General features: G+C 36.8%; 3 long non-coding RNA genes across 3 annotated transcripts; 1 reads left to right on the forward strand and 2 right to left on the reverse strand.

Annotated features, from left to right (window-relative positions):
• Nucleotides 1–12,530: 12,530 nt before the first annotated feature.
• On the reverse strand, nucleotides 12,531–16,039 carry LOC124184600. Its single transcript, XR_006871223.1, has 3 exons — nucleotides 15,979–16,039; nucleotides 15,664–15,670; nucleotides 12,531–12,541 (listed from the first exon to the last, which is right to left on the reverse strand). It is a non-coding gene; the product is annotated as an uncharacterized LOC124184600 (long non-coding RNA).
• Nucleotides 16,040–51,719: 35,680 nt separating this feature from the next.
• On the reverse strand, nucleotides 51,720–53,904 carry LOC124184884. The gene is made up of 3 exons (XR_006871271.1): nucleotides 53,719–53,904; nucleotides 52,361–52,419; nucleotides 51,720–52,022 (listed from the first exon to the last, which is right to left on the reverse strand). It is a non-coding gene; the product is annotated as an uncharacterized LOC124184884 (long non-coding RNA).
• A 4,922-nt stretch (nucleotides 53,905–58,826) lies between these two features.
• Nucleotides 58,827–68,512, forward strand: LOC124184885. The gene is made up of 3 exons (XR_006871272.1): nucleotides 58,827–58,842; nucleotides 59,920–59,925; nucleotides 68,282–68,512. It is a non-coding gene; the product is annotated as an uncharacterized LOC124184885 (long non-coding RNA).
• The last annotated feature ends 3,577 nt before the right edge of the window (nucleotides 68,513–72,089 follow it).

Consider the following 72,089-nt stretch of genomic DNA (forward strand, 5'->3'; position numbering starts at 1 on the left):
AACTTTGCCCTCGAAAATCGCAACTTGCTGACCGGAACTCGTGTGCAAGTTGTCTTTCAGTATTTCGAAAATATCATTGTAAGTGCACGTGTCATGTGTGGTACGCGTACCTGAAATCAAACAAAGATTATAAATATTATTACAAAAATTATTTTTCAATAGAAACAAATTTTAATCCACCTTTATTAATTAATAATTACTTACAACAATTGTCATTGACATTAATTAAGAATACATTTTACTTACTTTTATCTGTATCCATTCTGAACGTTTGTATTTTTACACTTTACCTTTCGTATATACGCTCTGCTCTACACTCCACGAAGGTTTCCTTACAACTGCACTTTCAATGTAAACGAATGGGCAGGAAAAGACGGGTCGGGCGTGGCTGGTCGTCCCATTGTAATGCGTATACCTGCTCGACCGGGAGAAACTTTCCGAGCATTACGCACCATCACTATTTTGCTTCTCAATGTAAAACTGCACAAAATTAGCACCTGGAAATTTTACTATTCGAATCTGAAAAATATTTCGAAGCAGTTGAAACAAAAACCAGCCTGGGTATCCCTGGACAAAAAAACTTTTCCACTTTTTAGATACGTTATTTTATTCACAGGCAGGCTTGAAATGTAGATATTCAGCGCCCATTTCAATATGTTATACATATACAACATTTCGAATAATTTAACCATACGAAAATAGTATGTGAACCTTCAAATTTACCGTCGATTAATCCGTTTTCAAATCGGCAGCGTGGAATAGAAAATATTTCATTTAACGCAAGTCAAATATTTCGGGCCGAGAAACAGCGCCCGCCACGCTAGAAAAGGGTCAACTTTTGAATACGTCACCTGCTAAATTCGAAAACTAGAGACCTGTTATTTTGGCATCAAGCGTAGAAACATGTTTTCTAACGATACCAAAAAAAAAAAAAAATGGAAAATGTCTAAAGTTCATTTTTTGGATTTTGCCCACTTTTCTGAAATCTAGCCCACTGTGCGGCGGGAGACTAGTGTACAGTAAATTTCACCGACAATAAGGTAATCTCCTTCAACAAATATTGCTGTAGAACTGTGTGAAGGAAGCCCGGGCAGCGTTATCAGCCGGACATCTCCCCCAAGTAAAGGAGTTTGTATTACTACTGGGCTTTGAGGTGGGTCAGTTGTACATCTCCGGATAAGAAAACAGAAAAAAGAAATTCCGGACATTCTCGTTGTTGAAGACTACAGTGTAGTTCATCGAACGAGGAGCGTGCACGACTGGCATAATCAGCATCAGAAGTACAGCGATTTAACTAGTCAGCTAAATCCCCAGACCTCTATATAATTGAATTTTTTTCGTCGTGAATGGGGTAGGAATGGATCCGGATGCAGCGTTAAAGGAAACCAGGCCGGTGTCGAGGCGTCCGTGCAGCACGGGAAGAGCTACGAGCAGGGCCAGGGTACAGTCTAGCTCTGGGGTATTTCATGCCTCGCCGAATACAAGTTTTGCAAAATAACGGCATGCTCATTCCTTACTGAGGAACCTGTTCGACGTTTTATTCATAACTTATTGCATAGGACAGGCATGTAAGCACTATAACTTTAATGGTTTTTGGTTCAATGTGTAAAGATAATTTCGTGCTGTACACATTCTTCTGTACAGTTTTGGTTTCGTTTGTATAATTTGTTCTGTCCAATTCGGTAATTGCACTTGACCGCAATTGGTCTGCAAGATATACACTTCCTATAAAAATTATCCTTCAAGCTTTATAGCATTTACATAGTGTTGAATTAGTTACCCACATCAATAAGTCTGCTCAGATGCAGAGGAATGATGTTAGAAACTGAAAATTGCCTGCCTCCTATCACATCTTCATTTCAAAATCACTTCAGTCTTATTTTCATTTTATTAGGCTACTTATTTTTTTGAATTATTTTCTTTCTGGTTTTAATTTTGATTCTGTATTTTTCTGTGTGATATTAACTCATCGTCTGTGAAGAAAACTTTGTCATTGGTGAATGACAGACTCGTTCAGCATTAAAAGAGTAAAAAACTTTGTATCGAATACGATGGCATTACTTTTAATACATTGTATTGATGGTCTCATACTTTAAATGTTCTCTAGTCCAAGCTAGACTAGCAGTGTGTCCTTCAACTGCATAAAACGTTAGGCGCTTTTATAGGTTTTTTTCTAGATTCTCATATTTCTGATGTCTAATTAAACTATCTGTCACTTGTATTTCTACATCTCTAAATTCCAATATAAGAGAAACTGATAATTAGGAGTCTACTTCCGACATGTGTGAGCCACCTACATGGCCAAGCCTCTATCAATTGTAATGGGATTACGTTTAATAAGATAAATTGATGATCTCATACATTGAATGCTTCCTAGTAGAAGCGAAACCAGTCGTTTGTTTTTCGATTGTACAATTCTTTAAGTACTTTTATTTCACACTTTTCTCACTTTATGAGGAAGAGATTAAGTCTAACAAATCGATGATTTGAACTTTTGGGACAATTTTCTGCAACCAATCTCTCTTTTCTACTCTTTTCGTACACCGTCCGAGTGATGCACAACTCGAACTGAACCATCCCCTCAAATTTTTTGAACGATATACTTCTAAGCTCTAGGATGGACTACGGAAATTGCGTTGCAGCCATCAATTTTGGCTTTGATAATTGATGTGTAGACAATCCGATTCATACAGTGTCTTAAAAATGAAAGTTAAGGGTTGTGCTTCCGAGTAAAGTCAACTACAGCCACCTCTTTCAATATAAAGGTGTTTCCACAATGTCTACGGAAACCTTATACGTTAACGATAAGCTCCATCTTCAAACTATACGGGACGGCCGGAATGGGTCACCCAATTATTAAATGGCTTGTGTTCGACAATACGATCGTGAAAAATCGAATGTACGCCGATGTTTGAGCACAGGAATTGGCTTTAGCTTTAGATTCAAGGCGGATGGCAACAGGTCCGTACTTCAGGGATTCGTTTTGTTTTGAAGCCGATGATGGGGCATCCTGTAGAAATTCACTTTTTGTCAGCAACGGCTTGGGGTTTTTATCGTAGTAAGTAGGTTGGCAGTTTGCGTACATGTCACACAGGTGTTACGTTCTGATAACAACGTCACTACAATTTTTTTATTCACTTCAATATCTTACTATTTTCATTATTTTCGACTTAAACTGGATCTACAGATCTTGTGGGGTCTAGGTTCACGAACTTCAATGATCTGTTCTTATTGATTATTCATTCAATCTGTCTCAATATGGAATTCTGTTGTTGTGGGTCGTGCGGACTATCACTATGCGCATTTGAAATGATTTCTTCACACAACACTTCAATGTTAATACACGCGTTTTAACGATAAGAGATTTTTTCATTCGATTTTTGCGGTTTGGGCTTACAATTGTTTTTTTGACTCATACGATTCACTAATAAAATCACGTTAATTATACTAAAGTTCGAAGTTGATTTCAAATGATCTTCACTACTCGTGATTTCGATATGCTCTGAATTGTCCAAAGTCATAATTCGTTTTACTGCTGATTTAGTTGTGGTTTTTTTAGTGTCTGAAGTGATTCTTTGTTGCATCAGTCTAGCCTGAAGAAAGTTTTCAATACTAGGAGTTTTCAAAAGGACTTCTGTTGGTCTTTGGTTATGTAAGTGCCAGACGATGGGTCTTGAAGAAGCTATTCGACGTAGTGCTGACAAGATACTTAGTTGCAAAAATGCATTTCTGAGCTCTGAGAATAAAACTTTGTAAACATTCTTTTCCACGTTACTTACCTTCAGTCAGCGAGGTTTATGAACTTGGGTACTGCGAATTTCAATTATAGACTACGTGGTCTATGTGTGGATTAAACTTGAAGATGTGAGTTAAGAAGGAAAATTGTATACATATATTGCACAGCATAACATGAATATGAGCTCCGTGCGAAATTACGGAGGCATGTTATATGTGGATACTCCGTGCAAGACTGTTGCACACTGAGATGGTAACTGTATCCAGATCGATGTGGAACTCAAAACTACGGTTTGAGCATCTGAAGTTCTCGTAAGATAATTGCACGTCGGTAAGTTGTGGTACAAAGAGAGTACCGCCGTAAGTATGAGCTCGGACGTAACAAAGAAACGCGTACAGATTACGATTCATGTTGAAATTTTGTTAGGATAATGCGTTAGCAAAATCAGGTTCTCCGGCTGCGCCTGTACTTTCTCAATGTGTGTGAACGAAATCATAATTAAACACAAACAAACTAACTTATTAAATCCCGATGACATATAGGCGATACACATGTGAAGTTGTTCATTTCTCGTTTGTAGACACAAGTAGACCTACTGATACGGATATGTGTCAAGGTACAATTGTAATTTGTGAACTTATAACTAAGCGAAGTGACTTAACTACAAGTGCTGTACGAGAGTAACGTATACTCAAGGAATCGCGTCTTCAACACCGGGGGTGAAAGTGTAGCTCAGAGTGTGAAGCCTCAACGACTCGACGATTTGACGTTTCGACCGCGACGATTCGACAGCGGATGGTTTCATAGTTAAGTAATATTCAATATATAGACTGAACCCAGGAGGGTCGGAGGCAGTGCCAATTACCTCCATTAGTGGTCTGGCAGGGGTTGGAAAAAAAACCCACAGACGCCTACGTCACATTCGTGAGTCCCTCGGCGTGGGACCCTCAGCCTGCAGCCCTTGGCAAGGCCTCTGGCGTCCACATAGCTGCAACAACCAGGGAAAGCCCGAGGTCCGGAATTTGTTGAACGTGTCCAGGCCTTGTCTCTTTGGCTACCTTTCTAGGTATGGTTTATTGTTGGAATAGTCGACATGCATTTTTTATGGTACGTGAAAAACCCGTAGGCTGAAACCTGGCTTACGGTTGCCTCCCCTCACGGTGTGGAAAATTTCATGAGTCAATTCAGTGATATGTAAACTTTTATAACTATTGCTTAAGTATATTGGGCTAGGTGGTACCAAACAGTTTTGGATGACCGTATCGGTAAGATCGTAACTTTCAAAATAGCTTGATGTATATAATATTGCGATAATTGAAATGACTCGCGTGTTTGCTGGTCTTGTTCATTCGACTTCTTTAGAAACCCAATATGACATATCGAGCTTTTTCACGCTGAGTGGAAGTTCTTACAGTTCAATTTTGATTCGATATGGAAGAGAGTAGAGGATATTCGTACAATTCCCAACTCCGGATGCTTATCAAAATATGTTGACCTTTTTTCATATTCTAAATTTAGCAGGTCAAGTTTTCTTCAATCCGCGAATTTCAAAGACGGTACGACACATTCTACTATGATGATTACGATTTTCAATTCTCCCTCTCGAATCTGCACAATTACGCTTACATCAGTTTTTGATTTCGTTGAAAGTAAGTCATATTTGGCTTTGACAACGATCTTGCCGTAGTCTTCATCGAAACCTAAAATCATGCTGAGCGGTAATGATACTCAAAATTACCTTCGGCGTTAGTTGAATTTTTTTTCTCCTCTCCATGAAGCCATGTAACGTCCTTCGACAGCCAAATAGGATCAGCGTTCAGGGCAGCGTAGCCCATCATGACTCCTCGGGGCAAAATTGTTTTTTCTATCAATTTTGATGCCATCAATTTCGTCGCCATTTTTTTTCAAATTCATAACAAAGAGCGTTAATTGCAAAATATGTGATCACAGTTGCGGTACCATGAACTTTCAGAAGTCATCCATGGATATATACAAAACTTTTTCTGGCTAACATGCACAAGTCCTGATGCTGAACGGGGATTCGAATTCTATCGCTGACGTTGAGAGATGACGACGTCTAAGGCTTATGCATATGAATATGGTAATGCGCAATGAATTCACCAAAGGCGTCTTGTGTTTAGATGTTTAATATTTCTTTTCTCATATTATGTATTTATCGAAGTTTCCTTTTCAACAGCTATTAGGAACTTTACGATCCAAGGTATTAACAGTTCAAGACTCGATCGATGACTGACTTGATCGGGAGCTATTGACTTACTGTTATACCTACTGTTTGACTTTCTGATACATATAATATCCATTTTCTATTACGATTTGATGTGTAATGTTGCAGTTATAACTTTTTTACAAAAATTAACCGGGTCTCTGTCTTAATCTACTAACCAAAGCTAAACGTGACCTACGGTCTTGACGTTGATCCGAAGGTGAATGACGTGCGATGGAGCTTCCACGATCATATATCCTCGTGGGAAGGTCGGGAAAAACTTGTGCATAGTGTGTACTTACGCCCATTGACGTAGGCACTCATTGTAATGCTCCATTCAACTCGCAACGCCTTGATCTTAAGTATAACTACAGTCACGTCTGATTCATGACTTCAATTAGCTTCCAATACACGTGGTGTGAGTCTCAAGAGTCAAACAAGGGAATAATTTTATTTAAAGTTTATCATGTGGTTGCATGTGATTTCGCTACGTAATGTGATATTGTTGTGCTTGAATGCAGAGTCTAGTGTTTGTATTTATTTTCAAGTTTTGAAGTTGTGATATTTCTCTGAGTCTTAAATCGCATAACTGCCAGTAGGTATGGTAAGTACTTCATCATCTACGTAAGTCTTCTTGTGGCCAACATCAAGGTTGGGAAATAAATTGAAGGTTAACAATTCTATTCAGCCAAGAGTACAACCTCTATCACGAGTGAGTTCAATCGGTGGGAAATATTATACTTCAGAAATCGAAGAGGTTCTCCAAATCATTTACGTGAATAAATAATCCATGACTGCAAGTGATAGACTTTGCTGAATTACGTGTCATATTTATACACTTTACCGCTCTGAAGTTTTAGACACGAGAGTCCGGATTGAAATGCATCATTATCCTAGTACCTTTCATGATGGTGTTTAACGCTATTGACGCTGAGGTATTTCATGAGGTCTGAGGGTGGTATAATGTTGCGGAAACTGTCAAAGTGAATGACATTCTTGTCACGTCTCTTGTAAGCAACCCAATGAGTTTCTGGATTTTCTTAGTCATCAAAATTGACTATAGCTGATTCGTTTTTCCACGGATGGTCGTTGAGCAGTTCGTTCCGCATGAAAACACCGCAGAAATACGGAATCCTTTAGCTTTGCATATTTCACTGAATCCCAATCAATCGACGCTTGACGTGGCAGCTTCCTACCTAATTTTTTAAAATATGAGACCAACACACTTCATGCATTTTCAAATAAAGCTCTATACCCAGCGTGATATCTTCCATAGTTTTGTTGTACAGTTTGTTCTCTTTTAGTTCTCTTTTAGTAGTGCTAACATCGTTTACAGCTTTTTCTATATTTTCCGCACCACTGGCTGACATGGCTGTGGCACTGAGTCCAGCGAAAATAGGAATTAGAAATGGTGAAACCACTTTTCTCTGAAGGAACTGGTAGAACGCGCGGTATTCGCACTTTACATATACCACCCGCTTTTTAATAGCTTTTTGAACTTCTGTACGCGCAGACCCAATAGCTACTTTTGCATTTTTGCTTGCAGCCATGAATAGTTTAGCAACATTAATCATTTTTTCAAGGTCTCATTTGTCAGTTTTTGAATTCCTATCCCCAGTTTTGATTTTACTTTCATAGTATTGCACAAGTCGCTGCGTTTTCACTTGCATTCTCGTTCAGCGCCAAAACCCGTTTTCAAACTTTTTTAGCCAACACCCTATCAGTCGCGTTTCCGACTTTAAGATTCTTACGGTCTTACGAGTAATACTCATAGCTTACTGCAATGTCGTTTTTTTACAAGCTGCGACGACAAATCTGATTCCTGGATCACCCCGCACCACTTTGCTAACTTTGTACGAGGTCCACAGTACTGATAACCAGGTGCGTGGAATTAAACTGGAGGGTAATTGATGATTTCATCTACTAGACACTGGCTGCAATATAGGCATTTGCAGTTTGGTTGATTTTTGTAAAAGGTTATGTTCATGCTGTAATTAAAAGGAAGTGTTTGATAAAGAGATATTTATAGCAAATCTGTTCATTCATGTTCGAGATGTCGTTTGAGACACATCCTACTAAACTTCCCGTCGCGAACTTTGACAAACTTCAAGAGCAAAAAGTGAAAGGCACAAATGGCGCAGTACATTACTAACAAACAGTGTGCATTCAATATTTTGTGGGTCATCGAATTGTGGTAAAACTAACGTGTTGCTCACTCATAGCGTCATAAACCACTACAAAGGACTAATATTTTCAAATATTCATTTTAAAGGGTGTTTCTCGACTTTATAAAAGAAATATACGGAGATTTCTCGGTGACTGCGGTCATTGAGATGAAAACATGAAACTGACGTTTTAAATTTGATGTATTTAAAGTATTTAACTCATTTAAAATTCTTCCACTAACCGAAGTACCAATTGCTAGAGAAATTGTCAGAGAATGTTGAAAGTATGGAGTATTTTTTTTGTCCCGAACATGAGCATACGATGACGTCGGACAAATCATGGATCCACCGCAATAAACATATTTCAAGATATATCGTACACAAAGCAGAACAATGCTAGAGCCTATTTCTACATGGGCAGGTATTACAACGTTAACTGCCCTCATCTTTGTTGGACATATGCGCGTATTCTCAAACATCTCGTACACCACAACATAACCTTACTTATATTATTTTAAAATGACAATATGAAACTGTAACATGTACAAAACAACCATATGAATACCAATTTCTGTTCATTCAAATTATCTTGATTTTTCCTTCAGCCTGGAAAAGTTACAAGATCTTGCGTTTTCAATAAGGAGATGCAGTGCACTGCAGACTCAGTTGCATCAGCAAGCAGAGCTCCAAAAGTCCTAAGCAAAAAAAAAAAAAAACATCACACATCATATGGTTCAAATAAGTGCAGCGATCCATCGAAAACACAGATCGCTGAAGTCGGACAGGAAATCTACCGCTCCAAAATTGATCTACGTTTTCAAACTACAATAGACTTCGTTGCAAGAACTTTGGAATATTACAAGAAATACTAAACTTTTGAAACGAGAAGTAATACAAATCAAAAAACAAATGGAACAAACGAAAAATAATCGGAAAATAAAACAATTTCGGAGATACATGATCCCTTTGCTTCAGCAGAAGATGCAAAAATCAGACAAACACCGGTTGAAAAAACCGAGGGTGAGTATTTCAAAATCATCTAAGGTATGAAGAGGAAAATTGAAGGAGACAACGTATACGATATATGAAACCTCTCAAACAATAGAATTATGATTGATGGTTCGTTGATGAGTTTCGAGGGCGACGGTATACGTATGACAGGAGTATAACAAGGCCGGTTCTGCGTAAAAACACCTTCTTTACCGAACAAGCCGACCAATCCGCCGATACGTGCATCCCAGACGCGAACCCTTTAAGGTTACCCCCATTCCCGTGAGACAAAATGTGCTCTGCCGACCGCTCGTCGGTAAGAAAATCTCCCAAATGACCATTATCGTCGGTGAAAAATCCTCCAAATGACCATGATTGTCGGTAAAAAATCCTCCGAATGACTATGATCGTCGGTAAAAAATGGTTAAAATTGCCGTGGTGTTACCCCTTGTGGGATAAATTGTGCTCTTTGTCGGTAAAGAAAATCATGCTCATCGAGCGGGATCGATAACTGCATTACCAAGCACTCCGTAAATCCTCAGACGTTCGAGCGGACCCCGTGGATCCTCGAACCAGAGATGAGTAGGGAGATCTCCAACGCTCGGCCTTTCGTGATACCAGCTAGGTTGGAGCGTCGACGTGACACCTAGGCGGCCATGCACTGAAAGGTGGCCCACAATCGTGCATATATAGATATACTCGGTTGCTCGAGCAAGCGGTTGCTAATCGCATCCTCGTCCCCGCTCGCACAAATGTTTCCAGGAATGCAAGAATTGGGATTTTTATGTTTCAATTGTGAATGTCAGCGAATAAAAGTATCTCCAGATTTGATAAATTTTGGATTCAATTAGCGGACGCTGAACCAAAATAATTAACCATTCCCAGCCCGAATACTTTTTTTTTTTCTTTTTAATAAATATTCTTTTTTTATTGATATGAAAATATGTGACGCCTGGTGTTCTCGAATATTTGTATACACAGTCTATGGAAAAATATACGAAGCCAGCTCGATAACATTTATGCAAAATGTGCAATGGGCAAGTGGTTGGAGGAAATTTTTTTTTTTCTCGAACTGAATCTTCCAGAGAACCATCAGCGAATTCCAAGCAAGCTCCATAAACATACCGAGCAAACGCGCGATCACGGACGTAGCTGTGGTATGGCTGAGTGGATACCACATGAGGATGAATTTTCAATCACAGGTTTTTGCGCGAAGTTTTCCTGTATTTAGATTAATTACTGCTGCCGTTGCTATAATACTGCATTCAAGTCTCAAACAAAACACTGAAAAATAAGTTAACCACTTAATGTAAAACAAAATGTTAGATCGAGCTTAAATTTAAGCCGGAGTTACATAAACTAAGATAATTACAAGTGCAATATTGTAAATATTGAACATTCATTGTTCATCTAAATAAATATGGTTTCCTCCTCAAAAAAAAAAAAAAAAAACATGAGGATGGAGTGATGCGGGACACGGGTTCGATCGCAGTTCACTCTTTTTTTTTTTATTTTTAAATTCAATCCCGGCTTTTTTTTTGTATTTTCGGAGAGAAAAAACAAATCAACGAAAGAAAATTTCGAGAGCCGGTCGAATTTTTCCTTCTTTCCTTTTGCTTTTTTTTTACTGAACCCACCTTTTTTGTAGTGGGGGTAACCCAGAAGAGAACAAATAATTGAAACAATAAAATTCCGAGAGCGAATCGATTTGTTCCCCGTTATTGGCGCCTCTTTTTTGATAAGGAAAAGTTTTGACAGTAATGTAAAATAGAGATTACTAAACACAAATGTATTGTTTTTTAATAACATCGGCCTACAAAAAAAAAGTGGTCTGTACTTTTGACCGGACCTACCTATCTTTATGTATTTTGACGCGCTCAATCCGAATCTGAAATAAGTTTTGCCCGTACACCCTCAAAATTTTGAGTAAATTGCAAAAACCATAAAAATCGCCAAAAATTAGCATTTTTGGTAAGAAAAAAATTTATGGAAGTATAGTCCAAGTATGATTTTTATGCATTTTGGTCCGCTAAACCCAAATCTGAAGTTTATTCAACCATAAGCCTTTTGAAATTTAATTCGGCCGGTGTTATTAAAAAACAATACATTTTTTTTTAGTAATCTCTATTTTCCATTACTGTCAAAACTTTTCCTTATTAGAAAAAAAAAAACGCCTGTTTTATATCAGTCTTGACGAGCATTTCTTAAGAAGTTTGAGAGACGCGAGATCGGAACGACAAAATTATTTCAGTAGCAACAATGTATGGACCCCTCTCCTTTTCTGATATTGGCAGCCAGTTAAGAGGCTTCACAGTGTTCAGTTTAGTGCCAGCAGCTCTCGAGGGAGCAAAATGGTAAGTGAATTACATAATTATTATTAAAATGGTTTCGAAAAAAAAAAAAAGAAAAAATGATCGAAAATGTGTACTATATTCTTGGGCACTAGAATGTAATTCCCCACACATCTTATTCCTATACAATCAAAAATAAAAACTTCTGACAATTCAAGGAAAATTAAATAAAGTATAAAATACGACTACAGGTCCTTCCCTTTTTTTCTCTTCTCAATCTATAAAGTAAATAGACGATCGTCAAACCTGCCGGTTTTTCCATACATGTAAAATAATTATGTAATTCACTTACCATCTTGCTACCTCGAGAGCTGCTGGCACTAAACTGAACACTGTAAAGCCTCTTAACTGGCTGCCAATATCAGAAAAGGAGAGGGGTCCATACATTGTTGCTACTGAAATAATTTTGTCTTTCCGATCTCGCATCTCTCAAACTTCTTAAGAAATGCTCGTCAAGACTGATATAAAATGGGCGTTTTTTTTTTTTTTTTAATGAGGAAAAGTTTTGACAGTAATAGAAAATCGAGATTACTAAAAAAAAATGTATTGTTTTTTAATAACACCGGCCGAATTAAATTTCAAAAGGCTTATGGTTGAATAAACTTCAGATTTGGGTTTAGCGGACCAAAATGCATAAAAATCATACTTGGACTATACTTCCATAAATTTTTTTCATACCAAAAATGCTAATTTTTGGCGATTTTTATGGTTTTTGCAATTTACTCAAAATTTTGAGGGTGTACGGGCAAAACTTATTTCAGATTCGGATTGAGCGCGTCAAAATACATAAAGATAGGTAGGTCCGGTCAAAAGTACAGACCACTTTTTTTTTGTAGGCCGATGTTATTAAAAAACAATACATTTGTGTTTAGTAATCTCTATTTTACATTACTGTCAAAACTTTTCCTTATCAAAAAAGAGGCGCCAATAACGGGGAACAAATCGATTCGCTCTCGGAATTTTATTGTTTCAATTATTTGTTCTCTTCTGGGTTACCCCCACTACAAAAAAGGTGGGTTCAGTAAAAAAAAAGCAAAAGGAAAGAAGGAAAAATTCGACCGGCTCTCGAAATTTTCTTTCGTTGATTTGTTTTTTCTCTCCGAAAATACAAAAAAAAAGCCGGGATTGAATTTAAAAATAAAAAAAAAAAGAGTGAACTGCGATCGAACCCGTGTCCCGCATCACTCCATCCTCATGTTTTTTTTTTTTTTTTTTGAGGAGGAAACCATATTTATTTAGATGAACAATGAATGTTCAATATTTACAATATTGCACTTGTAATTATCTTAGTTTATGTAACTCCGGCTTAAATTTAAGCTCGATCTAACATTTTGTTTTACATTAAGTGGTTAACTTATTTTTCAGTGTTTTGTTTGAGACTTGAATGCAGTATTATAGCAAAGGCAGCAGTAATTAATCTAAATACAGGAAAACTTCGCGCAAAAATCTGTGATTGAAAATTCATCCTCATGTGGTATCCACTCAGCCATACCACAGCTACGTCCGTGATCGCGCGTTTGCTCGGTATGTTTATGGAGCTTGCTTGGAATTCGCTGATGGTTCTCTGGAAGATTCAGTTCGAGAAAAAAAAAAATTTCCTCCAACCACTTGCCCATTGCACATTTTGCATAAATGTTATCGAGCTGGCTTCGTATATTTTTCCATAGACTGCGTATACAAATATTCGAGAACACCAGGCGTCGCATATTTTCATATCAATAAAAAAAGAATATTTATTAAAAAGAAAAAAAAAAAGTATTCGGGCTGGGAATGGTTAATTATTTTGGTTCAGCGTCCGCTAATTGAATCCAAAATTTATCAAATCTGGAGATACTTTTATTCGCTGACATTCACAATTGAAACAAAAAAATCCCAATTCTTGCATTCCTGGAAACATTTGTGCGAGCGGGGACAAGGATGCGATTAGCAACCGCTTGCTCGAGCCACCGAGTATGTCTATATATGCACGATTGTGGGCCACCTTCAGTGCATGGCCGCCTAGGTATCAGGTCGGAAATGGGCCACCTTCGGTGCGTGGCCGCCTAGGTGTCACGTCGACGCTCCAACCTAGCTGGCATCACGAAAAGCCGAGCGTTGGAGATCTCCCTACTCATCTCTGCTCGAACGTTCGACCGAGAATCCTGGCATGTGTCAGGTTTTGAGAGCTTCCAGAAGATTCGAGAAGATTTTCGCGGCCTTGAACAAATCTAGACTGACAAACAATTTGTCCGACGTGTTTCGACTCGACGGTGAGCGGCATGCGGTCAAAGGATTTCGATGCGACGTTGAATTCTGAAAGGTTCTGAAATTTGTATGCGGCGGCTTCGACCCTGAACGAATGTAGGCTGACAAACAATGCGTTCGATAAGTTTCGACTTGACGGCGAGCGGTCCGGGACCGTGAGAAAGAGCTTCTTTGACCCTGAAGGATTCCCGAATCGTCCGCCGAAAACAATACTCGGAATCGTCCGACGAGTTTCGACTTGACGGTGAGCGGCCTGCGGACGACGGATGCTGTGCGACGTTGAATTCTGGAAGGTTCTGGAATAAACTCTTAACTAGCAGGACAGAGGTTCTGAATTGACGGTTGATGTTGACGATGCGAAATATTTTATTGAAAAAAACAACTTAAGATTACAGTTTTACATGAAATTCATAATGCTGATATATGAGTGTAATGACATGTTTCTTACTCAACGGTATCGTACCCATGCTTTAGGCAATGAAAATAAATAACAGTTCGAGTAGATACCGATTGTCTTTTGTATTTAAGTAAAAAATTTCGCAGTAACAATACGTTTTGAGCTGCACAGTTTGGATGCAATATAGCATGATGCGTACAGTTTGAATTCGCGTCTGACATTTTATTCAATTTCTGCAACGACGGACAACCCAAATCCATCAAATCAACGACTTCAACTTTTTCACCAAGAATTTTCTGCAGCCAACTTTTCTTCTCCAAACCTTTTACGTAAACTGTTGGAGCATTACGCAGCGACATACATTCGATGGTGAAGTAGAGCTTCTCGAAAGGTGAATCACCACCTTCCCAGGATAGTCAATGATAATTCCGCGACAGCCACAAATATTCGCTTTTGAATGGAGAGAGTGAATAATTCCAATCGTACGAAGGTTCAAAGAGAAGAATTGACGGATTGGTATCTTCGTCGAGTGACACAACTGCCAACTCTTTTGGTGTGGACTCCATCGTGATAAATACCGAATCGATTGTCACAACGTTCAAGGTTTTCATACCAATTTCCTCACCCCATCACTCAGCGGGTTATATTCAATTATTCGATCATGTAAAATCAAGCAGTAGGCAGACGTACCAGTAGGAAAGTTATTTTTAGCCTCAAATTCGATACGAATATCTACCGGTCCAGATTTCAGAGCCTCGTTTTGTTTCGAACAATCGATGGGAATCAAAGGTTCGTACTGTAGAAATTCGCTCTTCGTCAACAGAGGCTTCGGTTCTTCGCCGTAATAGGTAGCTTAAAAAATTGCGTACATCTCGTACAGTAATGCAAAGCGATTGTGACTTATGTCCAAGTTCAGGTTACCGTACGGATAATACTCGGAATTCAAGAAGAGCTTGACGTCAGTAATGTTACAATGACCAAGATGACTGGCATTTTTGCCGGCTTTGTCTTTTCAGTTCGTTTGAGAACCGAGCATGACAAATCGCGGTTTTTCCAAATGGGTGGACGTTATCACAATCCAAACGTGTTTCGTGGTTACTAGTAGCAAAGGATATTCGTACAACTCCCAACTGCAGAAGCTCATGGAGACTGGTGTATATTTTTCAATGAAATTCAACAGTGCGATTTCTCGTTGATCCGAGAACTTCGCACAGGGTACTAACCATTCCACCTGATCGATCACGATTCCAGAGTCTTTGCCTTGATTTTGAACGATGGCATTTAAATCACTTCTTGACCTTGTAAGAATCAGCTCGTGTTTCGCGTTAACGATGATCTTGCGATAGTCTTCAGCGAAGCTCGATATCATGCTCAAGGGAATAACCATGTCAAAGTTGCCATCGGCATCAGTTAATTTTTTCGTTTCCTGAACATCGAGCCATCCAGCATTTTCCATAAGCCAACTTTGACCAGGGTTGAGCAAAGCAAAACCTTTCAGGAGACTGGTCAGACCAACTTTCTTACATTTATTAATCTCGACAGCGTTTAGTTCGTACCGTACATCTTAAAACAAATGGCAGATGGCGTTATTGACTAAAGTTGTGATCGCTGCTGTAGTGCCGTCAGATTTGAGCTATTTTCCAGAGAAATGCAGCAAACTCTTGCTCGGTAATACCCATAAATCCTTATGCTAAACGGTGATTTGAATCTCGTCGCTATTGTTGAAAGTTGACGATGCGTACGGTTCGTGTGTGTGTATTTCTTGGGGGGCGATTGATTCGCCATAGCCGACAGGTATTTAAGTGCTCAATATTTCCTCCTCCTTGGTACGTAGCAGACAACGAAACAGCAGAATCGGAGTTTTATTTGACGGTGTTACGTCCGTGAGTAGAATTACTCCTGAGCGGTAAGAGTAAACTGGTTGGCTTCGCTTTTACGTTCCAGGTCAACCGGAAATTAGGATGAGGATTGAATAACGTAGGGTTTGTTTGAGATATTACTTGTATATTTATTTCGAGGAAGCTCAGAAAGCAGTAAAAACGAAGTGTGCTGTATGAACCTATGTAAGAAGTCTAGATATGACGTTGTTGAGAGTTAGAATAGGAGTGTCCTCCGAGACGTGAAACGTACGGGTGCAGAAAAGGTGTGACAATGCTAGAGGTAGGGAATGGAATTTGATGAGTAAGCGCGATAGTGAATAGCGTGAGACTACGTAGAGATAAGAGGACAGAACAGAGACCATGAGATTAATGTAAGAACTGTGGGAGAGTGAGCGAGTATGAAAAATAGAGAGAAGTGGTATGCTGGACGTAACAACCCCCCCGTCAGAGGGAGCATAGCGGTAGATATGGTCCCGAATATGGAAAGCAAGAAGGTGGAAATGTCATATACAGTAGTGAAACATGATTTCAAAGTATGTGCTTAAAATTAGTTTTACAATCTTTCTTATTATAGATAGTGTATGGTATTTATAATCTGAATATAATATGTTATCCGTACATATGAAAATGATAATTGGTGTGTGTTTACAAGTATGTAATCGCAGTATAAATGTAGAATGAATATTGATTGATGCGTTTAGCAACATTAGTTGGATATTTGAGGATAAGTGTTTGTAATAGTAAGTTTATGTTTGAGATAGTATGGTTCATATTCTGGATTGCGTATGAGCGTGAGGCATATAGTTATAATACTATGGTTATATAATGTTGTTTAAAGCTAGCCGCCTAGGGTTAATGTGCGTGGAAGCGGGTTAGTACACTTAAGATTAAACAACAATAATTTTTTTTCTTGATTCGCTGAGTCTTAAGTAAAACTACTTTTTTTTTTTTTTTTTTTTTTAATCGAGTTCGACCTATTCGTACAATGATATCGGTTATGATTGTAGATATATTTTAGGCTAATTGTAAACTAAGGGTATAAGATCGTCATTATAATCATTTCAATGCAGTAGTGTACACAAGCTTATATTTACTTATGTCTGTTTGGCAGCGCAACAGCAGATCTTGGTAGCAATATGGTAGTTGCCTATTTATAGTAAGGTTTTCGTAAGGTTTCAAGTACTGGTGAGTTTAAAGGAAGCGAAGGTGGTGTGTGAGGAACTCCATCATGGGTTTTTACTTCGTTGGGAATGGGAAGGACAGAAGAAGTAGGTGGGTGGATAATATTTAGCTCGATTGGATTGTCATACCCTGTTTGTATGGCTCTAAATGTCCGGTTCGTTTTTTTTGCTTCACAATGTGTGCACAGAGTAATGACCTTGCTGAGGCATGAGTGACGGTAGACTAAGTATAGGGTTGCGAGAGACAGTAAACCTACACCGCTGTAAGTAAGAGCGTCTTTGATGTGAAACATATAGCGCTGTGTGCGATGGTGTGTGCTGATATCAGTAGCTTGTTTTACGATATCATGCAGCGATAGTCCGGTATTGGCCAAGGCATGTACATTTATGTGCGAGGTTTTGTGGAGTGGGGGGATTGCAATTGAGGATAAATTTGTGATTTCATTTAAATTAAGGTTTTTGTATATCCGGTCCAGATCGAGGGTAAAGTTCGGGATGTATGAGTGGGTTTCAGATGAGGTCGAATACCTAGTTGTGGAGAGTGTTACCTCACCTGTGTGACCGGTGCACTTGTTATTTAGTCTAATATTCCGGCTCCTGAAATGGTGATTCGCGAGGTGTGGTCGTTCGGACATAATGTGTGTACGGTTTCTGGTTTTGCTGAAGAAAATATCCAAGCGTTTGTGACGGAAAGTTCCGTCCAATATGTGCCCTCGAAAGATGTTAGTCTAACGTCGCAATTTTTTGTTACTGATTGTGAGGAGTGGAGAAACAAGTCGACTTCGCATATCTTGTGGATTCCGCTGTGTAATAGTGGTTGACTTTGTCTGCAAATGTATCTGTTTTGCATTAGGATATATTTTTTAATTTTCGGTTCGGATAGCTGGAAGTATGACGCTCTATTTAGTGTTATTGCTATAGAGTCAGCACTAGGTTGAATGTATGCGAACTTGTTGGAAATCGTGTCGTAGGATTGTCTAACTGGTATGGGTAGCAAGTGGTATAAATTGAAAGTATCTCTATTCAATATGAGTATTGAGATGACGTAAATCAATCGCGGCTCAAAATATGCGATTTCTACTTTCGATACTCGGACTAACTCTTCAGCGTATGCGGCGTCTATGGGAACGAGAAATTCTAGAAGAGGTTTCAGCAATTGAATGTGTTAGATGCTTGAAATCAGTTGTTCTGGAGATAATATTTTTGGATGTATTATTCCTTGTTGTGCAAAGAGGATAGCGTCTATTAGGTTGTTAAGATCAAGTTCGTAATTATTCATGTATCTGTCCAGGTCAATGAGGTGTCTAATAAGTGAGATTGCAGTCTTGCTTGTGGACATGAATCTTTCCGAGATAGTCACTTGGTTGCTTAGGGTTGCCAATATGCGGTCTTGTGATTCGTTGTGGGATGCAACGTTATCTAGTTCGTTACGATATGCGCCTAGTGTCGATTGCACTATATTTGTTTGTTTGTTTAGCAGGATTGCTAGATGGTTTGTATCGTTGTATAGATTATCTATCTGTTGGTTCAAGTATTCACCGTCTACTACATCTAGTGTTCCAAAAAGTGATTTGGAGAGGCTTCCCACAAAGTTTAAGGCTCCTCTTTTGTCGCGTTGTGTTGCTAACTTGGCCAGCTCCCGGTGCGCTTTGTTAACTGTGCGATGACCAATCAATGATTTTATTTGCTTCTGGTATTCTTTGATTGTACTTATTCTGTTGGCTAACAATTCTATATGGTCACTCGTTTCGCATCTACTTGCTAAGGTAGTACATTTTTCGCGTATTTTGTTCAAATAGTCTGTAATTTTTAATAACTGGGATAACATGTTACCAAGATCCACATAGTTGATTAGCGTCCATTCTTCGTTCAATGTCCGTAGATTGTTTATTTGTTCAAAGTGGATGCCGGGATTGACGTCAAGCTGTTGTATTGTGTACGGTATTTCATCGTGGTCGGTGGTTTCCGCACTGGCCCTGTAATGATATACGTATTCTACTTAGTTTGCTAAAGCATGATTACTGAGCAGATCGCGTCTTGTTATTGCCGGTTGTACTGTGTTTGCTATTGAAGGGGTTAATGTGGGATTTTACTATGTATGTGCGATTTTCAGTTTATTGAGATGAACTATTTTAGTTTTGTTCAGCGTAAGGTACATTTCGGCGTTAACGTCATCTATTATTCGTTTGATTACATTCGGGCCTTTATAATGATCTTGGAATTTTGACCTTGTTTCGTTTAATAGGTGGAACGTTTGTCCTACTTCAAACCGTTGTGGGTTAATCGTTCTGTCGTAGTGTTCTTTACTTTTCTGTACAGCTTGTTTCAGGTTCAACGTGGCGCGTTTACGGATGTCTGTGAGATTCGCTATTAGATCAAGGAGGAATGTATCGTATGTATGCGTGGATGTGTTGCTTAGTATCGCATCTGTCGGTAGTTTAGCTTCCGAGCCGAAGATCAGCTGGTGAGGTGAATAATGTGTACTGTCGTGTTTCGCTGTATTATAGCAGAAAATGGCGAAACGTATGAATTCATCCCAATCTTTACCTTCTTCGGTGTTATGTTTGATGTATTCGGTAATCACAAGGTGACTTCTTTCTAATGAGCCGTTTGATTGCGGTCTATAGGCGGTTGTTCGTAGTTGTTCAATTTTGAAGAGCCTGCATATTTTTTTGAAGCGGTACTCATGAAGTTTCGTCCCTGGTCAGTGAGTATAGTTCGTGGAGATCCATAGCGCGTGATGTATTCTTCAGCGAATACTGTCCCTATCGTCTTTGCCGTGGTATCGGGAATTGGAATGGCGTCTAAGAACTTGGTCAGATTGCACTGGATCGTCAAAAGGTAGCGGTTATTCGATTTCGTAACAGGGAGTGGACCAAGTAAATCTAGGGCTACTTTATCAATGGCCTCTGCGGGCGTGTCAGTGATTTCCATGGGTAATTTTGTTTTGATCCTGACTAGTTTTTTCCTCTGGCAACTGCCGCAAGATCTGATGATATTTTGAATTTGCTTTTTCATATTTGGCCAAAAATATTTTTCTCTTATTTTATTGAAAATTTTTGTAACGCCTTGGTGTCCTCCGATCAGTGACTCGTGGTACTTTTTGATCATGTCTTCGCGTAATCGTTCGTCTGGTATAATTGCAGTATTTCTACAAAGTGTTACTCGAATGTCTGAATCCGCAAAAATGTGATGAATGAGTTTTTTGAAGATGGATCGTAGCATATCATCAACTCCTGGTCCTGACATGGGGAATGATATGGACCGAATGTCTAGTCCGGACAAGATAATCCTCAAGTTAACTAACGTGTAGAAAATGTCGTCAAGTCTGCCCGGGTCTGATTGACGTGGTTTCATTACGAGGGTAAATATGTATTTTTTGATTTTCAACGGAGTTTTAATTACGTCGGATATTTCTGGATTCTGGTTTTGATAGGATTCCATGCTTATTAGATTTCCGTCTATCAACTGTTTTTCTAGTCCTTCCGTCCAACTACAATTAGCTGATACGAAATGAGCGTAATTGTCGCACAACATGAGAAGTCCGTCATTAGTTTCGGTTACGTTGGGTGTTGGTAATATGTCATTTTGATTTTGTATGAAGTAATATAAGCGACAAAAGTTGCCATTGTCAATATGGGGGCGGGCCGGTTTTCGCTCTTCGGGATTGTCACGACGTTGTGAGCCTAAAGGTGGTAGCGTTGCCGTAGGTACAACGGCGGCATCGCTATCCGTGTCTTCAACAGCTGACTCCGGATCATGTGTCACGGAGTCACTCTCCGAGATATCAGTTGGGTAGCGCGAGGGAGTAGAAACCGGAGCATGTCTTGGAGCTGACCCAGTGCCGGTCTGACGCATTGGCCGACGAGTTAAAGGGGGACCAGGGATTCTGGCTGTTGATGCGTCTGCTTCAGATTCAGAAGATGTCGAGTCATAAGTCGGCTTTTGATAATTACAAATGGTGATCGTTATGTCGGAGTCTTTGAATATGTAATGGATCATCCGATTAACAAGGTTCCAGTCTAACTCATCTAAGCCGCAGCCTAGTCTTGGAATCGAGAGCGATTTGACTTTGTCTTGTTCTAAGCAATTCTTTAGATTTACTAGGGCGTTGAACAGTGTTTCTTCAGTTGGTTTCTGGTTGCGGCATTTTTTGGTTACTAGATTGTAAATGAGGCGGTTACCATGTGGCAGTGTCAATACGTTCGTTACTTCAGGGTTTAGTTGTTGTAGTTGATCTCGGGTGATTATTTTCCTATTAATTAGTTGTCCCGCGACTCCTCGTGATGTCTTGCAGTCTGCCGAGATGCAGTGGGCTAGGTTATCTTGTCTGTCGAGGAGATTGGCGCGTATCTCTTGGATAAATTTACTTTGCGTTAATGGTAGGTGGTTAAGATCTGTTACGAATTCCGTGAATCGAGAGGCGTAATGTCGTCCATTACTGATAGTGGCTTCGGGTGTCGGCTTATTCAGTGTGTCGGACCGTCTTCACGTATTTTAACACTACGACCCTCGGGCTTACCGGAGTTTTGGTGTGATTTAGATAAAGTGAGTGGTTAAACTCGTTCCGTAGTTTGCTTGATCGTTTTATCGACTACGATCGGTGCCTCCGTTGCGATGCTATTGACAGTCATACTGGCACTTGAGTCAGAGGTAACAGTAGAAGTCGAAGTGTCTTGTAATGCTTTGTTTCGTCTTCGTGGGGAAGGGCTGGTGGATTCATGTGCAGATCCATGCGCTCGTATTTGGTGCTGGTCTACATGTTTCATTCGCTTGTGAGCGCCGGTAGATGAAGATAGTGTATCCGGTTCGCGAGCACGTGTTGGATGTTGGTGAGCTATTTTGGTGAGTTTGTGAGTGCTAATAGACGAAGACAGAGTATCTTGTTCGCGAGCACGTGTTGGGTATTGGTGAGCTACTTTGGCGCGCTTGTGGGCGTCAGTAGATGAGCATTCTGTATCGGGTCGTGGTCGTTTTGAGGTATTAGGTAGAATTCGGAAATTGTCGACAGGTGGATTTCTGGAAAGCGCGTCTGCGTTGAAGTCCGCTATTCATTTTTTTATGTTTTGTGACGTACGAATATTCTTCCAACTTCAGTCTCCAGTGCATTAAACGAGAATTCGGGTCCCGTACGTTTTTGATCTACTCTGGTGGTTCGTGGTCTGTTACCAGGGTGAAGGTTCTACCGTAAAGGTAAGGACGAAAATGTTTGACGACATTAACGACTGCTAAGAATTCTTTTTCGGACACCGAGTAATTGATTTCGGCCTTTTGTAACACCCTCGATGCACACGCGATTGGTAAATCCTCGCCATATTTGTCTTGACTGAGTATTGCTCCTATTGCATACTTTGAAGCGTCGGTTGTTAGGATGAAAGGTTTTTCGAAGTCTGGATACTGCAGTATCGGTTCTCGCCACAGACTATCGCGTAGTGTTTCGAACACAAATTGATGTTCTGCTGTCCATAGGAAAGGGCTATTCTTCTTTAGCAAATTGTTAATAGGTCTAGCAATTTTTGAAAGGTTAGGAATGAATCTTCGGTAGTAGCCTATCCAGCCTAAAAATTGTTTAATCGGTTTAGGATTCTTGAGAACTGGGTAGTTTTTCATTGCTGATATCTTCTCTGGATTAGGTTTCAATCCATTTTGAGTGAAGACGTGACCTACGTATGCTACTTCTTTACGCAGAAATTCACATTTGTCTGGCTGCAGGGTTAGTCCCGCATCAGACAATCTCTTCATGAGTTTCCGAAATTTGGTTTCGAGCTCTTTCAAGGATCGGGAGTAAATGACTTTATCATCCAAATAGACAAACATATCTGTACCCTGTAATTCCGATAGGACCTGATCCATCAGACGTTGAAAGGTGGATGGGGCATTTTTTAAGCCAAATGGCATTCTAGTATACTCGAAATGGCCGTGAAGAGTCGAAAAAGCAGTCTTTGCGCTGTGATCGGGATGCACTGGAATTTGGTGGAACCCGGAAGCCCGGTCGAACGTTGAGAAATATTTTGCGGAGCCTAGCTGATCTAGGATATCGACGATATTTGGTAGCGGGTAAGCGTCGCCAATGGTTTTTTCGTTCAGTTTCCGGTAGTCAATGACCATTCGCCACTTCTTTTCGCCGCTGGCATCTGATTTCTTGGGGATGATCCAGACCGAAGAATTGTAAGGAGATGAAAAATGTGTGATAATGTTCTGATCAAGGAGTTTGGTCACTTGTTTTTGTATTTCGTCTCCGTGTACTCTTGGGTGTCTGTATTGTTTGGTATGAATTGGTGCGTCATTGGTAGTAGGGATCGTATGGCTGACTAAGTTTGTATGTCCCAGGGTGTCAGCCGTGAGGAAAAATAAATGGTTGAATTCGATAGCAAGATTAACTATTAATTGTTTTTCTTTGTCGTTCAAATGATCCAATCGTAAGTTTTCTTTCAAAATCTCAAGGCATCTCGAATCGTAATTTGGTGACTTGGGAAGAACGCGATTCTCGATCCTTTTTTTTTCGTGTAAGACCTGTGCTAGTAAGACCTGTCCGCTGCTTGCAGTAATTGTATGCGTTAGGTGTGTTTTTGCACTGAGCGTGGCGGTGCTCGCGAGTTCATCGACTTCTTCTAGTGTTACGACTGGTCTTCTTATTTCCACAGCTGATTCGTTGGAATTAATTGCATAAACGTAAGCAAACCCTTGTTGGTTGGTAACCAGCGCCTGTCCGAGGAATATGTTAGCGCCTACTTCCAACTGTTCAATGAATCCCGTTTTTACCGAGGGATTCGAAATTTTTAGTGCAATCACCTGAGCCGTTCGTGGTGGTATCAATATGTAGTCTTCGTTTAGGAGTTCCAATGGTTTGCTAGTAGTGTTCGGTATTTTTTTTTCTGTATCGAAAGATATCGTTGCATTTTCGTTCCGTAAAAATATCGATCCTAAGATTCCGTCTTCTTGTATCGGGAACAGATCGTCGACTATATGGAATATATGAAAGTTGTCACCGATTCGAATGCCAGTTGCTCCTACTACTTTTATTGGCTCATGTATAGCACTGGTAACGTGGATCTGACCTTCGAGTGATTTACACGGAACATGCGGATGTATTGCTCCGAGTTTAATTATGTTTACATCAGCACCAGTGTCAACTATAAATGTGCTGGGTTGTCGTGTGAGTTCACCGGTGGTTATTGGAACCTTCGGTGTTGTGTGACAGATGTTATGAGGATACGCGGTGGTGTTTTTGTGTTGGTTCTATGCCTATTGAAGGGAATAACGCCGGTTTTGCGAGAGATAAAAGTCTGCACTCAGTATACCGTCTTCGATGATAGGGAAGGAGTTATCGACCAGATGGAATTCGTGGCGTGTATTAGCTAACTCGATGTAGAAACTTCCTATTGTTCTGATGGATTCTTCCGTTATCCCTGAAATCTGCCTAATGTCCGTCTTTGTGGCTTGGACTCTTGGGTCGATTTTATCGATTTTTAACAAATTAATATTACCGCCAGTATCTATTATCAGTGTCACGTACCCATTCAAAGACTGCGGGCATTGTGTTCGTATCTGTGGAGGGCCAGATTCTATTTGTACAAAGCTGACGTTTGGTTTGGACGCTGCTCCGGTTTGAGAGAGGTCGATGCGTCCGCGCGGCCGTCCCTGAACTCGTTTAAATGGCTCGCGTTGCCTGAATATTCGCGATGTTGCTTTGCTTCGTATAAAACTTCCGGGTGGACGCCTGCATCGCAATTCTCGTTTGAGTAGTCTTGTGTTACTTAATTAACTCTGAAGTTCGATCGTGAAGGATTTGGTGTGTTATACTGTTGTGAGCGTTGACTGTCATTTCGCATCTGGTCTAAAGGTTGGTTTGTCGGGTCTCTTGCTCGATATTGGGTATTGGGATTGTTCTGTTGTTGACGATTAGTGTTATTTTGGAAAACTTTTGAATTCTGGTAGAATTTTGGATTCTGGGGATATTGGGAACGATTTGAGCGGCAATTATCGTTTGAGTGGCCTTCGCCACCACACTGCGTGCAAGTTGTGTTGTTGCGCTGCCTCGTTCTGCACTCTTCTATACTATGACCTGCCTTCTTGCAGTATCTACACACTACTAATACGGAAGGTTGTTCAGGACAATATTTATCGATGTGATCGGTTAATTTACATATACCACATTTTATATGGTTTTGTGTTTCGTAGTTAGTATCACGGTATGAGGCTAGTTCAAGTCTATCTTATAATAGTTTTTCAGTCTTGGTGGCCGTGTCTATAGCCATTTGTAGGGTTTGTGGATTCTCATGAGCTACTCTCGTTTCTAATTCGTCTAGTAACCCTTTGATAAATCTTAGTCTTGCGGTTTCTTTGATATTTTTCTTCAGCACTTGAGCATCACTGATAGATTTCGAGGCATCTATTGATTCGCACGCTTGTTTTAACAGATATTTTATTCTAGCACTGTAATCTAGAACGCTCTCGATCCGCCTTTGTGCCGATTGTGCGAGGTCTAGCTGGATATCTGGGAGGTGTTATTTAGACGCGTAGGCCTGTTTTAGGCAGTCTAGCAAATCTCGAAGAGAATCCGGATTATCTGACCCTATATATTCACTCGCGTCGCCTTCGATTTTCGTGCGAACGAGTGTGGAGAATAAATTCATTTCTCTGGCTAAGACAGCTTGTTTTGCGCATTCTACTTCAGTTATGAATTCGGATACGGGCATATTAGTGCCATTGAACGTGGGAATCAGAGCTAATGCATCTTCAAGAGGCAGGTGTGGAAAAGTGCTTTCGGTAGCCATGTTGTAAATTTCAATCTAGGTTTTGTCGACTTACAAAGTGAAGATGAAGAGGAGGAACGGAAGAAAATGTTGCATTCTTCCGTGAGAATGTTGGTCCAGCGATTTCGTGTCTGTAGGCGGTGATGACGTCGGTGTGCGTTGTGTTGTACTAGAAGTCGTGAAGAATAAAGATGTCGTCGTAGTAGCAGCAGGAGATAGTTTTTCAACAATATCGATTTGGAGATACGGATTTCTCTGTGACGTTCGTGTGAATCAGAGATCGTTGATTGCGTTAACGTAGAATATGGCTTTCAGAGTGTCTTCAACACTATCACACAGTGGTATTACTTTTGTATTAACATCACTGAGCTTGCACACTTCGGAACCGGTTTATCAGATGGCACTTCATGCGTAGCACACACTTAAAATTGTATTACTGGATTTCCGGAAAGCGAAGGCCACCGCTGCCACCAATGTTATGTCCGTAAGTAGAATTACTCCTGAGCGGGAGTGTCCTCCGAGACGTGAAACGTACGGGTGCAGAAAAGGTGCGACAATGCTAGAGGTAGGGAATGGAATTTGATGAGTAAGCGCGATAGTAGATAGCGTGAGACTACGTAGAGATGAGAGGATAGGACAGAGACCATGAGATTGATGTAAGAACTGTGGGAGAGTTAGTGAGTATGAAAAATAGAGAGAAGTGGTATGCTGGACGTAACAACGGAAATTCCTTTACTAAAAGGTATCAGCTTTGCACCCGAAGCTATCAGGAACTCCACGTTTCGACGTGTTAGCGGTTCGGGAATTGATCGATGACTGACTTGATCGGGACATGCTGACTGACTAATATAACTCTTTTTGGACAATCTGTTATGTACAATACCCATCTTCCATTGCGATTTGATGTGCAGTCTCACTGTTATAACTTCTCAGCAAAAATTAACCAGATCTCCGTCTTGATCGACTAACCAAAGCTGTACGTGTTCTATTTTCTTGACGGTGATCAGAAGGTAAATGACGTGCGACGGCACTTTCACGATCTTATATCCCGGTGAAACGATAGGGAAAAATTCGTGAATAGTATGCACTTTGAGCTGGTTAACGTAGGCGCCCATTGTAATGCTGCATTCGACTCGCAACACGTTGGCCTTGAGAATGATTACTGGCATGTCCGAATAGTGAGTTTGGTTAGCTGCCAATACGCGCAGTGTAAATCTGAGAAGCTGACTAATAGAATCGTAAGGTTCTAAATTCACGATATGGTTACATTTGATTTCGCTGCATAACGTATTATTGTTAGACTTTATGCTGATTTTAATGTTGGTATTTTTTAACGCGTCTTGAACATACTTTTCAATATCCTCAATTTCGTAGCTGCCAGTAGATATAGTGACTACCTTATTGGCTACGTATATTTTATTCTGACCGACATCAACGTTGGAAATGAAATTGAAGGTTAACAGTTCAACGAGACCGAAAACATAGTCTTTGTTCAGAGCAAGTTCGATCAGGGGGAAATATTGCGCTTCGAGAATCGAAGACGTTCTCGATATCGTTAATGTAAACGAATCATCCATGACTGCAAGTGCTCGACTGACGTTATTAAATTACGTGTCATGTTATATAGCTCATCATTTAGAAATTTGAGACACAAGTGTCCGCAATCGAATGTACCGTAAACCTGATACCTTTCGTCGTTGTACTTGACTTTACCAACACCGAGATATTTCACGAGGTCTAACGTGGGTTGAAGATGACCGAAACTGTCGAAGTGAACTACATCGCTGCTGCGTTTCTTATATGCAACCCAGTGTGTCCCAGGGTCATCTTTATCGTTGAGATTGACTACAGCTGTCTCGTTTTCACGTGGTCCGGTTTTGGGCATTTCGTTGCGCATAAAGACACCTCGGAAGTATGAAATTTTCATGATTTTTGCATACTTCAGCAAATCCCAGTTAGTCAACGCTCAGCGTGATAGCTTTACATTTAGTTTTTTGAAAGATGAGGACCGAAACCCTTTTTATAAGGTTTGAGATAGAGACCTACACCTAAGGCGATCACTTCCATCGTTTTGTTATGCCGTTTGATTTCCTCCAATTCTCGTTTAGCCGCGCTCCGCCAACCAAAAATCCGCCAACTTTTGAGGGTACCGATAGAACGCGCGGTGATCTGACATTATGTTTACCCCCTACTTTTTTCACAGTTTCTCGAGCACCTTTGAGTGCAGACTTGATGCTCGTTTTCGCGTCGAAGCTCCGAATCATAGACTGTTTTGCCGCTCATATTTTGTTCAAGCAGACGTTCTTTGGTTTTCGACACCCCATGCCTAACTTTGTTTTCGATGTTACGCCCCGACGTACTGCCTTGGCATACCTTTTTAAAATTCCATTTCATTTCATTTCTTTGATTACTTCAATGCGCATATATCATTTCATCAAATCTCATATTCGAATAACAGCGAGTTCCACCCCTCCTGGCAAAAGTCACGTAGAGACCAACAACGATCCCTAGTATAAGGTTCAACTTTCGTTTATTTAGCTGGTACCAAGAACTGAAATAAGGAACTGCTGAGCTAGCATCAGTAGCGCTCAGCCTGGAAGTATCCCTCTTTTTGAATTAAAATTATAATCAACAACTAGGATAAACCACTATCTTTAGAACTATCAAATTTAAATAGATCACTCATTGGAATGTATGAATGAATGTGTGAAAATTGCATGCGAATATCTTTTGTTCATATTTTTAATGTGTTACCGAGGAGATTGAGAATCGTCGGAACACCGTTGGAGAGCGTGAGGTGACGCTGACCATGTGGACTTGGGCGCCAGAAGGTCGCCTCGCTCCTCATTGGCTAATTACCGTTGTGACCAACTACAATTGCAGCCCCTTGGACCCTCGGGCCCAAGAAGCAGCGTCTTTCGTCTTTCAAGTCGCGAAGTGCGTGGACGTAAACCCGGATTAGCCCTCTCGAGCAAGAGTAGCGTTTGGAAAATCTTAATTGTGACCGGCCTAAAGTCTCGCGCTAATTCGTTAAATTCGAGCTTCAGTTAATCTGTTAATTGCAAAAGACTCACTATCTTCTACATTTCCATCTTTTCTGTTCTTTACTTAATCTCGTCATTTCACGAATAGACATTTTTATGCAGTTCCATTTTCCTTAATTAAATCCAAGTTCGGCCCTGATTCAAACCGAATCAAGTAATCTTAAGTAATAATAATAATAATTACACTATCATTTTCAATAAATAAATCGTTCCAATTAATTTCATCATACATTAAAATCAGAAAACAGACACTTTCAATTATAACTCTCGGTAACAAGATATCATTCTAAATTCACAAAGACTTAGTGACCAACGTTCTACATCACTCGATTCATCAACTCTTCCAAATTTGAGGTGAGGCCCCTGGTCCAGCATTCTACCGACGCAGACCGACACGATCCGACGGCTCTCAATCTCGTCGACCGATTCACCCAAAAGCTAAGTCAATCCGAGTGTAAATGTTCTAAGTTAGACGAATTCTTGTTCACCTTGATAATCAAAACTATTTCAGTAAATTCACAAAAACCAAGCATAGAATTGGTGGCTAGCTTCACTACCCCCAATTAAATTCCACTTATTGTTTCCAAGAATTCACAAATAAGACTAAACGATTAAATATATATATATTAAAAAAATATATATATAATATTAAACGATTTAAGATAATCTAAAAAGAGAGATACAATACAATACAATATTCACGACCAGGTAGTTGTAACCATCGTTCAGAATAGATGTTCCTGGTACCAAATAATAATATCCTTAGAATAAAACAACACACGATTTGTATAAACTTGAATACCTCATAAATTGTTATTTTTGGCTCATATATATAATTATCACCATCGATTGTTACCGGATATTTCAATAACTGAATTGAACCAGATTATATTTCATCTTTTACCAGTAAAATCTTTTTAAACATTTATTTTGAGCGACCTTCTTCCCATTTTCTTTATTATACAATAGCCTCAACTATTTGAACAAACTTCACAGACCTGTACAGGTCTATAGCAGCACGATCCTACAAATTACCGGCGTACCGAAAGGTAAGTCTTTCTCTTAGTTTTAATTATTATTCATTGTCGTTAATTGGGAGCTAGATTATTTAATTAATCATTAACTACCACCGCTCAGTTTTACCCTCACCCCCACGTAACACACCTTCATCGTGTTAGCTACAGCCCAAGCGGCTGCCTTCTCACCAATATTTCCGTCCTTTGCGAGAACCCGTTTCCAGGCTTTTTCGGCTAATTTTTTATCCGCAACGCTTCTAGCTTCAAGTTTCTCACGATTTTTCGAATACGCTATATCGTGATCCTCACACGCTGCAAAGAGAGAATTGATACCGGAATAGCCTCTCGCGAGTGTTTTCGTCAACTTCGTACCAGGACCGCAGTATTGGTAACCGGGAACATGCAACTCGATCGGAAGTTTGTTGATAATGCTATTGACCAAACCTTTCCCACTTGATCGCTTTTTTGACGATCGCTTACGATCACGTGTTTGCACAATCATGTCCGCTCTGCGACTGAAAGAAAGTTATTATAAACGATGCATTTATAGAAAATCTAGCCAGTCACGTTCGAGATGAGGTTTGAGACACAATTGACCAAATTGCCCGTGATGAATTTCGACAAATTTAAGCAGCAGAGTACAAAATGGAAAAAATGACATGGCGAATTGTTGCCGAGTAGTATACGTGCGGTATTCTGCGGATCATCTCACTGTGGCGAAAGCAACGCATTATTCGCGTTTATAACGCATTCAAACGGTTTGAGATTCAAAAACCTGTACGTTCATTCAACATCTCTCAATCAACCGAAATACAAGTTTCTGAGTCAAGTGCTCCAAAATGTCGACGGTGTTGAGTTCCCCTTGAACGAGCACAAGCACGTCATTGCACAGAACGAGGCGCAACCTAACTCGATCACGGTATTCGATGACGTAGCATGCGAGAAGCAGGATAACATACGCGCGTACATTTGTATGGGTAGACATCACGATGTAGACTGTTTCCATCTTTGTCAGACGTACGCTCGAATCCCTAAGCATCGCGTGCGCGACAACACAAACTTGCTGGTCTTATTCAAGCAAGACGAGATGAATCTGAGACATGTGTACAACGATCATGTAAACACCGATATGTCGTACGTGGAGTTCAAAGCCTTGTATACGGCATGCTGAAACGGTGACAAATTTGAGTTCGTAGTGATCGACAAGGATAGAGAGTTCGATAATGGTCGGTATAGGAAGGGATTTGACAATTTTATGAACGTGACAAAAGAATAAGATACACGAACTTCGAAGGCGACGAAACAGTAGCTTTCCAGAACTAGTTGTCTCAGCATGCAGGAAATTCGTAAGGAAAAAGAAGCCTTGCATCGTCTCGCGAGTGATGGGATTCATCGTAAGCAAAGAATCCTCAAGACGGGAAAAGAGTCGCTGCAGGAAGCAATGAAGGATGTCTCCAAACCTGTGGTAACCCCGCTGCATGAATAAGTCAATGTTTCTTGAGGCACGAAACTTGTCACGAAAGTGGTGAAGGAAAAACTCAAAACTGAAACGGAGGATGAGCGGAAGAACGAAATAAAAGCAGAAGATTCTTTCGCAACTGCAGAGAAAGAGGATCAAACTGTCACGGAATCGTCGGTAAGATCAGAAAATTATAATATACACAATATCTATCATATATACAAATCTATCATATATACCACCACATTTATAAGATGTCATTTAAAAAATCTTGTTCAAATGAACACTAACCCACTTAAACGCGCACTAACATCTAGGCGCTATATTTTAAGACTCTTCTTTGTAATATTCTGTAAGTGATTCAGTACGATAAGATGTCACTTATGAATTTTTTTTTTTTAATTCAAATGTATACTAACCCATTTAAACGCGCACTAATATCTAGGCGCTAGATTTTAAGACCTTTCTTTGTAATATTTTGTAAGTAAGTCACTACGTTTCATGGCATTCCGCTTCCTTCCGAACATCCTATTTCGTACCCTCACCGAATGTTCTTCCCCAAGGGGGGGGGCGTGTTACGTCCTCCAGACTTCATATTCCTTTCCCACGCTCTTAGTTACCTTACGCTCTGTGGTCTACCCTTATCGTTCGCGAGTCAGCAGGTTCTCCTGTAACTCGCGGCTAGCTTGCCTGCTACATCCGGTAAAACCAGGTAGATCCATCCCAGCGCTCAAGCAAGACACCTAGCCCTCTAAACCAAGACCATACCTTTTTCCCTTCACCGACTCCGTTGCATTGACAACTAATAAACAACCATATACTTTAAATCGTTTACCTTCCCTTAATACCGATCCCTTTCTATTCCATTCACTTCCTGTATTGGGAGTAGTAGCATGCGAGTGCATAGTCGACGTGAACGGAACCTACAATAGCCAAACAACACCTTGGCTGGGCGTGGAGTAAGCTCCGATTACCGCTCATCGGAGCCTACGCAATCTACCCCGTAACAGTATTGTTACGCCCTGACGTACTGCCTTGGCGTACCTTTTTCAAAATTCCATTTCATTTCATTTCTTTAATTATTTCATTACAATCTCATATTCTAATAAGGTCACGTACAGTCCTCGGCATCCGCTGACATTGTATCTTATTTGCTGACACCAGGAATTGCACTATAAAATTACGGACCTAGTAACAGCGGCGCTCAGCCCGGGAATATCTCTCTTTTTAAGGGCGTTGCCTAGCTAGAAAGCGCGGGCTACTCCGCTTCCCGCGTTAACCGTGGCGAGAGAGAGAGTTAGAAACAAGTGAGACGGAGCAACCGAGCTGTCGCCGGAGTGGGGCGGGTGACGCGGCTAGCCTCTTCCACCCCTCACGGGCATTCGGATTCAAATACTTTTAAACAGCCCAGTGTGCCACGCTCGGCACGACGCAGTACCTGATGAATAATAGAAAAAAAAGAGACTCCTTTCAGATTACACTTGAAAAATTTACTAGTAATACAGAATTTAATAAGGAACCCAAAACCATTTTTTTTATAATTCAAAAACTTATCATTAATGAGGTAAAAATCGTCGAACATTTGAATTGTTTATAAAAATTGGGATTTGCAATAATGTTCAACATAACATTTTTCTTATGAAAGCTTATTCGTTCACCTTCCGAATGCACTGTAAATGATGTCTTTACGTCGAATAGAACCGGATATATGCGCGCTCCTTTTGCATCAAAATTGAATGATTGTCTGGTAACTTTCGAAAACAAACATAATTCGGACGAACACCAAAATGCGTATCGATTCTTTTTATCTTTATTTCATGTGAAAAGAAGTATGAATAGATTGAAAAAATACGAGGTCATTTTTTGATTGACGTGACGTAGAATTCCCCGTACGTATGATGATATAGATATACATTCTTAATATTTCAACAAAAATTATATTCACCGGCATCCGTATTTCTACGCAATGCGATCACGGGACTGGTAATAATCTAATAGCCGGTATTCATAGTCAGGTTCGATTTGTCGGACTGTCTTGAGTCAGCTCAAAGCATAAGCTTGATCGGCTGAGAGCTGTTCCTAATACAGTTTCGAAAATAATACGGAACTATTTATGAATACCGACCAGACGTCGTCACAGGTAATTTTAAATTGAAAATTGCAACGAATAGCTGTTAGCAAATTCATGATATAACAACGAATATATCATCAATCTCCCAGGTCTCACCACGTGGAGGTCGCTATCAAACAGAAACCCACCTAACCCGTCCCTACCTCCCAACCATGATCGGGTTTGCACCAAACAAATAAAAAATGATAAAAAATAATATAAAATGATGAAAGTGAAATTAAACTCGTTTAAACTTAATGAACATAATCACGAAATCTTTATGAAAAGTATCTCATAGAAATTAAATTGAAACAGTATAAGTGAAACATGACAGTAATCTCGATCGAGAAAATTGATATCATAACAAGGCATCGAGCATTGTATACATTATATGGCTAAATAAATTCTATAGAAAGCGCAACCTATGGAAAGTAGTACGTCACGAGTGCAGGTCACAGATAGTAATGAAAAAATAAGCTACAGAATATTTACATAATATATAGGTATATACGCAGTTTGGTCAGACTGCAAAAAGTATTCCTAGAATGAATAATCAGATATATAATTATAACGATATGACTAGCAAATTTTTGGCACAGTAATACACATAACTAACTAAACATAAATCACAGAAATATTGCACGTAAGGTATATACAAAGCTATTATATTTATGAACATATGTACATATATTTATATCACAGTTTTTTATCGTCTGTCGGTCGGGAATTTACTTTTTCTTACGCGCGGCCTTCTGGGCTTCGATGATTTGAGGGGGTTCGCGGATTGAGAGTTGTCGGGCGCGTCTAGAATCTACGATCTCGGGTAATAAACAAAAGTGAAAGAAATCTGCTAATTTATTCTCCATTTTTTCGGTCCAGAATTTATCGTCACGTTTTATTTTATCAAAAATCAATCCCTTTGGCGTCCAAACTATAAAATAGCACCACTTCCTATTTGTAATGTGTAGAAGACCTTGGACCTGATACATGTAATTATGAGAAAGATCTAACTTTGGTTTTCCATCGATTATTTTCATGAATTCAATTTTCTTTGACTCTATGCCCTCCATTGGAGTCAACTCTTTTGCCGATGCTGGACACTTGACTTCTACGACCGCGTCTTTACCTATAAGCCCATCCGGCGATGCCGCAAGGAAGGGTAACGCCTTGTCCACCACTAGACCACTGCTATCAACAGTAACAGAATGTTCGGCAGCGAACTGACCTATTGCTATGGGCTCTTTTTCTGTGCCCCACCTTGTATTTGAATTTCCATGGAAATCGCCGTAGCGGATGCGTTCTACTAATTTAGCACAAGATGTTCGTGGCCTTCGCTTACAAATTTCACCGAAAATTGAGGCAGTCAAACGCTTTCTTCTCTGTTCGTACCATGCGATTGACGAACTCTGCCCCATTGTTTGTCGCTCGATTTCCAATAGGTCCTCCGAATACAAGCTCTGCACGAATGTCCTTTGAGCAGACGCCAATTCATCCACCGACATGTCTGATTGCCGTGGACAAGCAGCATCTGGGCCATAGTCGGCGTCAGCGATCTGGGTCACGAAAGTTTTTTTGCTACCCTTAAAACCCTTTTTTCTAATTTTTATTGACCCCGTCTTATTTTCGCAATATTTTTTCGTGAATTTACCCACCCTTCCTGTCAATTTTTCCTGCACTAATACATGAAATTGTCCACCGGCATTCATTCTCATTACGGCAGAATCGCACCGAGCTCCATATGAATCGCGCAGGGCAAAGTTGACTCTTTTGCCACCTATAGCCTTGGCAACGTGTGAGTTGTATAACTCAGCTACGTTGTTATCCACGTCCCATATGAGGCTCGATGCATGCTCAATGAGTCGATACATTGCCGATTGAATCTCTTGGAAGACACCAGTCAATTTCATATCCTCGACCAGGTTAACTTCCCCTGGTTTGGGGTTACCGTCACAGAAGTAACCTCTCTCCGCACATGATCCATGTTCCCCGAAAACATGGTTCGGACTGTTTTTAATATCTTTGCGCAAATCCTCGACTCGAACGTAAAGTGGCTGATCAACTTGCCCTTTCCTGTAGCGAATTGCGGAAGTTACGGCATATCGTAGTCGCCTCAAGTTTTTGCGCAAATTATTACGTAGGATCACAGTACCAACCTTACGGTTGGTACAGAGATCCCGAAGTCGAGTTCCATAGACGCGGAGAACATGGTTGCGGCATTCAATTTTTTTGACAAGTGCTTCCGGTCCATACGGAAGCGCATCGATAAGTTTTCGGTGAACACTACTATCCCCATCCCCAATTAATTTATCGTATTTAATACCGTGCATTTCTACGCTACACTTAAAACCCTCGACGATAATGTCTGACTCCATCGCGGTACTAGAACCCGTCCAATTTTTCACACATTTATGTTCGCCTACAGATGTCTCGGTATCACCCCGCTTCCTATCACACGTTGAACAATATTTATTTCTTACCCCAATGAATAAAACTTTTCTGGTTTTGAATCCCACTATTACTGCTACACCTGATAGAGAGTCATATTTTGTCCTATACGATCTTTTTGCCCAAGACCCATCGGCGACAACCGCTATGCAAGGGTACCCGTCCTCGTCAACGTCACCCGCCTCACGGGCCAACCTAGCTTCTTCCCTACCTGCCTCTAGCATTTGCTCCCGTGAAATGTCGTGATACGTATCGCTAACTATCCTATGAAATTTTTTCCAAGTCTCTTTAGCCATACATGGCATATCTACCGATGCACTAATCTCTGCGAGTTGAGAAAAACCACCACCTGTGGACACTACACCGGATACTATAGCTGCATTGACGCTTGAGGAACCTGAACTAGAATTCTCTGACGTTATTGATTTGACTAAATTACACATACTACATTTGAAGGTGATGGTGGTAATGAATCCTGTCCGGCTTTCGGATATTGGACACATGTCTGCAAAAGTACAATCAAAAGGGGAGTGACGACCAATTTTTATAATGCTATCTAAAAAATGCCTAATGTCTACTATTCTTCTCCCAGTCAACTCCAATGGGGGACTTGGTTCGGCCTTGGCATTACCGACTACAAGCAAATTTGAATTCATGTCTTCGACAACATTACTTTCGGTCGCAGGCTGGATACTCACGAAATCCTCCGCGGTGTTGTACTCAGTCGTCTCGTCGTCGTTTCTCGCGTACTGTATCGGAGATTCAGGCATTGTCTCCGAGCAAAACAAATCGGTATCCTGAAATTCGTCGGCAAGTACGACCTCATTAAACGGAGCAACATCTTCTGTTACCTCTTCCGCTGAAGTCATTACTTCGCGAACCATTTCTCCGTCGTTTTGTTGGCTCGCAGCAATTCTACACGTAAAAAAATTTGGCAATGCATGGACGCGAGAAAAAATTTTTAGCAATAAATTATAATGACCACAAATATAATCAGTAACCAAAATGACCAGGTCCCAGGAGACGGTGGATCGAAGAATGCCCAAATTTGCCGCGCAACGATAATTAGGGAATAGCAGATCAGGAATACTTTCACAGTATCACTGTTATATAATATATATATAGTAAATCTTATCGTTTTGTCATTTTTTTTTTTTTTCATTTAGTGGCACTTGTCGGGTCTTTTTAAAACAAGCACAAGAAAATACAAGTCGAGCCATATCAATGTTGTAATGGCAATATCGAAATGGGCCCGCCAAGTATCACCCACTGCAATTTTTTTTTTCTTCTCAATTTCAATTTTGGTTTCAATTTTTTTTTTTGTCATAATCAGTTATAGTATATCAAAATCATCATTGGTGTCTAAATAAATTATACTTGGCAGTAGTATCTGATTTGATAACAGTTTTGTGGGGTGGCTGTTTTGTAGGTAATGTATGCATGTATAATTACCCCAGAAGTACGTCAAGTTTATTTCTAAAAACAAAACGCGCGTATTTTAGTGGCCTAATACGTACGCGCCGTATTTACTTTGTATGGAAAATTCTGCCAGATACATTGTAATTTTACATCTCTAGATACCAGGTTCGATTCCTGGCTCTGTCGTTAATTTTTCGAAATCACCAGTTTTTCAAATTCATATCTCCCAACAATGAATTTTCTCGTAACTAATGATACTGCACATCCGCATATCATTTATTTAACCGCTTTGACCGTCTTGCGTGTGCTTCCCATCGGAAGCGTAAGATTCCAACATGTAAACATTAGACGGGGCCAAAAAAATTGACTATTTTTTTTTTTGAAAAATATATTGAGAATATCATTCAGTATGGCAAAAAAAAAATTTCATGAAATTTTAAGCCCTTAATATTAACTTTAAGAGGTCTATCATCGCTATTTTTGATTTTTAGTAATAATTTGATGTTTTACGTCAGAACTGTCGAAATATTGAAGTGAAAAAATTTATGTTCACTTATCCCTTTATAAAATTAAATTCCCTACAAAAAAGGTCTGATCATAGATTTTTGTCAGACAAGCCGTTTCCGAGTAATTAAGCTTAATAAATTGATATAATTTCTCGATTTGACTTTTTTAATTTGGAATTTCGTGACTAACGAATCAATGAATGTATAAAAAAGATCATGACAGATTCTTAAAGGAAATTGATTGTTCTACAAAAAAGATCTCTTAATATTTTTGCCTCAATTTAATTTTTCAAAAGTTATTCTCAATTAAAGTTAATATTAAGGGCTTAAAATTTCATGAAATTTTTTTTTTGCCATACTGAATGATATTCTCAATATATTTTTCAAAAAAAAAAAAAATAGTTAATTTTTTTGGCCCAGTCTAGTAAACATTCATCTTCATACATTCTTAGATCGGGTGCTCAAGAAACGAAAACTTTCTATTTATTGTAATTTTACCTTGGATACTTGGGTAGTCACAATAAGTGATCAGAATATTCCTTATGATCGACAAAGTGTAAACACTAATGCAAATAGCCGAATAGTGATTTCGATCATTTAACCTGAACACGTAACAAATTGATGACACATTTTAGCGACTAATGCAAACCGGGCTAGTACCACACGTCACAACGCATTCTAGTTTATGTTTTCATACGTATAAAAAAACTTGAGAATGAATTTGTACTGCTATTATGAACAGCAATATCGGCTCTTGAAAGTACTTTCTTAGATCAAAGCCCTGCGATTGTTCGTACTCATGTGATTGAATCTCGAAGTCAGAGAGGGTGCGACATCAATCATATAAATAATTCAATTTACCTCATTTTTTCCCGAAATTTAGCCAAACTCTTTATGCCGGGTACTTTCTTCTTCTTCACAGACAGATTCCTTCTCTTCTTAGCCATCGCGGGAATAAATACTGACTCGAAATAATAAAAAACACGGTAGAAAAACACAAGCAAAAATAAAAGCGCGGAACACTATCCACGTGCCGAGCGATGAGGATTCGAACGAGGGGAATTGTAGTGGGGGAGTTTGAGTCTACTCTCTTCGCCTGTAATTCGCATGGTCGCCGGCCAACGCGGTCGTGGCGCTAGCAGCCGCCCGCCTTTGGCGCGAAAAATTTGCTGTTTTATGCTTCGTGATTTTCCTTCTCATTTCTTCATTTTTGAAGATAATTAGGTTCTTAGGGAGTCATTTTGAAGATAAAGAATGGATCTGTGTCGCCGTTTTCGCCGAATTTCGAAAAAAAATTCACTGTCCGCTGTGTCTCACTTCAAAGATAACGTACTTTCAAGTACGTTTTTCGCAAATCTGAGAGCGAAATCGAAAATTCGGCAAAAACGGCGACACAGATCTATTCTTTATCTTCAAAATGACCCCCTAAGAACCTAATTATCTTCAAAAATGAGGAAATGAGGAGGAAAATCGTGAGTCTCTGTTCGCGCGCGCTCGTCGAGGCATAGGCAACGCCCTTAAGTCAAAATTATCATCAATAATTAGGATAAACCACTACCTTTGGAACCACCAAATTAAAATAGATTATTTGTTAAGATGTGTGGATGAATGCGTGAGAATTATCTTAAGATACCTTCTGTTAACATCTTGTACGTATAAGTGACGAGATTGAGAATCATCGGAATACCATCGAATGATGCGAACTAACGCTGACCATGTAGATTTCGACACCAGGAGGTCGCCCCCGCACTTAATTGGCTAATTACTGTTGCAACTTGTTGCAACTGCAGATTTTTCCCTATTAATACCCTCTGGCCCAAGCAGCCATGTCTTACGTCTGTCAAGTCGCGAAGTGCGTGGACGTAAACCCGGATTAGCCCTCTCGAGCAATAGTAGCGTTCGGAAAATCTTAGTTGTGACCGGCCTAAAGTCTCGCGCTAATTCATCAAATTCGAGCATTCAGTTATTCTATTAGCTGCAAGAGACTCACTTTCTCCTACATTTCCATCTTTTCTGTTCTTTACTAAATCTCATCTTTTCTGTGAATAGACATTTTTGTGATATTCCATTTTCCATAATTAAATTGAGTTCGGCCCTGATTCAATCGAATCAGGTAATCTTAAATATAATTCCAAATCTAAAAGACTAAGTGACCGACGTTCAACACCGTTCGATTGATCAACTCTTCCAAACTTGAGGCGAGGCTCCTGGTCCAGCATTCTACCGACGCAGACCGACACGATCCGACGGCTCTCAATCTCGTCGACCGATTCACCTAAAGCTAAGTCAATCCGAGTTTTAATCTTCGAAATTGAACGAATTCTTGTTTCACCTTTATAATCAAAATCTACTTCAGTAATTTTCATTCAAAATCAAGTCTAGAATTGGTGGCTAGCTTCACTACCCCCCATTAAATCGTACTTATTGTTTCCAAGAATAAACGAACAAGACTTAACCATTATATATATATAATTGATTCAAGATAATCTAAAAAGAGAGATACAATCCAATAATCACGACCAACTAGTTAACCATCGTTCAGAGTAGATGTTCCTGGTACCAAATAATAATATCCTTTAGAATATTATAACACACGATTTGTATGAACTTGAACACTTTATAAATTGTTATTTTCGGCTCATATATCATTACCACCATTGATTGTTAAATCATATTAAACATTTATTTTGAACGACCTTCTTCCCACTTTCTTTATCATAAAATTGCCTCAACAATTTAAACAAACCTCACAGACCAGTACAGGACTATAGCAACACGATCCTACAAATTACCGGCTTATCGAAAGGTAGGTCTTCTCTTAGTTTCAATAATTATTCATTGTCGTTACGTGGGAGCTTGATTATTCAGTTAATCATTAACTACCACCGCTCAGTATACCCTCACCCCCACGTAACAGTATCATTAAATTATTGAATATATTTGCCTACATTTATAATCAATTATATTATTTTATAATTTGTATATATATATGATTGATGAAATAAAAAAAAATGATGGATAAATTTATTAGTCATATTTTATTCATTTATATTTTAATATTTAATTAACTTTCGAAAAAAGAAGAATTTGAAAAAAAAAATTTTTGGATAGATTAATTTTTTTTAAAATAAATATATTCATTGAAAATATCCTATATAGTTTTCAATTGTTTGCTGACAAAATAATTAAAATAAAAATATCATTCATTGCAAAGATGCCATTCAATGACCTTCATGGATTGTAATTTGGAACGTCTGTACAATGGATTAGAACTTATTGAAAAGTTTGAAGAAAACATTCAGATAGATAAATGATCAGTTATTTAATTTCATATTTTTAATTTTTAGAAATTAATTAATCCCTTATTTAAGAAAAATTATTCATTCAAATTATTATTCGTTACATGATCAAATTATTTAATTTATTTGCCAACAGTTATACTCATTATAATAATGTATAATTTGTATATATATATAATTGATTGAATAAAAAAAATGACAAATGAATTTAATATTTATATTTCATTCATATATATTATAAGTTTGAATTAACTTTTGAAACGAGAAGAATTTAAAAAAAAAAAATTTTCAGTTGAATTCAATTTTTCGAAAATGAATATAATGATTGAAAAAATCCTGTATGGTTTTCAATCATTCGCTTACATGATAATTAAAATAAGAATATTATTCATTGAAAAAATGCCGTTCAATGACCTTTATGGATTGTAATTTGGAACATCCATACAATGGATTGGAACTTATTTAAAAGTTCAAAGAAAACATACAGATAGATAAATGATTAGTTATTTAATTTCGTATTTTTCATTTTTGAAAAGTGATTATTCTTCAATTTGAGGAAAATAATTCATTCGAATTAATTATTATTCATATCAATGAATTATTGTATTTGATTGCCTTCATTTATTCTAAATTATACTGTATAATTTTCATATATGTATCATTATTTGAATTAAAAATTGATGAATCAATTTATTATCCGTATTTCATTTATATATATTATAATTCTCAATTTCCTCCAAAAAAAAGAAGGATTTGAAAAAAAAAATAATTTTCACAATGATTGAATTTTTTGGGAACAAATGTCAGTATCAAAAACTCTTCATATATTTCTCAATTATTCGCTCACATATTGAAAAAAATAGAAGTACTATTCATTCGGAAAATGCCATTCAATGTCCTTTATGGATTGTAATTTGAGACATTCCTACAATGGATTAGAACTTATCGAAAAGTCTAAAGAAAACATACAGATGGATAAATGATAAGTTGTTTAATTTCATATCTTCAATTTTCAAAAATTATTCACTCTTTAATTGGAGAAAAATGATTTATTGAAATTATTATTTTTTGTTTCATTAAATTATTTAATTTATTTGCCTACATTGATAATCAATTATATTTACGTATAATTTGTATATATATATGATTGATAAAATAGAGAAAATGATGAACAAATTCTTTATTCATATTTCATTTATATTTGCTATAATTTTTAATTAACTTTCGAAATAAGGAGAATTTAAAAAAAAAAAATTTCACATGATTTAGATTTTTTGAAAATAAAGATAATCAACAAAAAAATTCTATATACTTTTCAATTAATCGCTCACATATTAATTATAATAAAAATATTGATCAATCAAAGATGCCATCTAATGTACTTTATGGAATGTAATTTGGAACATTTATACAATAGATCATAACTTATTGAAAAGTTCAAAGAAAACATACAGATAGATAAATGATTAGTTATTCAATTTCATATTCTTGATTTTTAAAAAGTAATTATTCTTTAATTTGAGAAAAATAATTAACTCAAATTGATAATCATTATTATCAATAAATTATTGGATCTAATTGCCTTCATTTATATTCATTACCATCATTGTATAATTTGTGTAAATATGTGTATCTATATATATATGTACATACATATATACATATATACATATATATATACATATATATATATCATTGTTGAGATAAAAAAAAATGACAAATGAATTTATCATCTATATTTTATTCATATATATCATAATTTCCAATTTACTTCTAAAGAAAGGAGAATTAAGGAAAAAAAAAGGATTTTCACATTGATTGAATTTTTTGAGAATAAATAAAAATGTTAAAAAAAATTTTCATATATCCTAATCATTCGCTTACATATTAATTGCAATAAAAATACTATTCATTCGAAAAATGCCATATAATGTCCTTTATGGATTGTAATTCGGGACATTCATACAATAAATTAGAACTTATTGAAAAGTCTAAAGAAAACTTACGGATAGATAATTGATCAGTTATTCAATTTGATATTTTTAATCTTTGAAAATTGATTATTTTTTAATTTAGGAAAAACGATTTATTTGATTAATCGTTTTTTATATCATTAAATTATTCAATTTGTTTGCCTACATTTATAATTAATTATACTATTGTATAATTTGTATATATATATAATTGATTGAGTGAAAAAAATGAAAGATGAATTTATTATTTATATTTTATTCATTTATACTATAATTTTTAATTAACTTTTGAAAAAAAGAGAATCAGAAAAAAAAATCATTTTCAGTTGAATTAAATTTTTTAATAATGAATATAATTATTGAAAAAATCCTATGTAGTTTTTAATTATTTGCTCACATGTTATTAAAGAAAAAAAAATGATTCATTGAAATTATGCCATTCAATGACATTTATGGATTGTAATTTGGAACATCTATACAATGAATTAGAACTTGTCAAGAAGTTTGAAGAAAACATACAGATAGTTATATGATTAGTTATTTAATTTCATATTTTGAATGTTTGAAAATTGATTATTTTTTAATTCAAGAAAAACGATTTATTTGAATAATCGTTTCTTATATCATTGAATTATTTAATTTATTTGCTTACATTTATAATCAATTATATTATTGTCTGATTTGTATATATACATATAATTGATTGAATAAAAATAATGATAAATAAATTTAATATTTGTATTTCATTTATTTATATTATGACTTTTGATTAACTTTTGAGAAAAGAAGAATTTAAAAGAAAATATTTCCAGATGAATTGAATTTTTTTAGGATAAATATAATTATTAATAAAATCCCATAAAGTCTTTAATTATTTGCTCACATAATAATTAAAATGAAAATATTATTTAATCTGAAAATGCCAATCAATGTACTTTATGGATTGTGATTTGGAACATTTATTCAATGTATTATAACTCGTTGGAAAGTTGAATCAAAACGTACAACTAGATATATGATTAGTCATTTAATTTCATGTTTCTAATTTCCAAAACCTAATTATTCCCTCATTTGAAAAAATTATTCATTCAAATGATTATTCTCCCCATGATCAAATTATATAATCCTTTTGCCATCATTTATACTAAATTATAACAATGTATAATTTGTATATATATGTAATTGATTGAATAAAGATAATGATTAAAAAAATGATTTCTCATATTTCATTGATATATATTATAATTTTTAATTACCTTTCGAAATAAGAAGAATTTGAAAAAAAAAATTTTTCACATGAATTGGATTTTTTAAAAATAAAGATAATCAACAAAAAAATTCTATATACTTTTCAATCAATCGCTCACATATTAATGATAATAAGAATATCATTCAATCAAAGATGCTATCTAATGTACTTCATGAAATGTAATTTGGAACATTTATACAATAGACCATAACTTATTGAAAAGTTTAAAGAAAACATACAGATGGATGAATGGTTAGTTATTTAATTTCATATTCTTGATTTTCAAAAAGTAATTATTCTTTAATCTGAGAAAAATAATTTACTCAATTTGATTATCATTATTATCAATAAATTATTTAATTTAATTGCCTCCATTCATATTTAATTACATTATTGTATAATTTGTGTATATATATGTATCTATATATATATATATATATATATATATATATTTTCATATTCATATATATACATACCGGGACAATCTCTTGAAACTATACATATAACGCGCATGCGCCAAATAATTTAATCTCATTGGTCGGTGAAATCGCGCCGCGGTGATGTTTTCATCTGCTGAGCAAGGCGCCAACGTACACAATATGAAACAAAAGCTGTAATTCTCTCGCGCGTAAAGTCGTGGATTGAGGTTATGCTGCTGTTTATTTTTACGAAGCGTGAATTGTCTAAGAAGAATAGTATCGTTCAGCAATACCGTAGTTGATTTCGGAAGATATTCAACCGACGCAATAAAGAATTTAACGGAAAAGCAAATATCAAATGATACAGAAATTGGGTGTTATTTATTGAAAGAAGAAATCTGAAATTCAACGTGATATGTCATTAACAAGTGGGAGTCTGAACAAACAGAAGTAGGTAAGTAAAAACAATGTTTATTGTGAACAGATTCTTCATTTACATAAAATTAAAAATAAATGAATGGTTGAGACCCAGTAGAAGGTATTTCCAGAGTAGATTCGTTACGGTGCAGTGCTCCAGAAGTCAGTAATCAGTGCCGATGAACATGAAATAAATAAAAGAAATGAGTAACCAGGAATGAAGAAATTATTCATCTTAAACACGAAGCTTAGGAGGACAAAGAGTAGCAATTAACAGAAAACGTACCCGACGCAATACTCACAAAAAACCTCGCCGACATCATTGATTAGTTGACAAAGTTTTTGCTGCTCCATTGTACAACAATCAATGTTCCGTTAACAAAGAGGGTTCACCAGATATCCGAGAATAAAAAGAGAAAAAGAACAACAGTTAATATTACAGTGTAAATCATGCTATCAATGAAAAATTAGGAAACAAAACAATAACTTACAAGACAATCGTCCGATAACACTGGGAGACCAATCTCCACTCTTCTGATCACCCCTCGTCTGGCCATTGGTTGCCTTTCAAAAAGTGCGGCCTTTTTTTTTGCCTTTAAAAATACCGAAAGATCCTGTTTGATAATAATAGCTTCTAATATTTTCAGGTACAAAATAATTCATTGTCAAAGCGGGACTAAATTTTTCAGGCATAGGAGCATGTAAGTAAATTTCCAATAACGTGATCTTTGACAATGACAATATTTTAACATGGATTCAATGATAAGATTCGTTTTTTTTCAGCAGGCTCGAAGTTTAAACTTTAATTAACACGAAGAAAATTATGCCTTACCTGATGGCCAAAACGTTTAGGTGGCAAGGATCCTGGTTTCTCAAGCGGTGCAATCATTAGAACCATCGAACCTGGTTGTTTCGTCAGACATCAGGTGCGAGAGTGAATTTTATAAGGCTATCGCCACCTTCTTAACATCAGTTGAGGCAAAATTGAAGAGCGGGATATACTGCAGATCATAATGGCTGAATATCCCATCATTTTACTTTGGTCGAGCCAATAGCGATAAGTTTGTTACTTAACCGTTGCTGCCAATTCATTCTACCGAGGAATCACTCTGTGCACCATTGTAATTTAAGCATTATTATTGACCAGCATTGTTTTTCAAACTTTATACCATTTGATTTGGTATCTTATTTTGAAGCTTACTTTTACTCTCTTGGCATTGAATTCAGATAAATAGTTTTTCAAGTCCTCAATTAGATTGTAGGGTTGAATTTTGCTAGGCAAACTGAATCAATCTAAATCTAGAACTGTTAAATGAGTTCGGTTAAAAATGTCTTTAAATTAATCTTAGTTGACAGTGTCATCTGGCTAGCTAGTTGCACGATAACTTGAAACCAAATTCAATTTTACACTCTTTATAGGGTCCTACGCTAAGACTGAAAGCTTCTGAATCTCCATGTACCGCAATTATTTCTGCATTTCATGTTAGCATTATCTGGAGCAAAAAAAATCCCATTTTGAGATTGAAAATGGAACCTGAAACACAGAGTTATTCAATAGCACCAATTGAAAACCAAGAATTTTATAATGGTTTCTGCAACAAAGGGACTCTTTCCAAATATCCTTGTTAGAAGGTGATGTTCGGAGGACTATGAACAAGATATTGTATCGGATTACATTATTTGGAAAAAAATCTTCATAAACTTCGTTAAAAATTAGATATTCATTTATTTTGATGGAACAAGGGACACAATCTTTACATTACTTTAAAATTGACATTACTCTAAAACATGATTGTCCTTGAAGCTAATTGTGACATTGAGGCGCATTTTGAGAAACTTGATTTTCAACTTGTGTCACAGGATGTGATTTACGTTCCTGAGTTCTACGCGAAATAAATTCTGATAATCATTCGGAAATTTTAAATAGTAGTAGCAATAATTTGTTAATCGGAAAAAATACATTGACTATCGACTATTCGTAAATTTAGTTGAACTATTTTCAAGAAAAAAAAGATTCACAGTTCCGTTACAGATAGTGAGATATTTAAATTTCTTGAACGCTCGGTTTAATGTCTCATTTTCGAAAGTGATAAAATTCAATATTACCGCCTGAAATCAAGAAAGAGTGAGAAAGTTGCTTAGTTGCTTGAAAGTGGCGATGATCTTTGTACGTCTGACAAATTGAATTGGCAGATAACAGTGAATATCAGAGATGTAATTATTTTAGTCGTATCACCTGTTGATAGATAAAAATTCCATTGTTATTTCTAATGTACGAAATAATAAAAATGATTAAATAAAGTGTTCGCACCTACCTGCTGCGTTTCTTCCAAGCACCCAACATTTAAACAGATTTCTCATTTTAGTCGAATAAAGCCAATTTTCAAAGAGCATTAGCATCAACTTTCCGAATCACTACCTCGACTGTTTGAGATTCTAACCTTAAAAATTCGTATGAACTACAACGCCGCCAGAAACAGAGTTTGACAGCTGAAACTCGAAATGGCCAGCCTGCCCGAGCAGCCGATAAAACTCGCGCATGCGCATTATATGTATAGTTTCAAGAGATTGTTTCGGTATATATATCATGGCTAAGATGAAAAAAAATGTCAAATGAATTTATCATCCATATTTCATTCATATACATCATGATTTCCAATTACTTTTGAAGAAAGGAGAATTTAGGAAAGAAAAGGATTTTCACATTGATTAAATTTTTTAAAAATAAATATAAGTATTCAAAAGATTTTTTGTACTTCCTAATCATTCGCTCACATATTATTTGAAATAAAAATACTATACATTCGAAAAATGCCATTCAATGTCCTTTGGGGATTGTAATTTGAGACATACCTACAATGGATTAAAACTTGTTGAAAAGTCTAAAGAAAACTTACGGATAGATAATTGATTGGTTATCACATGTCATATCTTTAATTTTTGAAAATTAATTATTTTTTAATTGAAAAAAAAATAAGTCATTCAAATAATCATTTTTATATCATTAAATTATTTAATTTATTTGCCGACATTCATAATCAATCATATTATTGTATAATTTGTATATATATATGATTGATCGAATAAAAAAAAAGGTGCATAAATTTATTATTTATATTTTATTTATTTATATTATAATTTTCAATTAACTTTTGAAAAAAGCAGAATTTGAAAAAAAAAATATTTTCGTATAAATTAAATTTTTTCAAAATGAATACATTCATTAAAAAAATCCTGTATAGTTTTCAATTATTTGCTCACATTTTAATTGGGAAAAAAAAATTATCCATTGAAAATATGCCATTCAATGACCTTCATGGATTGTAATTTGGAACATCTATACAATGGATTAGAACTGACCCAAAAGTTTAACGAAAACATACAGATAGATATATGATCAGTTATTCAATTTGATATTTTTAATTTTTAATAAGTAATCATTTTTCAATTCGAGGAAAATGATTTATTCAAATTAATTATCATTCATATCAATTTATTATTCAATTTGAGTGCCTTCATTTCCATTCAATTACATTATTGTATAATTAATTCACATATATATCATTATTTGAATAAAAAAAATGATAAAGGAATTTATTATCCATATTTTATACGTAAATAATGTAACTTTTAACTCACTTTCAAACAAAGAAGAATCTAGGAGAAAAAAAGTATTTTCACGTTTATTGAACCTTTGAAAAATAAGTTTTATTGAAATATATAAAAAAAATTTTATATATTTCTCTAATATTTGCTCACATATTAATCAAAGTAAAAATACCATTCATTAAAAAAATGCCATTCAATGACCTTTATGGATTGTAATTTGGAACATCTATACAATGAATGAGAACTTATTGAAAAGTTTAAAGAAAACGTTCAACTAGATACATGATGAGTTATTCAATTCCATATTTTTAATTTCCGAAACCTAATTATTCCCTTATTTGAAAGAAATTATTCATTGAAATTATTATTCTTTACATAATCAAATTATGTAATCTATTCGCCGTCATTTATACTCAATTATAACAATGTATAATTTGTATATATATATAATTGATCGAATAAAGATAATGATAAGAAAATTGATTTCTTATATTTCATTCATATATATTATAATTTTTGATTACCTTTCGAAAAAAAGTGTAGAAATTTTGATAAATTGTAGAATACTGGGATCTGGCGGGTAGGCTTAACTTAAACTGAGTCGTAAAGGCACAACTAGATATATTATTTTACGTTCGATATATATATATATATTATTATACATATTATTTGTAATAATTGCTCTATGTAAACACTGCGAGATGCCATGAACTAGAGTGAGAGAGACTAGATAGGTGAGAGCGAGAGCGCACACCGTTCCGTGGCAGCGGCGACCCCGCTCCTCTTAGCCAGGAGCTGAGTCAATCGTTCTGCTGAGCTGATAATTGATCAGCCGGTGCGAGACAGGGCGGGAGATTTGAACATTCCCCCCCTTCTCCGCTCGTTGGAGAAGAAGATGTGCTGCAGTTGGTGCAGCGTCTTGAAAATCTTCCGCGTGGCGTGGCACTGGAAGAAGAACAAGTCGGTGAATTGGACGAGTGACTGTAGATGTTGCACTCTTGAGCGTGACCACGCGGGTGAGCCCGTCGCGGCCAGGATGCACTTGCGTGACTCTGGCGAGAGGCCATCTGGTGGGCGGCAACCTCTCGTCAGTGATGAGGACCAGAGATCCAACGGCGACGTCGTTGAACGAGGTTTGCCATTTGGAGATGGTCTGGTGAGATTGGAGGCAGTCGTGTGACCAACGTTCCCAGAATGACTGAAGACGCTCCTGGATGCGTTGCAGGTGAGAGTGTCGATTGACCGGCACGTCGCCAAGTGATGGTTCTGGAATAGCGTTGAGCGGCGCGCCTCATATGAAATGTCCAGGAGTCAGTGCTGTGAGGTCGTCGGGATCCTCAGAGAAAGCGCTGAGAGGACGTGAGTTGAGTACAGCTTCAACCTGAGTGAGGAACGTGGAGAAGTCCTCGTAGGTGAGTAACATGTCAGCGATGGTGCGTTGGAGGTGGAATTTGACGGACTTCGCGGCAGCTTCCCATTTGCCGCCCATGTGTGGAGCTCCAGGAGGATTGAACTTCCATTCAGTTCCGTCGTTGGCTAGCAGATGTTGTAGATTGCGTGATTCTTGTAAGCAGCCAGAGAGTAGCCGCTTTAGTTCGGCATCAGCGCCGACAAAATTTGTTCCGCAGTCGCTGTAGAGGTTCCTGCAGATGCCGCGTCGAGACGTGAAACGTCGGAAGGCCTTGAGGAATCCGTTGGCGCTATAGTCCGTCACGAGCTCGAGGTGAACGGCTGAGGTTGAAAAACACACAAATACGGCGATCCACCCACACAACACAATATGTTTCAGAAATGTTTCAATAATGTCTCATCAGAAACATGTTATATTCCATTGCAACATTTCAGAAATTTGTCAGAAATATGTCCATGTCCGCATATATAACTAACGTTTTATAGCTGACATATGTCAGAAATATGTCAGGAACATTTCGGTAATATGTCAGAAATATTTCCGCGATATATTTCAGAAACGTCTCATTTGAAACACGTTATTTTTTATTGTAACATTTCAGAAATATGTCAGAAATATATAGCTGACATATGTCAAAAATATGTCAGAAACATTTCGGTAATATGTCAGAAATATTTCCGCGATATATTTCAGAAATTTTTCAGCGATATATCTGAAAATGGTGACTAATATATTGCTGAAACATTTCCGAAAGATATAGTGAAAATATTTCTGATATATTCCACAATACATTTCAAAAATCTTTCAGGTAATAAAGAAAGTCCTGAATCTGAGTAAAATGATTAATTATATAGGTATCTTACAAAGTTTTTATTTTCAAATACATTATAAAATCGTACAGACTCATGTCGATATTAAGTCGTGAATCGAAGGCTTCTTTTGAAATATACATGAAAGTAAGTATGGTCTTTTTCTCAATATAAACTTATCGTTATATTATTATGATTATATTATTTTGGGAACAATAATACATATGAAAATATAGGTTTCAATAATTAAGCTGATATAGGGCAGTTTTTTGCTTTACACAATATTTACAAAGAAATGTTACGTAATACACGTAGTAAATATTATTACGCATACTATACTAGTGCGTAGTACGAAATGTAAAGTCGTGAACCAAAGGCTTTTTTCGAAATATACGTGAAAGTAAGTATAGTCTTTTTCTCAATATAAACTTATTATTATATTATTATGTTTATATTATTTTGGAAACAATAATGCATATGAAAATATAGGCTATAATATTTAAGCTGATATAGGGCAGTCTTTTGCTCTACACAATATTTACGAAGAAATGTTACTTAATACACGTAGTAAATGTTACTACGTATAGTTACTACTATACTAGCAAATATGGTGTATAGCAAAAGACTGCCCTGTATCAGCTTAATTATTATAACCTATATTTTCATATGCATTATTGATTTAAAAATAATTCAATTATTATAATATTATAATAATAAGTTTAAATCGAGAAAAAACTATACTTATTTTCATGTATATTTTAAAAAAAGCGTTCGGTTCACGACTTTACATTTCGTACTATACGTGCTCAACGTGCTTCATTCTAATAATACTTCATTTAGTTTGTTGTTCAACGAGTCGACGTTTATGTCTATCTGAATAGCAGTCGTTACTTTTTCTTTTACGTGTCATTTTCTGAAATCAAATATCATAAATAATACAAGTATAATAAAGTATAATATTCAATGTTGCGAACATAAAACTTTGAATAACAAAAGGTCAGTCAATAATTTCTCATTTGATGTGCAGGAAAATAAAAGTTTATTCTGAAAACAGTCTGAGAACTAATGTTTGTCAGGGTCTACTATACAGTTGACTACAAAGTTGAGTTGTTTAACATGAAATATATACTGAAAATATGGACGTAATGCCACTATTGATATTAGATTAGTGTGATTGCTAATCGAATGGTAGCTGGTTACCCAATCATTTGATCAAACATAAACTAAATGATTGGTTAATAATAGTCTTACCTAAAACGTATGTTGTATATTTTGAATACACAGTTGACTGTCAGCTGCTCAACCTTTTCCTGCAATTATTACAGATGTTTCAAGATTTAGTTGTAAATACATGAGTGTGATTCAAAGCAAATAACATGTAATTACTGATCGGCGGTCTCCACGCTAGTCTGATATCTTTCTAACTAAAGCTAGATTACACGAGGCTCAAGGTGGTGTACGCCAGATTGAAATAACGTATAAGCAGAATGTTTTGTGAGAGTATATTCTGCTATTTTATAATCAACAATGATAGGAATGTGCATAAAACTGAAGCTGACATAGGACGTATATACAAAGCTCTGTACATGCCTTATACAGCTTTTTGTGAAATAGCCTTGGTCTATTTGGGCCAGCGAGATACATTAAGTGTTTCATTAGGGCCCGTCTATATGTATAGCGTGAAAAATAATTATAATGCATAATAATATCCTATAATAATTATAGTTAAAATGTTAAAAACGTACAGTTTTGAATAAACAGGCCTCAATCAGTAATTAACTAGTAAAAAGTAAACCGAAGTTTGATAACTTTCGGCGTATCTTTAAGGTTCAATTGATCAACAATTTAGTATAAATTAAAATCAGCCTTTATCAATAAATCGCGACACTATACGAATATCGGAATATGCATAATTTAATACTGCATAAGGCAATTATGCCGTATCGTGTGATTTTCCATCAAGGGGGAAAATCATTATGCACAATTTGAAGGATAATTATCAGGACGAATTTTTCTTGGGTGAATCATTCTGATTTGGATAAACGAAGATCTGTTACTCAAAAAATATGGGAAAAAAAACCAGAAATTTCCACACACAATTTCCACTATTTCTGACTTTTTCTAAATATTTGGTCAAACACTCTTAGTTCATCCAGATCACAATGATTCTTCAAAGAAAAAGTTATTCTGACAAAAAGTTATTCTTCTAATACGTAGCATGAGTTTTTCAATTCTATGGAAAAGCAAACGACTACTCACTCGTGAGAGGTCAACTGCGGTTAGGAAATAACGTTGTTGAGTAAACTATAAAAAGATTTAATATTATAGATGTTTTATAGTTGGGAAGTCAACGATCGTAATTATTTTATTTAATTGCACAGCTTGACAAAAAATTATAAGCAGTATAGTACTTTCTGTTCACACATAAGCCGGTATTTCAATTGCATACCACTCAACACGTGGTGGCCAAGGATAGCCGATTTAGCAAGCAAACTGCAGAACCGCGTACATAGCAAATATGCACGTAAATATGTAATTATGCCAAGTAGCTAAGGATATTTTTTGGTCCAATTCTGTACACATTTATTGGAAATTAAACATTTACTTACCAAATATCCACTTTTCTTGCCACGTGGGTTTCTGTAATTTTCTCAAGAGATCCGTGGTATCTAACGACCTGTGAAACGCGGTGCGAAAGAACAAGAAAGCTCGAGAATGAAGGATGGAAGAGTGCACGACGCTGCGCGACGGTGATGCGCGAAAAATTGGCGCGCGACGCTCGAGCACGTGCGCCCGAGTATGCGACGTGATGCCATATTTTTAGGGTTTTTCAGCACTTCCTCGCGGATAAAACGCGAATAAATAAGGCGCGTTAATTTGAATTAATATAAGTACGACGGTAATTTTAATAAACATATACGTAGACTAAGAATGTGAATAAATATTATAATATTACAATTAATGTAAACCGGTCACCCAGGAATCAAAAAGGAATGTTAATTGTTGATTAATTGTTTAGTTAAAATATAAACACTGCTTGTTTATTCTCATATAGTTCAGACGTAAATAACGAATATTTATGTATCCGTTTAAGGCGTTCGAAACCACCACCTCCAATACTTGAATATTCTAAACATTGGAATTTGGAAGTATCTGGTCAATGTTATACTGGTTTTAAAGTAAACACGCATTCGGTGTGGACCACACTTTCGGACCCATTCTCACGAGTCCCTTTGGCATCTCCCATATCTCCTGTATCTCCCAAAATAATTATTTTTTCGACCTGGGACCAACGGTATTCTATTCTTAAATGTATTCTAGATTTTTCTAGATGGTTTTCAAAAAATCGATTTTTTGAAGCCGTCACAGTGGTGTTGTCCCTTAAGAGATATTGTTCGAGAAAATTGGTAGATTCAACAAGACAAATGAGAATTATGACGCCCAATTCGTATTCCGTCAAAAAGTCTTCACTTCGGTCTTTTTGACTGGACGTAGCTCAGTATGCATAATTATTAAAGATCCATAACTTTATGAAAGGTATAAATATTGAAAAACTTTATGCACATGTCCATTATTGAAAATTTGAAAAATGACAAATTTTATGAAAACTACTTATGTATACACACATAAACGGAAATATTACTGAAACGTTTCGAAAGTTTGGGTGATGAAATATTTCTGAAATATATTTATAATATCAAAAATGTTATATTGCATTTGAAATATTTCTGAAACGTTTCGAAGGTACCAATGATGTTATACGAGTATTGCATTTGAAATATTTCTGAAACGTTTCGAAAGCACCGGTGATGTTATATTGCCTTGGAATATTTCTGAAATGTATTTATAACATCGAGAATGTTATATTGCATTTGAAATATTTCTGAAATATATTTATAATATCGAAAATGTTATATTGCATTTGAAATATTTCTGAAACGTTTCAAAGGTACCAGTGATGTTGTATTGCATTTGAAATATTTCTGTGAGGTTTCCGAAATATTGGGAATGTTATATTGCAATTGACATATTTCAGAAACATTTCAGAAATATTCCCGAAATTATGTAATGAATCTGAAATGTTGTAACATTTCGGAAATATTTCTGACATATTTCGTGCCGTGTGGGCAGGCTTTGTAGGTGCGAGTGCCGCGTCCTTGGTGGAATTTGAGTGAGATGGGCCCAGCGTAGTCGACGCCCGTGTGTTCAAACACCAAAGATGGTGTCACACGTTTTGCAGGTAGCTGGCCCATGAGTTGCTGTACGCGTGCGCCGCGTATCCGGGTGCACGTGACGCAGCGATGGATGAATGCCTTGATTGGAGCACGACCGCCGAGTATCCAACAACGCTTCCTGATGTAGTTAAGCGTCAGTTGGGTGTCGCCGTGCAGCGTGCGGGCGTGGGCGTCTGAGATGATGAGTGCTGATAAGCGGCATAATCTGGGCAAGATTGGTGGATGCTTGGCGTCCTCATCCAGTTGTGAGTTTTGCAGCCGTCCGCCTACGCGCAGTAGGCCGGTCGGGTCCAGGCGCGCAGTAAGTCTGGTGAAAGGATGTGACTTAGCGAGCGGCTTGCCTTGAGAGATGGCAGTTATTTCGCCGGCGAAGTAAGCTTGCTGGAATGCTTGTATCCAAAACATGAGAGCGGTTTGCAAGTCGGCTGGAGTGAGCGGCGATGTCCTGAGGTTGGAGTCCGGCACTCTCCTGAGCCTGGCGACTGCTCGAAAGACAGTCGCAGTTCTGCGTAGAACTTTCGTGAGAGAGCTGTATCTGAGCAATCTCGCAAATGGTAAGTTTGGCGTGGTGGATGCGGTGTGTACAGCACTGGGGCTGAGTTCCGAGGTGGCGGCGTTGGCGTCCGTAGAGGCGAAGGAGGGCCATTGTCGCGGACTTCTAGCTAGCCAGTCTGGTCCAGACCACCAGAGCTTGTGTGTGATGAGTTGAGGTGGCGTTACGCCTCGTAAGGCGCAGTCAGCTGGATTCTGTTTACCGGGAATAAATTTCCAGGTTGCGTTTGGAGCTGTGCGGTGCATATCTTGGACTCGGTTCCTGACGAACTCCTTCCATCGCACTGGGTCGCTGTTGATCCATGCTAGAGATACCGCTGAGTCAGTCCATAGCGTGACAGGGGCCTCTGAGAGCTTGAGTACCTCCTGAACGCGCGTGACGAGTTTTACAATTAGTAGGGCGGCAGATAATTCGAGTCTGGGGATCGTGAGGCGCTGGAGTGGCGCGACTCGTGTTTTGGAGCACACCAGAGTTACTTTAGCTGCCTGATGCGGGTGTTTGACCTTGATGTAGACCACTGCCGCCATGGCTGACTGTGATGCGTCGGAGACGCCATGCAGCTCGGTCATCGTAGTGTCAGAAGTAGTGTGGAGCCAGCGAGGGATTGCTAGGCTCGAGAGTTCAGACAGTTCCGCCCTGAACGTCGTCCAGCGGTGAATCATCTGAGGCATGAGTTTGTCGTCCCATCCGACTTTGAGTGACCATAGATCTTGCATCAATATCTTGGCTCGGACGATGACTGGAGAAATCAGTCCTAGTGGATCGAAGAGTTGAGCTGTTTCGGAGAGGATAGTGCGTTTGGTGATCGCTGCTCCGGGTTGCGTGTGGCCAGTGAACCTGAGGACGTCAGGTGCGCATTGCCAGGCGAGTCCTAGAATCTTGGTGGTGGATTCGTGGAACTCGTGAGACTCGGTGCTGGACGGAGACTCGGATTTGGTTTTGATGAAGTCGGGATGATTCGATTTCCACTTTGATAATGGAAAGCATCCTTTGAGGCACAGGCCTTCGACCTGTGTAGCGATTGCGTTGAGGGTATGAAGATCGTCTGCACCGCCACTGATGTCGTCCACGTAGCTTCCCTCTCTCGAGGGTTCGATAGTGAGCGGGAACTGTTCACCCTCGTCAAAGACGAGTTGTTGGACGGCGCGGCCGGAGAGGAATAGAGCTGGCGTCTCGCCATACGTGACAGTAGCCAGCTCGTATGTCTTGAGTTGATCGTCAGCCTCGACCCATAGTATGCGTTGAAACTTCCGGTCCTCGGGATGTACGCGAATCTGCCGAAACATTTTTACGATGTCGGTGATGAATAAGAGACGGTATTTTCTGACGTATAGTAGTACGTCGAAGATGTCATTCTGCGTTTTGGCTCCTGTATGGAGTATGTCGTTGAGTGAGTGACCTGAGGTCGTCTTGCACGACCCGTTGAAGACGACTCGGATCTTGCCGTTCCTGAGAACGCCGTGGTGAGGTAGATAATAGCCCTGGGGAGATGGATCGTGGTCCTCAACCTCAATCATGTGTCCCATTCCCTCGTACTCGGCGAGGAAATCCTTGTAGAGCTTGCAGAGCTCTGGTTGATTGGCTAGGCGCTTGAGGAGGCGCTCGAGCGATTTTTGTGCGATGCCCTTGGAGTTCCCGAGCGTCGTGGGGTCCACCTTGAATGGCAGGCGCACGCTGTAGCGACCTTGGCTGTCGCGTGAATTCGTAGAGAGGAAGTGGGCTTCACAGGTTACCTCGTCAGAGGTTAGAGTCTCAGCCTGTGAAGGTGGAGCTTGTTCAAGTTCCCAGAACCTAGAGATTAGATTGTGGAGATGTTCGTTAGTGATGAGGTGCCCTTGATGGGCGTGCGTAGCATGAGATGGATCGTTTATAGGTCCAAGTATCGCCCACCCAAATATCGTGTGGATGGCGATTGGCTGTTCAGCCGTGCCGGATCTTACTCCGGGTTTTAAGATCGAGCCGTAGGAGTCGGCGCCAATGAGTATGTCGATCTTGCCGGGTGAGAGGTGACCGGGATCAGCGAGCTCCAAGCCCGTGATATGGGGTCATGCCTGGGTCTCGATGTTGCGTGTGGGCAGTTCTACCGTGAGCTTCGGCAGAACATGAGCTTGAAGCTCGGCGGCTTCGTTGCTGTGAATTGAGCGTAGCATAAAGTTGACAGCGCCCCGGGTGTGTCCGGAAGGCACGCTGCCCACTCCGATGATGAGTACGTGGACGTTGTTTGCGTGTAAGTTGAGCGTGCGGGTTAATTGATGAGAGATGAGCGTAAGCTCTGGTCCAGGATCGATGAGCAATCGTACTAGATGCGTGATGCGTGTTGGAGTGATGAGAAGAGCACGCGCCATAGCGAGTAGCACCGTAGTTCGTGGCGCAGTTGCTGGTTGGCGCGATGCGCGTGTTTGTTGCGTTAAGACGAGTGACGCAGCGACGGAAAATGCGTGAATGAGCCGCTGCGTGGAAGTTGAAGAGTCGGTTAGTCATGCCGAGAGATTGGTACTCGGCTGTGACGTCATCGAGTTTTGCGAACCGCGGCTTGAGCTGCTGTATCCTCGTTCGTCATCTGCTTGAAGGGCCGCGTGGAGGAGCGTGTGATGTGACGCGTTACACTGGCGGCAGCGACGTTGGCTGCGGCAGTTCTCAACCTGATGTGTTCCCAGGCAGTTGAGGCAGAGTCTCTTGGACTGTCGCCATTTTGTAACGTTCCTCCGGCGCCATGTCGTGGAGCTTTGGACAGCTCGCGATCAAGTGGCTCTCTGCGCAGCAGGAACATGGACTCTGAGGTCTCGACGTGTTGCCAGGAGAGGGCTTTGCGGTAGATTGAGTATTGGACAGCATTGCAGGAGCCCGTGTGTTAACGCTCGCCGTGCGAACGTTTACAGGCGACGTTTTGTAAACAGTAACCTTCTTCTTCTCAGGTTTGGAGTCTCTTGGAGTGACTGGAGTCCGTCCTTCCATGGACTCGAGCGCTCTGGCACGCCCCTGGAGAAAGTTCTTCAAGCGTTCGAAGGCTGGGTAGTTGGTCGACGCTCCAAGCGCCAATTCCCAGTCCTTACGTGTCTTGGAATCGAGACGCTGTGAGACGAAATGCACCACTAGTTGATCCCATTGATCTGTTGGCGATCCAAGAGTTTTTAGTGAGCTCAACACCTCGGTGGTAGTGTTCAGGATGCTGTTGACTTCCTTGGCAGATCTGGAGGTCATCTTGGGCATGCCGAAGAACTTGTTGAGCTGAGAGGTGATGAGAACACGTTTGTTCTCATAGCGAGCGAGTAGAGCGTTCCATGCGGTCTCAAATGAGCCGTCGGTGATGTCGACGTTCTCGATGAGAGTCGCTGCTGGACCGTGGACGCTCTGGAGGAGGAAGTGCATTTTCTCCACATTGTCCGCGCCCGCTTTGGTCATTACGGAGGTGAACTTTGTCTTAAAGGAAGTCCATTGAAGGATGTCGCCGTGGAAGTGTGGCGGTTTGATGACCGGTAGCTGCGGACGAACCGCTGTGGGCTCTGTAGCCGATACGTTTAGCGTTGAGTTGTGGAGCCGGCGAGGCTCAAGCTCGTTGATTCGAGCTTTGAGGGCGCCTTTCACCTTGGCGTATAGCGCAGTCGTGGTGGTGAAGACGTACTCTTTGAAGTACGGCAATTCGGCGTTGAGATCCTTGCTGCCGAGTACCTTGTCGTAGGTCTCTCGAATTTGACTCCAGTTCTGTTCGAGAGCCTCGAGCTTAGCTTCGGCGTCGAATACGTTGCACACGGAGATGACTCCATCGTCGACCTCCTGCACAAGGTCTCTCACGTACTTGAGGAGAATCTCTTAGGCCGTAAGATACCTGTTGCACGACATCTTTGGAATATGTCTGAAAGCTATCGAAAGAAAATCAATGCGAGAAAGGGCTGCGGTTTAGCAACGTGAAGAGAGTATGAAAGGAATGAACGGACAATTTACGTGGATTCTTTAGATGATGAAGCGGTTGCGTGGATGATGCTGTACGTGGGCCCTGAATCAGCCCAAGAGATGATGCGTAGAGGCGTGTAGGCCTTGAAGCGGCCTAGATGCTGCGTAGAGAGGCATAAAGGTGTACGTAGGCCTTGAAGCGGCCTAGAGGATGCGTAGAGAGGCGTGAAATATTTTAATAAAGTGGATGCGCGCACGCGCAGGGTGATTTTAGCACTATGGGTCCCAAACACCCTTTCCACTAACGCAGTACCTATACGAGGTACTCCGCAAAGCGTCGGCGTCGGTATGCGCACAAATTCACTGTTTTTGATTCACTGAATTATTTAATTGTTGAAGTTACAACGTGAATAGGTTAAGCCAGCCAGGATCCGGCTCGAAGGACCGCTTTGTAGAAATTTTGATAGATTGTAGAATACTGGGATCTGGCGGGTAGGCTTAACTTAAACTGAGTCGTAAAGGCACAACTAGATATATTATTTTACGTTCGATATATATATATTATTATACATATTATTTGTAATAATTGCTCCATGTAAACACTGCGAGATGCTATGAACTAGAGTGAGAGAGACTAGATAGGTGAGAGCGAGAGCGCACACCGGCCCGTGGCAGCGGCGACCCCGCTCCTCTTAGCCAGGCGCTGAGTCAATCGTTCTGCTGAGCTGATAATTGATCAGCCGGTGCGAAACAGGGCGGGAGATTTGAACAAAAGAGAATTTAAAAAAAAACAAATTTTTAAACGAATTGGATTTTTAAAAAAAAAAGATAATTAACAAAAAAATTCTATTTACTTTTCAATTAATCGCTCACATATTAATTATAATGAAAATATCATTCAATCAAAGATGACATCTAATGTACTTTGTTGCATGTAATTTGGAAAATTTATACAATAGATCATAACTTATTGAAAAGTTTAAAGAAAACATACAGATAGATGAATGATTAGTTATTTAATTTCATATTCGTGATCTTGAAAAAGTAATTATTCTTTAATCTGAGAAAAATAATTTACTCAAATTGATTATCATTATTATCGATAAATTATTTGATTTAATTGCCTCCATTCATATTTAATTACATTATTGTATAATTTGTGTATATATATGTATATATATATATATATATATATATATATATATATATATATATATATATATATATATACATATATATACATATATATACATATTTATATGATTGTTTAGATAAAAAAAATGTCGAATGAATCTATCATCCATATTTTATTCATATACATCATGATTTTCAATTTACTTTTGAAGTAAGGAAAGTTTAGGAGAAGAAAAGGATTTTCACATTAATTACATTTTTTAAAAATAAATATAAGTATTAAAAAGATTTTTCGTACTTCCTAATCATTCGCTCACATATAAATTGAAATAAAAATATTATGCATTCGAAAAATGCCATTCAATGTCCTTTGGGGATTGTCATTTGAGACATACCTACAATGGATTAGAACTTGTTGAAAAGTCTGAAGAAAACTTACGGATAGATAATTGATTGGTTATTACATGTCATATCTTTAATTTTTGAATTAGTCATTCAAATAATCATTTTTATGTCATTAAATTATTCAATTTATTTGCCGACATTCATAATCAATCATATTATTGTATAATTTGTGTATATATATAATTGATCGGATAAAAAAAACGATGCAAAAATTTATTATTCATATTTTATTTATTTATATTATAATTTTGAATTAACTTTCGAAAAAAGAAGAATTTGAAAAAAATAATATTTTCGTATAAATTAAATTTTTTTAAAATGAATACATTCATTAGTAAGATCCAATATAGTTTTTAATTATTTGCTCACATATTAATTAAGAAAAAAAAATGATTCATTGAAAATGTGCCATTCAATGACCTTCATGGATTGTAATTTGGAACATCTATACAATGGATTAGAACTTACCCAAAAGTTTAACGAAAACATACAGATAGATATATGATCAGTTATTTAATTTAATATTTTTAATTTTTAATAAGTAATCATTCTTTAATTCGAGGAAAATGATTTATTCAAATTGATTATCATTCATATCAATTTATTATTCAATTTTTGTGCCTTCATTTTCATTCAATTACATTATTGTATAATTTATTTACACATATATCATTATTTGAATAAAAAAAATGATAAATGAATTTATTATCCATATTTTATACATAAATAATATAATTTTTAATTCACTTTCAAACAAAGAAGAATCTAGGAGAAAATAAGTATTTTTACGTTTATTGAACCTTTGAAAAATAAATTTTATTGAAATATATAAAAAAATTTTATATATTTCTCTAATATTTGCTCACATATTAATTAAAGGAAAAATACTGTTCATTAAAAAAACGCTATTGAATGACCTTTGTGGATTATAATTTGGATCATTTATACAATGAATAAGAACTTATTGAAAAGTTCAAAGAAAACATACACATAGAAAAATGATCAGTTATTCAATTTTATATTTTCAACTTTCAGCAATCAATCATTCCCTCATTTGAGGAAAATTATTCATTCAAATTATTATTCGTCACATGATTAAATTATTTAATTCATATGCCAACATTTATACTCAATTATAATAATGTATAATTTTTATATATATATAATTGATAGAATGAAAGAAATGATGAATTAATTTGATATTCATATTTCATTCATATATAATATAAGTTTGAACTAATTTTTAAAAAAAGAAGAATTTGAGAAAAAAAATTTCTAGTTAAATTAAATTTTTCGAAAATAAATATAATGATTGAAAGAATGTATAGTTTTCAATTATCTGCTCACATAATAATTGGAATAAGAATATTATTCATTGGAAAAATGCCATTCAATGACCTTTATGGATTGTAATTTGGAACATCTGTACAATGGATTAGAACTTATTGAAGAGTCCGAAGAGAACATACGGATAGATAATTGATTGGTTATCACATGTCATATTTCAAATTTTTGAAAATTAATTATTTTTCAATTTTAGAAAAATGATTCATTCAAATAATCATTTTTACATCATTAAATTGTTGAATTTATTTGCCGACATTTGTAATCAATCATATTATTGTATAATTTGTATATATATATGATTGATCGATTAAAAAAAACGATACATAAATTTATCATTCATATTTTATCTATTTATATTGGAATCTTCAATTAACTTTTGAAAAAAGAAGAATTTGAAAAAAAAAAAATATTTTCGGACAAATTGAATTTTTTCAAAATGAATACATTCATTAAAAAAATCCTATATAGTTTTTAATTATTTGCTGACATATTAATTAAAATGAAAATATTATTCATTGCAAAAATGCCATTTAATGACGTTTTATGGATTGCAATTTGTAACATTTATACAATGGATTAGAATTCATTGAAAAGCCCGAAGAAAACTTTCAGATAGATAAATTACTGGTCATTTGATTTGGTATTTTCAGTTTCTGGAAATTATTTATTTTTTAATTTAAGAACAATGATTCATTCAAATTATCATATTTTATTTCAATAAATTATTGTAATTATTTGCCTACATTTATAATCAATTTAGATAATGTCTAATTTGTATATATACATAATTCATGAAATAGAAAAAATGATTAATAAATTAATTATATATATTCCATTCATATATATTATAATTTTTAATTATCTTTCGAAACAAGAAGAATATACAAGAAAAAAATTGTTACTCGAATAAAATATTCTGAAAATAAACACAATTATTAAAAAAATTCTATATACTTTTTAATCATTCGCTCACATATTATTTATAATAAAAATACCATTAATTAAAAAAATGCCATTCAATGACCTTCATGGATTGTAATTTGGAACATCTATACAATGAATGAGAACTTATTGAAAAGTTTAAAGAAAACGTACAACTAGACATATGATGAGTTATTCAATTCCATATTTTTAATTTCCGAAACCTAATTATTCCCCTATTTGAAAGAAATTATTCATTCAAATTATTATTCTCTACATAATTAAATTATGTAGTCTATTCGCCATCATTTATACTCAATTATAACGATGTATAATTTGTATATATATATATAATTGATCGAATAAAGATGATGATAAGAAAATTGATTTCTTATATTTCATTTATATATATTATAATTTTTGATTACCTTTTGTTCACAACAACGTTGCGAACGCAACACGTCGGTCGCGCGCCTTCCAAATCACGCGAGGCAACCAGCCTCGCACACTTTCTGTTCACGCGACCCAGAAGAAAGTGTGACGTCACGCACGCCGCTCACGCCACCCACGCAGCTGAGCGCGTTGCTTAATCACCAAACATGGTCTCCCGCTATCAAGGATCCACCGAGGCTGGAATAAGAGACGGCCGATCAGACCGATCGGCAGGACACTTCGGGTTCAACGCCTTGACGCTCCCAACTGACTCCGAACGACACTGCTCCAGCGCATCGACGCTACAACGACTGACTGACCAAGCTGACTGACTTCACAACAGACTTGACGACACGACGTTGTGTGACGGACTCTTTTTATCTGGCTTCGGCCAGCGACCAACAAAGATCAACTCCATCAAACCCGCCTGTCCCTTGGACACTACACCCAATAGACGTTCCCGCTCGACCACTGACAAGACCACCAGCCGTGCTTCTCTCCTTGTGGGATGTTCGCCGAGCGCGACTGACTTCTCCGAGCTATTACCGGCACATCCCACCTCCTGTATCACCATTTCCTGAGCCGCAGCGTTCCTTTGCGACAATGGCCACCCAGACTACTGACAGCGAGTGGGAGTCTCCGGTAAAACCGACTGAGAACCGCCGTTCCCCAACGCCTCCCAGTTCGCCGGAAAGCAGATACACTCCGCCACCCAGGACCGTGACCGATCCCCCTAGACGACTGACATCAACACTGAGGCCTCCACCACATTGCATTATTACTAAAACTGCACCATGTATTACTTGGCAACCATGTAAATAACTGTACATATTGTGAATAAATTAAATAATTAGCATTATACAAAATAAACTCAACACCACAAATCATCTTTGATTCCAAGCGACTCACACCTTCCAAGCGGCTCGGTCGAAATACAAGCTCCCAGAGAGCGAACACCTTTCGAAAAAAGGAAAATTTTAAAAAGAAAAAATTGTTACATGAATTGGATTTTTTAAAACTAAAGATAGTTAACAAAAAAATTCTATATACTCTTCGAATAATCGCTCACATGTTAATTATGATAAAAATATCATTCAATCAAAGATGACATCTAATGTACTTTGTTGAACGTAATTTGAAACATTTATACGATAGATCATAACTCATTGAAAAGTTTAAAGAGAACATACAGATAGATAAATGATTAGTTATTCAATTTCATGTTCTTGATTTTTAAAAAGTAATTATTCTTTAATTTGAGAAAAATAATTTATTCAAATTGAGTATCATCATTATCAATAAATTATTCAATTTAATCGCCTCCATCTATATTCAATTACATTATTGTATAATTTGTGTATATATATGTATATATATATATATATATATATATATATATATATATATATATATATATATATATATATATATATATATATATATATATATATATGTATATATACGTATATATACATATATATACATACATATATCATTGTTTAGATAGAAAAAGATGATAAATAAATTTATCATTCATACTTTATTCACATGTATCATGATTTTCAATTTACTTCCGAAGAAAGGAGAATTGGGGAAAAAAAAGGATTTTCACATTGATTAAATTTTTTAAAAATAAACATGAATATTGAAAAAATTTATCATATCTCCTAATCATTTGCTCACATATCAAATGAAATAAAAATACCATTCATTCGAAAAATGTCATTCAATGTCCTTCATGAATTGTAATTTGGGACATTCATACAATGGATTAGAACTTATTAAAAAGTCTGAAAAGAAAACATACAGATAAATCAATGATTAGCTTTTCGATTTCGTATTCCTAATTTTTAAAAATCAATAATTTTTTGATTCAAGAGAATTGATTTATTCAAAAAATGATTTTCTATAATATTAAATTCTTCGATTCATTTGCCCACATTTATGATCGATTATATTGTTGTATAATTTGTATACTGGGACAATCTCTTGAAACTATACATATAACGCGCATGCGCCATATGAATTAATCTCATTGGTCGGTGAAATCGCGCCGCGGTGATGTTTTCATCTGCTAAGCAAGGCGCCAACGTACACAAAATGAAACAAAAGCTGTAATTCTCTCGCGCGTAAAGCCATGGATTGAGGTTATGCTGCTGTTTACTTTTACGTAGCGTGAATTGTCTAAGAAGAATAGTATCGTTCAGCAATACCGTGGTTGATTTCGGAAGATATTCAACCGACGCAATAAAGAATTTAACGGAAAAGCAAATATCAAATGATACAGAAATTGGGTGTTATTTATTGAAAGAAGAAATCTGATATTCAACGTGAAATGTCATTAACAAGTGGGAATCTGGACAAATAGAGGTAGCTAAGTAAAAACAATGTTTATTGTGAACAGATTCTTCATTTACATAAAATTAAAAATAAATGAATGGTTGAGACCCAGTAGAAGGTATTTCCAGAGTAGATTCGTTACGGTGCAGTGCTCCAGAAGTCAGTAATCAGTGCCGATGAACATGAAATAAATAAAAGAGATGAGTAACAAGGAATAAAGAAATTATTCATCTTAAACACGAAGCTTAGGAGGACAAAGAGTAGCAATTAACAGAAAACGTACCCGACTCACAAAAAACCTCGCCGACATCATTGATTAGTTGACAAAGTTTTTGCAGCTCCATTGTACAGCAATCAATGTTCCGTTAACAAAGAGGGTTCACCAGATATCCAAGAATAAAAAGAGAAAAAGAACAACAGTTAATATTACAGTGTGAATCATGCCATTAATGAAAAATTAGGAAACCAAACAATAACTTACAAGACAATCGTCCGATAACACTGGGAGACCAATCTCCACTCTTCTGATGACCCCTCGTCTGGCCATTGGTGACCTTTCAAAAAGTGATGCCGTTTCTTTTGCCTTGAAAAATATCGAAAGATCCTGTTTGATAATAATAGCTTCTAATATTTTCAGGTACGAAATAATTCATTGTCAAAGCGGGACTAAATTTGTCAGGCATGGAAGCATGTACGTAAATTTCCAATTACGTGATCTTTGACAATGACAATATTTTAACATGGATTCAATGATAAAATTCGTTTTTTTTTTCAGCAGGCTCGAAGTTTAAACTTTGATTAACATGAGGAAAATTATGCCTTACCTGATGGTCAAAACGTTTAGGTGGCTAGGATCCTGGTTTCTCGAGCGGTGCAATCATTAGAACCATCGAACCTGGTTGTTTCGTCAGACATCAGGTGCCAGAGTGAATTTTATCAGGCCATCGCCACCTTCTTAACATCAGTTGAGGCAAAATTGAAGAGCGGGATATACTACAGATCATAATGGCTCATTTCAACTAATATGTGAGTAAATAATTAAAAACTATATAGGGATTTTTTTGATGAATGTATTCATTTTGAAAAAATTTAATTGATCCAAAATTAAATTTCTGTCCCATCATTCTACTTTGATCGAGCCAATAGCGATAAGTTTATTACTTAACCGTTGCTGCCAATTCATTCTACCGAGGAATCATTCTGTGCACCATTGTAATTTAAGCATTATTATTGACCAGCATTGTTTTTCAAACTTTATACCATTTGATTTGGTATCTTATTTTGAAGCTTACTTTTACTCTCTTTGGCATTGAATTCAGATAAATAGTTTTTCAAGTCCTCAATTAGATTGTAGGGTTGAATTTTGCTAGGCATACTGAATCAATCTAAATCTAGAACTGTTAAATAAGTTCAGTTAAAAATGTCTTTAAATTTAATCTTAGTTGACGGTGTCATCTGGCTAGCTAGTTGCACGATAACTTGAAACCAAATTCAATTTTACACTCTTTATAGGGTCCTACGCTAAGACTGAAAGCTTCTGAATCTCCATGTACCGCAATTATTTCTGCATTTCATGTTGGCATTATCTGGAGCAAGAAAAATCCCATTTTGAGATTGAAAATGGAACCTTAAACACAGAGTTATTCAATAGCACGAATTGAAAACCAAGAATTTTATAGTGGTTTCTGCAACAAAGGGACTCTTTCCAAATATCCTTGTTAGAAGGTGATGTTCGGAGGACTATAAACAAGATATTGTATCGGATTACATTATTTGGAAAAACATCTTCATAAACTTTGTTAAAAATTGGATATTCATTTATTTTGATGGAACAAGGGACACAATCTTTACATTACTTTAAAATTGACATTACTCTAAAACATGATTGTCCTTGAAGCTAATTGTGACATTGAGGCGCATTTTGAGAAACTTGATTTTTAACTTGTGTCACAGGATGTGATTTACGTTCCTGAGTTCTACGCTTTCGATTAGATTTTCTTTTTTTCGAACCGCACTTACATGAAATACAATCATTTTAATAAATCTAATATTACTTGAATTTTCAATTTGAGTATTAGGTTCCCTCCATTTATTTAATCGAACATCATTGAAAATTTGCGAAATGAATTCTGATAATTATTCGGAAATTTTAAATAGTAGCAGCAATAATTTGTTAATCGGAAAAAATACATTGACTATCGAATATTTGTAAATTTTGTTGAACTATTTTCAAGAAAAAAAAGATTCATAGTTCCATTACAGATAGTGAGATATTTGAATTTCTTGAACGCTCGGTTTAATGTCTCATTTTCGAAAGTCATAAAATTCAATATTACCGCCTGAAATCAAGAAAGAGTGAGAAAGTTGCTTAGTTGCTTGAAAGTGGCGATGATCTTTGTACGTCTGACAAATTGAATTGGCAGATAACAGTGAATATCAGAGATGTAATTATTTTAGTCGTATCACCTGTTGATAGATAAAAATTCCATTGTTATTTCTAATGTACGAAATAATAAAAATGATTAAATAAAGTGTTCGCACCTACCTGCTGCGTTTCTTCCAAGCACCCAACATTTAAACAGATTTCTCATTTTAGTCGAATAAAGCCAATTTTCAAAGAGCATCAGCATCAACTTTCCGAATCACTACCTCGACTGTTTGAGATTCTAACCTCAAAAATTCGTATGAACTACAACGCCGCCAGAAACAGAGTTTGACAGCTGAAACTCGGAGTGGCCAACCTGCCCGAGCAGCCGATAAAACTCGCGCATGCGCATTATATGTATAGTTTCAAGAGATTGTCCCGGTATATATATAAAATTGATTAAATAGGAAAAATTGTAAATAGATTAATTATTTATATTTTATTTATTCATATTATGATTTTCAATCAACTTTTGGAAGAAAGAAAATGAAAAAAAAATTATTTTTAGTCGAATTAAATTTTTTGAAAATAAATATCATTATTAAAAAAATCCTACATAGTTTTTAATTATATGCTCACATATAAATTGAAAAAAGAAAATGATTCATTGAAAATATGTCATTCAATGACCTTTATGGATTGTAATTTGAAACATCTATACAATGGATTAGAACTTATCGAAAAGTTCATAGAAAACATACGGTTAGATGATCATGATGATTAGTGATTTGATTTCATATTTCTAATTTTTAGAAAGTAATTATCCTTCAGTTTGGGAAGAATTATTCATCCAAATCATTATTTTTCACATGATCAAGTTATGTAATCTATTTGCCATCATTTATACTCAATTATAACAATGTATAATTTGTATATATATGTAATTGATTGAATAAAAATAATGATTAAAAAAATGATTTCTCATATTTCATTGATATATATTATAATTTTTAATTACCTTTCGAAATAAGAAGAATTTGAAAAAAAAAATTTTTCACATGAATTGGATTTTTTAAAAATAAAGATAATCAACAAAAAAATTCTGTATACTTTTTAATTAATCGCTCACATATTAATTATAATAAGAATATTATTCAATCGAAGATGCTCTCTGATGTACTTCAAGGAATGCAATTTGGACCATTCATACAATAGATCTTAACTTATTGAAAAGTTTAAAGAAAACATACAGATGGATGAATGATTAGTTATTTAATTTCATATTCTTGATTTTTAAAAAGTAATTATCCTTCAATTTGAGAAAAATAATTCACTCAAATTGATCATGATTATTACCAATAAATTATTAGTTTCAATTGCCTCCATTTATAATTGATTACATTATTGTATAATTTATGTATATACATGTATCTATATTAGACTGGGCCAAAAAAATTGACAATTTTTTTTTTTTGAAAAATATATTGAGAATATCATTCAGTATAGCAAAAAAAAAATCTCATGAAATTTTAAGCCCTTAATATTAACTTTAAGAGGTCTATCATCGCTATTTTTGATTTTTAGTAATAATTTGATGTTTTACGTCAGAACTGTCGAAATATTGAAGTGAAAAAATTTATGTTTACTTATCCCTTTATAAAATTAAATTCCCTACAAAAAAGGTCTGATTATAGATTTTTGTCAGACAAGCCGTTTCCGAGTAATTAAGCTTAATAAATTGATATAATTTCTCGAGAATTAATCGAGAATTAATCGAGAAATTATATCAATTTATTAAGCTTAATTACTCGGAAACGGCCTGTCTGATAAAAATCTATATTCAGACCTTTTTTGTAGGGAATTCAATTTTATAAAGGGATAAGTAAACATAAATTTTTTTACTTCAATATTTCGACAGTTTTGACGTAAAACATCAAGTTATTACTAAAAATCAAAAATAGCGGTGATAGACCTCTTAAAGTTAATATTAAGGGCTAAAATTTCATGAAATTTTTTTTTTGCGATACTGAATGATATTCTCAATATATTTTTCAAAAAAAAAAATAGTCAATTTTTTTGGCCCAGTCTAAGCTATATACATATATATGTGTATATATACATATGTATACATATATATACATATATATATCATTGTTAAGATAAAAAAAAATGTCGAATGAATTGAACATCCATATTTTATTCATATACATCATGATTTTCAATTTACTCTAGAAGAAAGGAGAATTTAGGAAAAAAAAAGGATTTTCACATTGATTAAATTTTTAAAAAATAAATATAAGTATTAAAAAGATTTTTCGTACTTCCTAATCATTCGCTCAGTTGTTAATTGAAATAAACATACTATTCATTCGAAAAATGCCATTCAATGTCCTTTGGGGATTGTAATTTGAGACATACCTACAATGGATTAGAACTTATTGAAAAGTCTAAAGAAAACTTACGGATAGATAATTGATTGGTTATTACATGTCATCTCTTTAATTTTTAATATTAATTATTTTTCAACGTAAGAGAAATGAGTCATTTGAATAATCATTTTTATGTCATGAAATTATTCAAATTATTTGCCGACATTCATAATGTTTTAGCGAGTAACAGGAGAGGAGACTCGGGATCTGGTTTGATACAGGTTGTCACAATAAAAACTGAACACACTAAATTTAGCAAAAAAAATTATAATTTGATTTATTGGATACACTATACACAGTTGGCGAATTACCCGATATGTACAATGCACGTGGTTGCCAAGAACAACACGTGGTAGCGAATGCACCCAAATTCACAAATAATTTAATAATTCCTTCAAAGCGAATTCTCACATATTAATTATTACAGTAACTTCAATAAAAAATTTAACCAAATACCACGGTCACAACTATTTTTATCAATAGCCGAATAATTAAATGAACCAGCGACAAGAAAAAAACACGAGGTGAACAAGAGGTAGCAGTAAGAACAACAATGCCGGAGAAACCGGGAGAATTGGCGTTTCTTCTCCGTGAGAATGACTGCGCATGTCCATTAGCTAAGAGCCAATAAGAAAATTCATAGCGAGTGACGTCAGAGAAAAGCAAAATGCGCAAGCGTCAATAAATTTAAACTATAAATTTATTGATTGGCTATCGATTGGCGGGTGATCTACGCCCTGCTTAGTGCTGCCTTCTTGCTGCGAGTAAGCCGAACTTCGCTTCGCCCGGGCAATTTGAGTGTTGACTGAACATATAATCAATCATATAATTGTATAATTTGTATATATATATGATTGATCGAATAAGAAAAAAGATGCATCAATTTATTATTTACATTTTATTTATTGATATTATAATTTTCAATTAA

Source organism: Neodiprion fabricii, chromosome 6 (genome assembly GCF_021155785.1).
Source record: "Neodiprion fabricii isolate iyNeoFabr1 chromosome 6, iyNeoFabr1.1, whole genome shotgun sequence".
Taxonomy (NCBI): domain Eukaryota; kingdom Metazoa; phylum Arthropoda; class Insecta; order Hymenoptera; family Diprionidae; genus Neodiprion; species Neodiprion fabricii.